This window comes from Astatotilapia calliptera, chromosome 4 (assembly GCF_964374335.1).
Source record: "Astatotilapia calliptera chromosome 4, fAstCal68.1, whole genome shotgun sequence".
In the NCBI taxonomy this organism is placed as follows: Eukaryota; Metazoa; Chordata; class Actinopteri; order Cichliformes; family Cichlidae; genus Astatotilapia; species Astatotilapia calliptera.
In genome coordinates this window covers 17,721,582-17,793,066 of record NC_137425.1, presented here as the reverse complement: position 1 = coordinate 17,793,066, position 71,485 = coordinate 17,721,582, and the positions used below count along the sequence as shown (strand labels likewise).

At 41.6% G+C, this 71,485-nt stretch overlaps 4 protein-coding genes across 5 annotated transcripts; 1 reads left to right on the top strand and 3 right to left on the bottom strand.

Annotated features, from left to right (window-relative positions):
- Window positions 1-6,538: 6,538 nt before the first annotated feature.
- LOC113020868 (voltage-dependent calcium channel gamma-1 subunit-like) lies at window positions 6,539-21,651 on the bottom strand. Its single transcript, XM_026165137.2, has 4 exons — window positions 21,202-21,651; window positions 9,715-9,789; window positions 7,634-7,771; window positions 6,539-7,227 (listed from the first exon to the last, which is right to left on the bottom strand). Exons 1-4 carry the CDS (start codon window positions 21,440-21,442, stop codon window positions 6,995-6,997), a joined length of 687 nt encoding a protein of 228 aa, XP_026020922.1. The 5' UTR covers window positions 21,443-21,651; the 3' UTR covers window positions 6,539-6,994.
- Window positions 21,652-36,556: 14,905 nt separating this feature from the next.
- On the bottom strand, window positions 36,557-52,529 carry LOC113020867 (voltage-dependent calcium channel gamma-4 subunit-like). The gene is made up of 4 exons (XM_026165136.2): window positions 51,891-52,529; window positions 40,190-40,273; window positions 39,161-39,301; window positions 36,557-37,216 (listed from the first exon to the last, which is right to left on the bottom strand). The coding sequence occupies exons 1-4, from the start codon at window positions 52,111-52,113 to the stop codon at window positions 36,690-36,692; spliced, it is 975 nt and encodes a 324-aa protein (XP_026020921.1). The 5' UTR covers window positions 52,114-52,529; the 3' UTR covers window positions 36,557-36,689.
- A 2,433-nt stretch (window positions 52,530-54,962) lies between these two features.
- Window positions 54,963-57,792, top strand: zbedx (zinc finger BED-type containing X). The gene is made up of 2 exons (XM_026165133.2): window positions 54,963-55,378; window positions 55,683-57,792. Exons 1-2 carry the CDS (start codon window positions 55,187-55,189, stop codon window positions 57,393-57,395), a joined length of 1,905 nt encoding a protein of 634 aa, XP_026020918.1. The 5' UTR covers window positions 54,963-55,186; the 3' UTR covers window positions 57,396-57,792.
- Window positions 57,793-58,990: 1,198 nt separating this feature from the next.
- aimp2 (aminoacyl tRNA synthetase complex interacting multifunctional protein 2) lies at window positions 58,991-63,107 on the bottom strand. 2 transcript variants are annotated; one of them, XM_026165135.2, is made up of 4 exons: window positions 62,960-63,107; window positions 61,307-61,519; window positions 60,759-60,993; window positions 58,991-59,862 (listed from the first exon to the last, which is right to left on the bottom strand). In XM_026165135.2, the coding sequence occupies exons 1-4, from the start codon at window positions 62,972-62,974 to the stop codon at window positions 59,474-59,476; spliced, it is 852 nt and encodes a 283-aa protein (XP_026020920.2). In that variant the 5' UTR covers window positions 62,975-63,107; the 3' UTR covers window positions 58,991-59,473. The 2 variants fall into 2 exon arrangements, with proteins under 2 accessions (XP_026020920.2, XP_026020919.2); XM_026165134.2 differs by having other exon boundaries at window positions 62,846-63,103.
- Between the last annotated feature and the right edge of the window lie 8,378 nt (window positions 63,108-71,485).

Sequence of the window (71,485 nt, the reverse complement as noted above, 5' to 3'; positions counted from 1 at the left end):
TCTCTTCTGTATTCACCCATCTTGTAAGAAATCTAACCCTGTGATTTTAGCCTTTTTGCCTGCTTGTACTCTCTGAGGAATAAGGCTGAATGGGAAAGACTGGTACTGTAATGGTGGTGTGTAGAGAATAGTAACAGCTTTGACAGCACTCAGTCAGAGGTCAGGAAAGGGAATGACAGCTCTACATTCATAGCGGTGACTCAGAGGACCGGATGACTGCTGCAGACGTCAGCTTGTTTTTGTCAACTAAGTGAGACAAAGGTGAGATAAACTATGGCACTTCTTTGACCACATCTCTGTTTGGTTGCACCTTTTGAGGGTTTCTAGCAAGACTTTTTTTTAACCACTGACATTTAACACTTACACTTATTGGTCACTTCATATCTCACAGCTTGCTAGTACTGGAGTGGACCATCATTTGCTTTCAGAATTGTGAAGAATCAACAAGACGCTGAAAACATTCCTCAGAGATTTGAAAGGTTCTTCACAGGACTGAGATTTGGTGACTGTGGATGCCATTTGAGCACAGTGAACTCATGCATGTTCAAGAAGCCAGTTTGACATGATTTGAGCCTAGTGACATAATCATGTTCCAAGCATCAATCAGAAGATGGGTATACTGTGGCTATAAAGGGATGGACATGTTTAACAGCCATGCTCAGGATGTGGCATTTAAGCAATGCTCAGGGGCCCTCGTGGTTTGTATTGCAGACCAACTCTGGATGGTGCTGAGACTGTGACAGACTCACTGCAGTACTCTCCTGAGCATTAAGTGTCACTAGTCAGACAAAAAATCTGCATCAGCGCTGGAATAGGAGTATAGGAAGCTGCAACAAGGAGCAATCTAGTTTCAGTTTTGCTATATTGTATTTGCCTTGGGAGTCAGATGTCAGAACTGGGAGTTACATCACTTCTGAGAGGGGTGTGTTCCAGTAGAAAGGCCACAAAAGCAAGGAAAAACAGGATTTCTTTTGGTAAGCTAGCACCACTCATGCATCACTAGCAATACAAAAAAGATGCTTCTTTTGCTTCTGCTTTTTTCTCTGTGCTTTAAAACTTCAGCACATTCACTGATAGATGGATGGACAGCGATCTGTGTATGGATTATTTAAGGAGTCACAAATCACAAGAGTGGCAGAACAGCTTTTCACTTTTACCAATGTTTACGTGTACTGCTACCATCCTGAAATCAGGATGAAATCAGGGTTGGTGGGGCTTCCTGGACTTTCTGAGTTTGAAGTGAGGACATACTTGAAAATTCTTCTTCAGAACTTGGAATTTCTGAATTCCTACTTCAAGTGGAATGCTGCATTTTTCTCCTTTTTCAACATCTCCATCTGTATAATATTTAAATATGATATAAATCTATGCGCTGATGCACTTATATATTATGAAATGGTAGTAAAAAACCACCACGATTGTACACTTTAGCACACCTGCACTGGTCAGTCTGCCTGGGGGACATTACAAATATTGAGAGATGTAAGACCAGCTGAAACAACACCAAAGCATGGCTCACAGCTGATGTTACATTGCTTCTGGCGGTCACCACAGTTTGTGATAGTGACAACAGCAGGTATAACAGATCCTTAAGACATCAAAAGACATCAAATTCTGTACAATTCAAATCTCACAGAAGAAAAGATGACTCATCGGATCAAGCAACTGTTACTAATTTGCTCAATTTTGGTGAGAATATTGCAATTATTGCCTTTGTTTTCTGTATTTAGCAGACAGGAGTGGCACAGGTACAGCAACTAAAAGGAAGACAAGATACTCGTCTTCATTCCTCGGTTATTATAATAACTGTTGCCTTCCTCTCAGCTTGAAGCAGTCTGACCACATACTACTCTGATCTCTGGCAGCAACAAGGCTGAATATTTTTCTCTTTTTCAAACCATTCTCTCTGAACCCCACAGATGGCTGTGTGGGAAAATCCCAGTAGATCAGCATGTCTGAAATGCTCACACCAGCCTCTCTGGCATCAACAACCATGCCATGTTCAAAGTCTCTTAAATCACTGTCTTTCCTACTCTGATGCTCAGATGTCTAAATGCATTGACTTGCTGCCATGTGATTGGCTGATTGAATATTTGCCTTAACATGCAGTTGGACAGGTGTCACTAATGAAGTGACTGGGGAGCTAAATCAGTCCAAGTTCAGTTCTCACTGGACAGTTGTGCTTCTCTACAATATAAAAGCAGTTCAACAAAGATTGTATTAATTTTTTTTTGTAACCAAAGACAATCGAAAGTCTAACTATAAGTGGGATGCAATGATAAAGTGGAATTTACTCCTAAAGGCATCATTGCAGTTGCTTAATTAACTATGACGGAAAATCTAAAATCAAACAAATGTAGGATGTAGAAAGCACATGGGTGCTCTTAGTATATGCTCTACCAATGCTGTTCTCATTCTTGTAAGGTAAGTATGTCATGAATGATTTAAAGATTTTCATCCATCCATTACATCCACTCCTGAAAAACCTTAACTTGCTGAATGTTAGGCGTCTGAAGACTTTCCAGTAGGTTTGTCTCTCAATTCAAGCACATTTTCTGGTTGAAAGCTTCCCTGAACGCAGTGTGTGAATGTGTGCGTGAATGGGTGGATGACTGGATATGTAAAGCGCTTTGGGGTCCTTAGGGACTAGAAAAGTGCTATATAAATACAGGCCATTTACCATTTACCATTCACTATTAATTCAGTGTTATTATGATTGTACCACAGTAACAAATGTCTCAAGTTGCTTTATACTGTAAGGTAAAGACTCCGTGGTGCTGAAGACACTGTAATTGTAAAGGCAAAGTGAAAAAAACAAACAAAACGGAAATACAATGAAATGTTTGGTCAAGAAATGACTTAAAATACCACTTTTATTTTGAAATAAATAAACAATCCACTTTGTTACTCTAAAGCTAAACATATCAAAACATAATAGGAGGGAAAGGCCCTGTTTTATTAGTATTGATATGATTTCAACAGTAATGTAAGTACAGAGGCACTAGCATGATTAAGCATGAGTAATAAATTAGTAGACATTTGAAGGTCAATGTGGAAGAATATGCCCCCCAAAAATGTGAAAATTCAACATTTACTTGCACAGAAACAAAGAATTAAAAAGCTTTACTCAATTTTTTGATGAACATGATCTTATTCTTTAAAAAAGCTAATCACTGACATATAAGAGCAATTTTACAAATCAAAAGTAAAAATTACCTTGTTTATATAATTACTGTATTAACACTGAGTCAGGCTTTTTTCACAGAACTGGTATAAATGCTTTATTATACATATTATTATTATTATTATTATACATGTCTTGAGTCATTCTTTGGCTGTTAATTATTTTAAAAATGTGATGTCCAGATTCAGTCACAGGATCATTTCACATCCTCATTAGTGGTTAACAAAATGAAGATACATGCAAGTTTTATTTAATATTCCTAAAATACAAAGGTGGATATTGTACTGGTGAAAGGAAAATGGGATTGTTCTTTCTCAGAAAGACCTCAGAGATAAAAGCAATAATGTCTTCTTGTGTTCTTGAGTGAAGCATCATCATTCAGGGATCTTTAATTTTGCTGTACCTGCACCAGCTGAATAACTCCGTGGCTGAGTGACTCACTGAGAAATAACATATAAGATGTAGACAGTTTTTTTTTTTTTTTGGTTAACATTTTGTTACAAAACGACTGCCGTCAGGTAAAATCAGGCATTGGAGTTTTTGTTGTTGCAGAGATCATCTCTGATTCATTTCATCTGTGAAACTGAATAAAAAGCCACATCTTTCCGATCACGGTTTTCTTTAGACAGCTAAGATATAAAATTCTTCATCATTCGAATTACTATTTTACATTCAATGACAATACTTTAAAAAAAACACGACTTATTCTAAATATTTGTGACCCCATAATGGAAAATAATCCCAACAAAAATGTGAATACTGCACTGGAATGAAAAAAAAAAAACCAAACAGAAATCTTAATGGTCTTCCTGTTTTGTTTTGTTTTTGCTTTTAAAACAACATTACTATCTGGAGCAAAACTGGAACGATGGCCGATCCCGTTTAAAGGTAGACAAAAGCTTTGGCTCTTTAGTTTGGACAGTTTTTGTCACTTGTTAATTCAACCAGCTGTTGTTAGGTAGCACTAGGACTATTGATAAATTATAATTATTATTATTAAATTAATGTAGATTTTTAAATGTTCACAACTGATAAGTTGTAAGTGACAATCCCCTAAATAGTTAATAAATAAGCAGTGGATTGATAGGCTGGAGCTGCTGTTATGGCTTAGTCACACTGGAGTAAAAATAGTATGGCAACCTGTAGTATACTCGTAAATGACTGGTTAAAATCAGTGGTTGCCTGGTGATTGCACAGATTTTTATCTTGTTTGGGGGGGTGACTTGGAGACTAAGATTGCAAGTAGCTGTGATGACCAGCTGGTTGCTCCGAGGTTGAACGTGCAACACCCTAAACCTCTTGGTGACCACTCTCCGTGACCACTTTCAGGATGATCGCACAGGCTACCTGGTGGGAGGAAACTGGTCTCCAAGTAACTGCGGTCTAACTTGGACTGAGTGCAAATAATTGCCTTCTAATTCATAAACACAGACAGATTGCCAAAACATTTCAGTCAACAGGGGACACGACTCAGCTGGTTGCCAACTGGTTTTATTCTGGTTCTATTCTTATATAAACGTGAAGTTGCCGAGGGCGTGTGTCATGCTGCTGGTAGATTGCTGTCCAGCAGCAACTATATCACTATTTGTGAATGTCTCTTTCATATCTACGAGGTTCTGGATGAATTCTGAATGTAAGTAGTTAATATGAATTTCTGTGTACATAAACAACAGGTTTGCAGCATACGGTAACACATTTGTGATTGCCATGTTATCACAAACAGATGTAACTGCCAACTTGAACCTATTCAGCTGCAAACTGATAACAGATTGACTCAATCTTATTGCCATTTTATCACCGTCTTGATGCACCAAAGAGTGCGATTGGTTGCAGACCTGATCCCCCAGTTCATTCAATACAGCACTCATTGAACACTGTATAATTTTGATCTTGCTGTGTTCTGCTGGTTCCCATAATGTGACTGCACAGACACCTTGCCCATCACTCATGCAGACATCTGAAGAAAAGAAACCACATTGTTCTAGTGTGTCACTAGTTTTCAAGTTTAGAAGATCAGTCCAGCATTTTATTCTAGGATAACTGTTTAGTTTAAATACCTGAAACTAAGTATTGGGACCACCACCCAAATTCTTTATATATCGAGTAAGATATTGCTGTTATATATAAATAATCAGCGATGTTCTTAAAATTGATGTTTGCAGTGTTTTAACTACTTTTTTCTGGGTCTCGACTGACAACAGAACATTTCTAACATACAAAGCACAGGCCAGAGGTTCAGCAGATATTATTGACAACAGTATGGATCAGAGCTGCTAGACCTAAATCACCAGACATCTTGAACAGTGACTCAAAAATCAATGACTTATGTCAACAAGGGAGTATCCGGGATGCGGTGTCTCTCTCACGATGATCAATGGCACAGATCGATTGTAGAAAGTTGGAGGAATGAAAAGGCTGCCGACCATTACAACTCATTAAAGCGTGTAAGCTCACTCTTCCTATCTGTTGTGGTGGGGTACAGATTTAGTTCAGTCTTTCTTAAAAGAAAAAAAAGTCAGTCTTTCTTTTTCTGATTTATTTGTTGAATTTCAGTATAATAATGCATTTGAAAATGATCTTACTTTAATAAGGACTCGATTTACTGCAGTTGGACAGTACTGGTGTCAGATAAATCACCGATGACCAGATGCATTATGAATGTATATGTAACTGCCCAGCAGTTTGGACTTCTTTACAGGCTAATGTGTCACAAACAACTAAATGTGATGTGCAAATGAAAAAGAATCTGTCTACACAGGACATAAAGAGCATTCCAGATGTTTTTTTTTAATGTGTTACTTCTTCCACATTTGTACAAAGCATACCATAATACTTTAGGCTGATTCATTCCTCAGTTATAGCCATCCACTTGTTGGATCCAATATCCAGTATTAAAAAATCAAACTGCTGATCTATTATATTTACACCTCATCAAAACCTGGCATTATATAGGCTCTTGACAGTGACCCCTGAAGACCCAGTCACACAGGCCTTGAGACCAGCTGGTGACGGCCTAGCAACCACTGGTGCCTGACTGATTGGTGAATTGTTGCTCGAGGTTTCTGGCTGTCACTGGGGTAAATTGGTCACACAGAACTATACAGTGTTGCACCAAAATCCTCCTTACAATTGCTTTGGTCAGTAAGACACTGTCTTGGCTGCCTGTAGTTTGTGTGAAAGATGCTGACATGTCGGCACTAGCCAAATATAGGCTAAGCAGAAAAACTTCAGACTTAATTTCCTTTAATGCGGTAACACTTCAGGAATGATTTACTGGTTGACATACAGACAAAAATGACGAAAAAAAAAAAGCCTGGGACTGTTTGAAGGAATCCAATCTTCAGATGTCACACAGCTTTTGCCAATCATTGATTTATTTATTGTCACAACGATATTTACTTCTTTCTGGTACTGTAACCTAAGTCATAGTTACTTGAAAATATGAATTTTAAGAAAAATAGGAGCTTTTAGAAATACAGAATAAAGATGAGTCTTGGCAAATCAGTCTCAGATCTCAGATATAACTTACCAACTTTTAAACAGTTCTTGGTCCCAATTGTTCTACAACGTGTTGATATTTTGTGTTAATATTTTGGTAAACACTGAATGAAACCAATGGATGTGATCATGAGAAATGATGCAGAAAATCTTTTAATGCTTTGGAAAATTGATCGCAATAATAACAGAAAGAGAAAACATCTCCTTTCAGAGTAAAGTTGGTTATAGTTACAGTTGTTTGTGTGTGTGAGAGTGTGTGGGTTTTTTTCTTTCTTTTTTTTTTTAAAGATATAGCTGTTACATCACCTGTGGCTAATCTAAGGTGTCAGGCTCAGCGTCCATGCATGTCTCCCAGGGGTTACGTGGCATGTGAGGCATGGAGATGAGGAGCAGGGCGACTCCACTGAGGATGAGCAGCGTAAAGGAGGCACAGGCGCAGGTAAATGACCAGGAGTAGTAGTATTCAATCCAGATGGTCTCATCACTGGCGATCATGCGCTTCACAGACTGGCGCATTACTTCGACAGAGATGATGATGCAAAGGCCTGCATGCCAGAAAGAGAGAACTGGTTATAATCGGCTTCAGAAAAAGCAGATGCTTCATTTGCATTCATGCCATTTGTGTTGTCAAGACGGTTCAGTCAAACGCTGTCACAGTTTCTCGTTTATACTAGAAGATTGTCAGTTTTATTTTAAGTTTGGAACAGATCGGCGCTCACACCAATCATAGGTAATTTAACACTTAGATATTTGAAATTGTCACCTCAGAGAAACATCAACTCTATCGGCATTTGACACCTCTCTCTCTCTGTCTCTCACAAACATGAAACAATTTTATTAACTCTGCATAAGTAACATTTATCACCAGTGAAGAGGGTGTGCAACACAATGACAATGACACAGCTCATATTGAGCTGTAAATACAAGGCAAAATCATCTGTAATAGCTGACCTGCAAAGGCAAAAAACATCCCAGCAGGCCGGAGCAGATAGTCCCGCCCTTTCCCAAAGGAGAAGATTACACACAGGGTTCCCAGGATCATGAAGAACAGACTGAAGATGGCAATGGCTGCTGCTGAGATATTGTACTCTGCAGAAAGAGAAGAAAAAAATTAGTAGAAATTAGTAAGAAGTAGATGAACGAAAAGGGGAAACGAAGAGAGGGAAAAATACAGTAAACACGGTCGTCTTTGAGAGCAGGGGAAGAAGAGAAAGTGGAGGTGATTAAAAACCGAGACAGTGGGTAGGAACAGAAGGGGAGGATTACAGTATCGTTAACATAATAATTGTTTCAGTATTGCGCTCAGCCGAGTTGTGTCACAGATAATTAGCCTTTAAATTAGCCCCACTTTTAAAACAACAGCCATTTATCCAAACTGGCAATAATGCCGCTTGCATGACAGATAAGATACTGAAGGCTTATAACAAGATGATTAGAACTTGTCGCTCTCTTCCCGCCCTCTTCTATTTTGTCTGTTTTCCAGATAAAGACAATCTATTCTTTTCTTCTCTGTAACACTCCAGCTGTGACTCAAATGATCCTTGGAGCGTCCTATTCCATTTCAGCACCCTGGCTGGGGAATAACACAGAGTGTAAAACAACCTTACACTCCGTCTTTCCAGTGCAGGTTGTTTTTCAGGACTTTTGTCTGTGTGTATGAAGGTATGTGAATGCATCCCAGTGTTTGTACATTTCAGACACAGTTACCTGTTTGTGCCTCACTGCTGAACAGGTGTTTTCAGACAGTCTGAATTTGATGTTGTTTCTTGTATTTTATTCTACGTAAAGTTTTCTGTTATAATTTCTTTTTAGACTTTAAAAAATATCATATATATTGTTTATTGCATTTGGGGTTTTTTTGGTCTCAGTGTTGTAAGTGATGTTTCCAGCCATACTTGTATGAAACATATTATAAATGCCTTTACATGGAGTCATATAAGCACCATAATAAAGCATGAATCTGTAGAAGTCAAACACGGCTCAATACACCATAAAAATCCACACATAAAGCAGCAACTATACCCATAAATATTTTACATATATTTTTTCATGTATTTCTGCACATATTATTATCATATGAAAGTATATTTATCTTGTATTATTCTACTACAAGATAAAACTATGAATTCTTGTTTTTCCCATTCATCTATTTTTTAAAATATTCTTGATATTAGCAAATTTCATTAGTGTTTACAGGGTACTGTAAATGTCCTGCCCTGTCTTTACACTATATGGACAAAAGTACTTGGCAAGCTACAAATTACACCTACAGGAGCTGCTCAGCCATTCAAACCCCTGCTACGAAGCTCCTGGCAGACAGTTTTGCCAGTGTTAAGGCTGCAGGAGGTTTGTCACTCTGCAGTCTTTGAGTCAGCAGAGTAACGGTGACTTATACACACCATGGCAACCCTGGTTTGCCTATTTGTGGCTAAACACTTCCATATAACACAGCACTCAGTTGGTGATGGAAAATCTAGGAAGAGAGAAATTCAATGTGCTTTTTAGAGTGACCCATTTTTTAATAGATGTTTGTAAAGGCTGACTTCATGGCTAGATGCTTGATTTCATACACCTATGGAGATGGGACCTAAAGCACCTGAATTAAAAAACTGAGAATATATAGTGCATACTGTGTAGTGCATATATACATATACTGTACCCGTGGAGCGTACCTATAACGTTTATCTAAAGCAGTGTTCTCTAAATGTATATCTTTATGTCTGTGTGCAGTGTGTCTTTCTCTCTACCTGAAGTTAAAAGCATCAGCTTGTCATCATAAGAAGAGAGTCGCTTTTTCACTGAATCACATTTACTTTGAAAATACAAAAGGGATAAAAAGATCAAATCTGAGGCTGTAGAAGATTCATTTCTCATCTGATTTCTGAGCGAAATGGTGTGCATTGTATTTATGTTAAAGCTTTATCTTATTATATGGAAAATCAAAAGGCAAACCACAGCGTTCTGCCTGTTTTTTTCAGAGTTGGATGCTGTTGTAACACATGTAGCCTGTGTGGCTTTGAGGAAACACCCACCTTTCTGGGTCTTGACTTCAAAAACTTCAGCTTCCTCCCCCGACGTAAAGTGTTTGAAGTAGGAGCAGTTTTTTGCTGCAGAGTAAGAAACGATGGGGAAAAGAGGTGAGAGAGAAAGAAAGAGGGGAGATGAAACAAGAGGGTGAGACAATAGTGCTGACTGAATCCTTGTAGTCTGTTAGAAAACCATATGAATTAATTACACACACACACACACACACACACACACACACACACACACACACACACACACACACACACACACACACACACACACACGTCTGGTTTGCTATCCTCGTGGGGACATCCCATTGACATAATGCTTTCCCTAGCCCCTAACCCTAACCATCCAAAATGAATGCCTAACCCTGACCCTTACCCTAAACCTAACCATAACCTAATTGTAACCCTGACACTAAAACCACATTTTGAGTGTGAAAATTGCTTTCAACCCCGAGGGGACCTGGATTTTGGTCCCCACGGTGCAGAAACTCCCCACCAGTATAGTAAATGTCAGATTTTGGTCCCCACACACGCACACGCGCACATACATATACAAAACTATGACAAACTAAACAGGGATTGTGGTTTGTTGCATTTCTACTAACCTAAACCTAGTTTTTGTCCATGCTGTGCTTTAAACTACCTTATTTATCAGCTATTATTCTATCAATAGACTTTATGAAACTCATGCCTTGTGTATCTAGAACTAATTTCACACGCATGAAACACCTGATAATCATACTATACTGTAACTTGTAACTTTTTTGGAAGTTAATTATTGTTAATATAAATCTGTGTTTTGTGTTCATATACAATGTTCTTGATTTATTACTTCTAACGAGCAGTATTCTGGACTTAAATCTTTATGTCCCTTTGCTGTGAAGGATGGCAATTTTCACAGTACAGTCTGTGGGATGCTCTAACGACTCCAGTCCACACCAGAGCTGCCGATTGATCACACTGACAAAGCTGAACAGCTTCCACCTACGTAGATCTGGTAGCAAGGTAACATTACTGACTGACATTTTACAGTTATGACTGATACACTACATTAAATGGTGCATAAGACTATTGTGAGCACTGTGTGCTCACAATAGCAAATGTTTCTTTTTGTAATACTGTTGTGACAATGAACATCTAAACATCTAAACTCTGTGTGTGGCTATATGTAAAGTGGCAGCCCACAAGGGAGGTTGAGAATGAAGATCCTGTGGGACTTCTAGATGCAGATGGATCCAGATACAGATGATCAAGCTGATGATGGCTAACCAAGTGTGCATAGTAGTAGTCGACAAGCAGAGGAAGAAGGTCATAGTGACAGATGTAGCTATAACGAATCATAGCAACATCAGAAAAAAGGAAGATGTAAAGTCTGAGAAGTGCCAAGTGCCAAGGGTGAGTGGTTCCATCAGATCCCACAAACGACATCTGAGATCTCTGTCCAGTAGAGCACAGTCCTAGGAACAGCAAAGATGCTGTGCAGGACCCTTAAACTCTCATGCCTCTGGCAAAAGACCCGTGTTTGAAGGATTAAGATTGCCCACAGGGTGAGTGGAAAATCTGATATATATTGCAAATAAAATGCTGTTAGGCTTTTAGGCATGTACATATTGTCAAGAAAACATACTAAAGCTCAAACTGAATAGGAATAAAAAGGAAATCGAAGGAACAGATGGGCTGGTCTACTGGCATTTTCTCACACAACCATTTCTATGATTCGCAGAGAATGTCCAAAAAAGAGAATATATCCAGTGCCCTGGGTGAAAATGTCTCATCGATGCCAGAGGTCAAAGAAACTTGTTACAAACAAGGTATGCAGAAGAGCACTCTGACCACACAACACATTGAGCCATGACGCAAATAGACTACAGTAGACAATTTATATGGGCTCATCAAAACTGGAGAATAGAAGATTGGAAAAACTTTGTCTGGTCCGATGAGTCTCGGTTTCTCCCCCGAAATTCAAATGGTCAAGTCAGAATCTGACATAAACACCATGAAAGCATGGAGCCTTCCTGCCTTAGTTCAAAGTTTCAAACTGCTGCTGGTGGTGTAGTGAAGTGGGGGAAAGAGAAAGAAAGTAAGAGCTGATACTTTAACTTGTGTTCTTACTGTCTTGGAGCAGCTGTGACCACATAATTTCCTTCCGGATTAATAAAGAATTCAGTTTCTGATTAATTTCTTGGCGCACCTTCGGTCCCTTAGTACCAACTTAGCAGTATTTAAACACCACAGCCCACCTGAGTATTCTTGCTGACCATGCCCATATGGAAAAGTTATATATATAAATCCTATAAAGTTTGTATCTGTCTTGTGTGAAACTTGTATGAAAAGCATACAAGAGTGAAAACAGATATAAGATCCCTTGGAAAAATTATATAAATGAAACTTGTATGTTTTGGATACTTACTAAAACAATATATGAAAGTAATGAGAAAGTGGCCCCTTTCATGAATAAATCATATAAGCCTTACATGAAGTAGGCCACATCTGATGCAAGTCAAGATTTTTCTTTTTCTTTTCCATATGGGTGTCCACCCATTTATGACCACAGTGTACCCACCTTTTAATGGCTGCTTCCAGGAGGATATTGAATCACTCAGATCATCTCAAACTGATTTCCTGAACATGACAATGACTCCACAGTCACCAGATTGTGGTAGAACAGGAGATTTGGATCATGGATGTGCTGCAGACAAATCTGCAACAACTGTGTGATGCAATAATGTCAATACGGACAAAATCTCTGAGGAATGTTTCCAGGACCTTATTGAATCTATGGCATGAAGAATTAAGGCAGCAATGAAGTCAAAACGAGGTCCAACCTAGTACCAGCTAGGCATACCTTATAAGGTGGCTGGTGAATTTATGTAAATTAAATAAAAAGAAAGTAGTCCCAAGTTTGCTTCTTTCTTTTACAGGTAAGCTAATTTAGACTGTAAAATGCTAGCATTCTCCAAATTAATGCTAAGTGGTCGATTAAGGACATATGAAAACAATTCAAAAACAAACAAACAAACTTAGATGTATAAATAAGAAACAGCCCTCCATGTCGTTTGATGGTGACCACTACAAAAAGGTTAGCGTCAAATATTCTCTGCTGCACGGTTCTGTGGCGTCCTTAATACTCACAACACTTAAAAAATCAACAATGATAATGGCTGAAGTTCCTCTTTGGCTTTATGATCCCAGTGTGCTCAACACCCCCTCCAAGTCATAGCAGTGTTCTGTGGCGTGCCATCATCTTAGAATAAAGTTTATACTTAAATCCTTCACTGTCTCCCCTGTTGGCTGTATTCCTCTGAAATGAGTTCACACCGATTTCTACAAGGGAATGATGCATCTCTGCACTTTGCTTGCCCAAACTCTGCTCCTTTGACCACAATCTTCAAAATAACCTCATAGCTGTAGAAAAATGATTCCTGGGTGCAGTCATTTCCCACACATTTATCTATTTGTTGCCTCTGAAGGCAGCTTGGCTGAGAGCGAGAGGTGGAGTGGACCTTAAAGGCCAAGCGAGTGTCCCTTCGTTCCCTTCTCGCTGAGATTAAACCCATAAAGCAGACAGGTGCTTTCTCTGTCTACACAGAGATGGACAATGTTTGTGTGCCGGTGTCTGCCTATATGTCTGCGTGTGTGTGTGCATGTACTACGTGTGTGTACCAGGCAACAGTGGGGCTGTTTGTTACTCGGGATGAGAAAGAATCACTAAAGAGGTAACCTAGCAACAGGCTGCTGCAGGTCTTGGCTAGCCTGAATGCTATTTGCACATGTAAAAGCATATCAAAGGGACTGTGCTCGTATGTGTGAGCGTGTGCATGGGTGTGTGTGTGTGAGGCTGGAGGTGGGGCCGAGGTCAAAGAGCAGCACAGACATTATACAGATATTATTAAAACAATATATTATATAATACACAATAAATTCTTTTTATCGGTCATCTCTCATTAAGCGTTTTTATCTCTGAGGCTAATCTAATCTGACTTAATATGTGTTTGTGTGGCTGTGAGATTTTCTCCTGTCTCTCTGAAGACCATTATCTGCCTTCCACACAAAGATAAGACAAATAAAAGACCCTTAGAATTACGCAAAGAAGCTCCAAAAGACAAAACCGCTCTTTAATTGTTTTATCCTGATTGAGAGTTTCAATGTTGAAAGTCATAAAAAATGGTTGTTGCTAGTCCTCTGAAGCTTCCCCGTCTGTTTGCAGTTTATGTGGATAACAGTGATTTATCCCCTGAAATTTGCTGCACTTTTAAGTAAGTCTTTGATTTCAGTCTGTTTTCTTCTATTAGCTGTCACTAGCTGCTCGTCAAAAAAACAAAGTTGAATATTGTCCAACTGCTGCCCCCTAAGCGCCAGACATTCGCAGACATTTTTATAGCCTGTGTTGTGTTTTCAGGCTGTTGCAGACTTGAATTCAGACAGATACTTCCAATAATTAAGTGTTGATTAGAGATCTAAAACATCTCATCATACAAACACAGCGAGTCAGGTTGAACCCGGTTCAAAAGCAAAGTTCAGTAGATGCTTGATCACACCTAGCTGTCTACATTCATCTAATGCATTAAACTGATATTTTGTTTATTGTGAAATGGTCATAATGACACAGCCACTCCATTTCAACATAATAAATAGACTTGAGAACGCTGGATACTTTCTCTGCTTTGGGCCAGATTCTGCAAACCCTATAGACTGTAAAGTATATAGTCACGATGCTGCTTTTACATGAGCAAGACAGCTTGGAGAAATAGCTTAACAATCTAGATGGAACACAAATGGTGACAATACAAAGTCATTAAAGAGCAATGTATTGTTTTTCCCTCCAGTGTGGGCAGGATTTAACAGTGCTCAGTCTCCATTCTAACAAGCTGATGACCTCTGTGGAAAGCATGGAAATAATAGAGCCTCATTGTTAATGTTGCAGCATGGAGCTGTAGCTACGCACAATGTTACGACACTTTCAATTAAAATTTAATCTAATTCCAGTAACCCTTGGGGAGTGAAAGTTTATGAAACACACTGTAGCACACAACTATAAGTGGGATTTATGTATTTTAAAAATAATACACAGATGTATGTGCAATAAATCTGGAAAAATACAGGTTGATGGTTAACAAACTAAGTCATCATTATGACTTGTATACCTAGTACCTAACAGATATTTCACATTATGATCTTTCAACTGCATTTTTTATAATGTAAAAGCTTTAACAGAACTTGTTTGTAGCTTCAAAGTTAAATCAGAGCCTCAGATTTTTTGTTGTTGTTGCAAAAGTAGCATGCCAGTCTCCACATAATCATTTTTGTTACATTATGTGATTTGCTGATTCATTGAACGAAAAAAAAAGATCATACCACATAACTAGAAAAACTCAAAGTGTTAGAAGATGAAAAGTCCAGAGAATAAATCTCTCTTTTCCTCATTGCTTAAAACAGACAGAAGACAGGGCGGGCAGCTCAACACATTTTCTATCCGAGGTGTCAAAAGCCGCCGGCATCGTGGAGATATGCATACGTGATTCATCAAAACAATTTAACCGCACTGCTGCTTTGTGCGTGCCAAAAAATTGTAACTTCTGTTGCCAAGTTACGGTTACCCTGTTGTTAGTATGATTGCAATCCAGCACAAACATTAACATTTTGAATTTTAGCAAACGCACGCTGCCCACAAATAGTTAAAAAAAAACCCCAAATCAAGCACGATGGTTAATCTAAACAGTGAGCATTCACAGAAGAAGAGAACATCTGGGTGCGTATCATCGACCTTGCAGTCAGGGTAATGTGGAGATTTAGTTCCAGGGGAGAGTGATTAGGACGAGCTATCGCCTGTCATTTTAGTTTCACCTCTTTCCATTAAACTCTGCTGCTGCCACCTTCTATCTTTGATGTTCAGCTTCCAATTTACCCATTCCTTACTCTTCATCCTCCTCGCTCTACCTGTCACTATGCCCGTTTCTTTCTTCCACCTTAGCTCTTCCTTTCAGTCTTCCCCCAGTTAAGCATTCCTGTGGTTTTTGCACTACGGTTAAACAGAATTGCTTCTATGTTTTTAAACATAATAATCTAGAAGATTGTACAGAATTTGCTGCAGGATTGTCAAAGAAAACATAATATTAGGTAATTAGGAAACTGTTCTGGTTTTCTAGCTAAACAGAGCGACCGGGTAGTTCTGGGTCAATGTGAATGGGATGTATCATGGTGGTATTTGAATGGCTATTCTACCTGAGCACCAGTATCTGGGACAAAACAGCACAGGAGAGTCCTCACTACCCTCATGTCTCCTGTGTGTGTCCTGACCTTTATTATGAAATTTAAAACAGTAAAGTTTCTTAGTCCTCTGCTCATCCTGCAAGCGACACCAGCCCTGAGCTCTGTAATTTCTTTTTATATATTTCTAATTTACATATCGTGGAATGATTCATCTGAAATTTTGAAGCTGTGAGTTGTTTTCTGAATACCAAATTCCAGCGACACACCTCCGCAGTTTTGGGCTCTGCGCTCAGAGCGTGGTTGGAAAGAAAGAGAAAAGGGTGGCTCAAGGGGATGTTGGTTCTACTGTGTCTATGAATCGAGGGCATTTGAAAGGCACTGTGTCAGAGGCAAGCTTTTATACTTGAAGGTGTTTTTTGGAGCTCCAAAAAAACACCATGATGGTTGACCTCTTGGAAGTAGGGCTGGGCCATATTATACCGTTCACGGTAATACCGGTATAATGTTAGGCAACGATAGGAAAATGAAATATCGCGATAGAATGGGAGTAAAACGCGCATGCGCAGTGCCTTTGTTTTCATACGCACATGGCCGATTGTTGAGTGAAACAGATGAACCAGAATTGGTTTGTAAAAATGGTGCAACTTCCGTGATGTGGAACTGGTTTGGTGTTTGTCCGTCAGATACACAACAAAGCACATTTTTTTGCAGAACATGCAAGCGGCCGTTGTTATTGTCATATTTGTCGGACTAAGATGCTCTTAAATCTGGGAGTAATCTGGGTCCTAAACTCCGTATTCTTCAGGTCAAACAACACTGCAGCATCACTTAGAGTTAAAAACTGTCTAAATTCTTTCATCTTTAATAAAACGATCAGCATTGCTGCTTTACCAGGTGTAACTATAAAGTTTAACTTCCAGGCATCCATGAAAACAAAAGTTATTACATTTAACGGAGTTAGAAGTTAGCAGGAAGCTAGCGGAAGTTAGCTCGCTAGTTTTGCTAGTTACCTAAGCATGATATAGCATGTTCTGACGGAGAGATTTCTGAAAAAAATCAAACGTACAGTTCTGCTATCACTTCCAACATAAATGAAGATAGGAAACTAAACAGCAGTGACGTTTGTAGGGTTACTGAAGTTGGGCTAGCTGGTATATAATGATGTGCTACGTGATCGCTAGTGACACAGCTATGTTAGCATAACATAAACAGTGAAGCTGGAGGACGAACACTAACACTTTTCCACTTATAAAAGTTAACGTGAAGGTTCTTCATGGTTAGAGACAAATGCAATCGCATGGCAGGATACTGTAAACGGACCAAACTTCAGTCAGGAGAACAACTGAGATAATCCATCCACAATACGAGGTTAGTCATTAATATACTGCAACAACATGGGAATAGAGCAGCTGCCAGAGAATTCAACATTAATGAATCAATGGTACAGAAGTGGAGGAAGCAAGAAGACTGAGTTTAATAAAGTTTGATTTATCTGACTGCTTTGTTTCGCTTAACGTGCCTTATAATCCCGTGCACCTTATGGTCCGAAAAATACGTACTGCACACTGCAGTTTAATGTTGCAAAGCACCTCTTTTTAACTTCAGTGGATATTATACATGGTTATGCTCAGGATATGTCAGCCCATTTCTACTGGAAATGCCTTTTGGTTAAACTTTCAGCAAGGAATTTGCATTTGCACTGTTACATTTTTATAAAGCTTTAATGTACATAAAAACCAGCTTCTTGTTTAAGTGAAAATAAATGGAAGGTTGTCTTTTTGCGCTAGTAATGTTGTGGAGTTGTATTTTGTCTCGCATCAATTATATCGTCGGTTATATCGTTATCGCAAATTTTCAAATATATATCGTGATAAATATTTTTGGCCATATCACCCTGCTCTACTTGGAAGCACTAAAACATCATTGATAATGAACTCTTCTCCCTCGCTTCTCTGAGCACATATGTGAAGGAACACATACGTGCGCACAAAAGCACCATTTGTGCTCTTGATTTCCCAGCCGAGCTGCAGGATGCGATCCATAAAGGGTTTGTTTGGTTTTTACAGCACTCAAGCTGTCATGCGTCATTTGTGGGAAGCTAATTTCAAAAGTCATTTGGGTTCACTGCTTTGCTGCCGCTGTTACGCAACCCCTTTCGCAAAAGCTGTGTAATTGTGTCTATATGAAAAAAGGGGTTTGTGTACGCTCCTCATGACGACTGACTCCCCCTCTGTTTGGGGAAAATGCAAATCTGTGTTATTAAGTCCAATAACTGCTGCTTGCTTGGGTATACTCTTCATCAAGGATGTAATCTGTTATAGTGCACTCATGAGCAACCTGTTTTTTTTCTTCTTTTTATGCTTGACACATTAAATTTAGAAGCAGATAAGGTAACACAGGTGTTAGCCAGTCAGCCCCTCTGCTTGCTTTTGCTTGTCTTCAGAATCTGGCATGCTTGTACATATTCCACATATTTTGGTGTCATATTTGTCGCCTGGACTAATAAATCCTAAACTATCAAAGTAATTAATTAGAACTGCATGGCCAGCCACACTAATTGGATTTTAGCTGTTGTCTGCAATCAATTAGAACAGTCAATTTTACTTTTCAAGGCAGACCTAGTTGCACGGTTTTGTTGCCTGGCTTTTTAAATTCAAACAAAAGCCCCCTTATGTAAAAAAAAAAAAAAAAAGACACTCGAGTATTTTAGGCACATACAATGTGCGCTCTACCTAAACCCTCACCGCTCAGCCTCATAGCACTCCATCAAGAAACAAGAAGACCTCTGAAGGCAGAGGACGGCTGTTTCTTCCGCAGTCCTCTCTCGCCTCATGTCAAACTGCGCAGACCTGGCAGACTGATCTGGTGGATGGAAGTGGAGAAAAGCATCTCAGAGGATGCGTTTTGACACCTTTTCCTGGGCACTGGAGCGGGTCAGTCAGCCTGGTAAGGATGTTCAGTGACACAAAGCACAAAATAGGCTGACCAATCAGCGTCTTGCCCTGCGACGTCTTTGGATTACAGTGCATAAAAGGAAGCTAGAACTAGAGAAGCACCGCCATGCCTACAGAGAGCAACAGGGTCACAAATGAGAAGAGATGGGCTTGTGTAACCAAAACTATTCAGCCTGTCGTGGGAGTAAAATGCTAGGGCAACCACACACCAAAATCTCTTAATCTTTTCAGTTGATATAAGAGTGACTCATTTTCTCTCATTACCCAGATGTGAAAGCATCATGGTAGTTGTGGGAATGTAGCCAAGGGGTGTCTGACAAAACAGCTGGTATATTTTTTTTGTTTCTCACTGCAGACCCGGAGAAATGGAAACAAACTTAAGGCTAAGCTGAACTCTTGGTGTGGCGCCAGAGAAGCACTTGAGATTTCGCACAAATATTCCGACACTGTTTTAGTGCTTCTGTCAGGCTGTGATGGTTGTGACTGGATCATTTGTCATACTACATGCTGCCCTTCATGCATTCCACAGGTGACTGACTTGTCCACGACGAAAACAAATCCCCATCAAAGGTCTTAAAACACAAAAATGTATCTGTGACTGTTTTTGCAAGGTGTTCAGATTTTTATGACAGGTAGCTGTCACACTTCTTTTCCACCTGCCTTTTGCCTCCACCTCAATTTGCATGAGATACATGCAGTAAAATAAGGTGCAGCATCATCTTTCCTGACAGAAAGTCCCATCTCTCTCCTCCATCTTCAGACTCTCTAAAAGAGCACCCAGTCTCGCTCTCTCCACATGGGCATTCCTGCCTTTACACGCCCAAGCAATCGTCTGTTTCTTTCCCCCCAAGTCTTCTTCATTCCTCCTGAGTCTCCCAGGTGTAATCTAACTCATGAGCTGGAGCGGGAAGCCACACTTCATTAAGGCCTGCGCTGATCCTGAGGTGCTGAAGCCGGAGGCAAAGTCAATGACAGAGTCAGAGCGAAATCTTTCAGTTAAGCTGCAAGGCACGCACACACAGCCAGAGGCCAGGGAGAGACACTCTTTACCCCCAGGGCTGGCTCTGTTCAGAGAGAGTTTCTAATTAAAGACTTTTTTTTTTTGGTGGAAAAAGAGTCTTAAATAAAAGCTTGACTTGTGTTTTTGACTTATTTTCAGAGTTACAGTATGAAATGTTACGCAAGTATCCAAAAGGACTTCTAAAATGACTTTGAAAATTACCTGACTTTTTGACAGATTTTGCACCATCTTTGGCTCTCTTGTACTTTTGCTTTCTTTTTTTTAACAGCTTGCAATTAATGGAGTTCTTTCCACAGCTGAGTGAATTTAAGCATCCTTCAAAACGCTGTTTATCAGCGGCATCAGAAAAAAATCCTTAAAAATGGCTCTCTAGACAGTTATATGTCTATTTTGATCAAAGCCAGTTGCAAATCTGTTTTGACACTATGAGTCAGACAAGACAAAAGAGGTATCAGTTAAAAAGCATCCGAGCTTTCATTTTAATATAGAAAGAGTCAGACTGTATTTTGACAAATGATGTAAGACTATGCTGTTTTCTGAGAAACAGCAGGGAAATTAGAGGAAAAGGCTGTGAGATAAACTGACTTTTATTTCTCTTTGTACTCTGAAGGTTGAAGAGCCCGAACGGAACAAAATCAACAAAGTCGTGTTAACTGTGAAGTACGGCAAAAAAATAAAATAAAAACTCCATTCGCACTTCCGTTGCGAACTTGACTTCAGCCGTTGGAATGTGCTTAATTGGCAGTCTGTTCAGTGACTTCCTCTGAGGAAGATAATAATGGTTCGCTGGGAAGCTGGTCATAGAGCTGTTAAACATTCAGTCCAAGCACATGTCCGTGTGTGTGTGTGTGAGTTTGTGTGAATGCATGCACACATGCCAGCACGTGCCAACATATGTGCTGGCATGTGGCATTGTATGCGTGTGAAAGGAGAAAATAGAGAAAGGGACAGCTGCACAGATGGAAAAAAAAAAAGCTGACCAGCACTGTTGCAGGCTCACACTGACACTTGAGCCTCACACGTTTAGAGAATGGGTTTGTTTCCAGTTCCTCCTAAAAATAGTTTTAGGAGGAATGAATTTTTTTCTTGGTATTTTATCTATTCAATTATATGGTTTTATAGAGCTCTAATTATTATTCACCAACTCCAATCCACATGTCACAAAGTTTTCATCTTCTCACTATAACTCCTGAAAACTCAAGCCAGGAAAGCTTTCCATCAGCTACCACACAACAAATCCACAAATCAGATTAAATTAAAGATAAATAAGACATGAAGATCACCTTGACCTCAACTTACCTCCAGGTAAGCTGATTGGCCCGCAGCCTTTGCCCTGAGGGTCCTCTTCCACGATGAAGATGCTCTTCTTGCAGAGCCTCCAGAGGCCAAAGTGGGCCGCCTCGCAGGTGGCGTTGAGCTTCTCCACCCGGGGGCTGAGCACAGCCCAGTGGTCAGTCACCACCGCCGCCAGCATTGCTGACATGCCGACGACGATCACCACGGATGTGATTTTGACCTTGGTCGCCTGCTCCTCGAACATGTTTGTGGTCTTTTCCGAGCCAATGACGCAGGTTTGCACGTCCCTGCGAGTGTGCGAGTCAGTCAAGGTTGTCTTTGTGCTGTTTTTCTTCAGGTCCTTGGTGTCAGATGTTGACTCTGGAGGTTCCCACGTCCAGACTAAAGCTTCACTTCACTGCTGGTGTCCTCTCCTTCTCTCCAAGGCTCTTTCTTTCTCATTCTCTGCTTTCTGCCTGGTGGTTGGTAAAAAGGGGCCAGATAACAGTGCCCTAGTTTCTACCTCGCTCCTCTCTTCCTCTCCCTCCCTTGTCGCCTTTAGTGAGCTGAGACCATTCAAATATAAGTAGACGATGTACCTGATAGAGCTGACACCTGTACACTAAACACTACCCACCAAGTGGGTTAAGATCAGATGCTTTCAGTTTAAGTTTTGCTACAGTCTGTTGATCATCTGTACTTTTGCAGTTTGACTGCAACATCAAAGATGATACAGTAAAAATCTCTAGCAAATGTTGACAGTGCTTTTCAATATTTCACTGATATGCCAAATACAGATCAATCCATCATTTATCCAGAACATTCACTCTCCCATCTCTCTGTCATATTCTTATTCAGTCCAATCCATTTCCAGCTCAATTGTCTCAGGCTCTCTGTGCCAGGGGACTCCCGAGGCAAAGATGTCCTCTATTAGTTGTCTTCTGAATAAGCTGATCTACTTATTTAGCCAATCAGAAGTCAAGGTTTGACCCAAGGGTCCCACCTGATGCCAGCAGCTGATCCAGATACAGAAAAACACAAAAGAAGCCTCTAAAATTTGGGGTTTATTCGACTGACAGAAGAGTGTTATTTAACACACGTGTGTGTGTGTGTGTGTGTGTGTGTGTGTGTGTGTGTGTGTGTGTGTGTGTGTGTGTGTGTAAAGACTGAAATCCTACAGGTGTCTTTGGAAAGCTGCACACAGAAGTGTTTTCATCATACCCCAAATCTGATTTTATACAAAATGCTTTTAGAGGTGTAACCAAAAAACAAAATATGACACTGTTTGAAGATGGGGGAAAAATCTGGTAAAGCCTGATGCACTTCAAAGGCACAATCAACCATTTTCCTATGAAAGGCTTGAATAAATGGACATGCTTTTAATAAACCACTGTGACCCACATTAGACAGGACTCTGGCCCATTTTCTGTCCTGCAACACTCACACAGCTCTGCGCTATTAAACCACTGAAAGGCAAAACATTAAACCAAGAGCACACAAAAAAGAAAAAGTCAGGGGAAAGTCGCTTGAGAGGATGAAGGATATAATACTGGCACACCAGTCTGATATCTCATCTTCTTAGAAATGAACTTAATGTGTGAGGATCAGAGTGTTTTGTAGCCATCAGTAACTAACTCAACCTAGAAATTGATCATAAAAGATAAATCATCTCCTATCTGTCTTAAATAAAGAACACCCACTGTGGGGGGCCAGAGGAGATGAAAAACAGTTGTGTTCATTATCGCATCTCACCTGCAGCGAAAACTGCTTTTTCTCCCAAAGGGCCAGTCGCTCGTCAAGTCTGTGAGAGCAGCCACTTGTCTCTAACTGTGTAATAATAGTGTCTTTTGGTGCTTCCTGTCTTGCAGCGTGGCCCTCTGACCTGCTTCATTTGCTCGCGATCCCCCGGTGACTGTGGAGAGACCAAACACCTCACAGCGGCGCAGTCTCTAAGCAACAGCCGTGTCATACTGGAGGGATCACCCCATGCCAGTCGACCGGCGGGGAGAGACACTGAAAAGAGATGACAGCATCTGGCAAGAAGGCAGCTCTGACTCACTTGTGAGTGCCACTCGATGGATTGTTATCAGCATTACCGGGAGTATCACATGTGAGCCGTCAGTGCTGGAAATGTGCAATGACAGTAACGAAACGTACAAAAGCACCTCTCCTGAAATCAGGACTGCCACGTCTGAGCTCAGCAGTGATTAACTTCAATTATGGCAGCCAGCTTCCTTGTTAGAGTTTTTATTCCGGGATGAAAAACAACCTTAATTGGTGGCTAATTTTACCCATACCAGACTAGATTGCACAGCCTTCAGAGGGACCCAACTGTATTCATTTCCTAATGACAGGCAACATTACTCAAGCTAAATTAGATTACCCATGCCCCAAGGCCATTTCTATGAAGGTCATGTTAATATTCTTCTATAAAACGATGGGATTGGATACAACGCACGTTCGCCTCGGTGGCACCACCCTCACGTTTTTGTCTTGTTCCAGCAAAAGCTTTGACCATCGATTTATGGGGCAAGGTTTAGCTAAGGGGATTTGGGATGGTGAATTGTGAGTTAATTGTGAGCATGGGTTGAAGAAAAATGAAATTAGACTGAAATTACAAAGGGTTGGTTTAGCTGCTGTACAGCAACATCAGATATTAACATCTGAAGATAACTCCCCTAATTAGATTAAAATGAACCAACACCAGTGTGATTACACCTATAAATGAGTAATGCAGTTTTCATTTTGGATGCGAAGCTAAATGTGGAGTATCTCACTGTGTATCCACCAGCACACATGATGCAGATATTCCATATATGGTGTATTGTGCAGTAATAGCAGCTACAACACATTTGACAAAATACATAGCCTTTTGGAAATGAGGAAGAAAATATGGGCAGCTTTATTTAGCATCACCAATTCATCTCCTTTGCTCACAGACTGAATCAGCCGGGTGACTCTTGATATATATATTCTTAAAAATTGCTTCATATGTCCAGGTGGTATCGCCGTGAGTGAGAGTGCAGCAGCTTTTCAACATTTTGATCTATAGAGCTCTGCCATCAGTGTGATTCCTGCTGATTTATTTCTTTGTCAAACAATGTGGATCCTCCAAGGCTGAAGTGGCTCATAGTTTATTCAAGATGACAGTGATTCAGTCTCATGCAGCTGAATAGAAGAGGCATTTAGGACTCTGAGAAGGTCAGACAAACATCTGAATGAACCATTGAACTTTCATTGAAAAACAAGCTGCATGAAGAGGATTGCATGTGGCTGTAAATAGCTGATAAATTTGCTTTACTTGCCAGCATAGCAATGATGCAGTTGTCTCTTAAAAATCTGGTAATGTTTTGAGTTTGTTTGCTGCTGTTTCACCCCCCCCCCCCCTTTTTTTTTTTTTTTTGCTAAACTGTGAATGTTTATTATCACAAAATCAACAGGTTCAACGTCAGAATGACTAATCAACGAGTAGGAAGAGAAGGCAGTGTAACTGCAGCAAGCAGTGCAATCACAGCTGTCTGCTAACATGTCGCAAGTCTCTGATGCAAATTCTAAAAATCAGATCATCAGCGGCCACATGACAAATAAGCAAGGATCGTGCTTGTTAAGTAAACTCATGGAGACTAAATCTCTGTGTAAACTTCTTAAATGGGAACACAGACAGGTGGCACTCAAAGAAACCTCAACAGAAATCTCTGACAGAAGATTGTCCCTATAAGACTACTTTAAAAAGGTATGAAATTAACTTGCAAATAGTAGATGACCAACTCTACCTCCTGAACTATAGTACCTAAAATGCACTTGATTAACTGATCCTCAGCTTTTATAGTGAGAACCACTATAAAAGCTGAAGTTTTGACAGTTTGCTGCTCTGAAGCATTCAGTTATGCATTAACACAATGCTACAATCTTCCCAGGAGTGGATGTCTCAGCAAATTTGCCCCAAGGTCAGACCATGCAATGTTCAGAGAAACTGCAACAAACCCAAGAGCTTTATCTCAGACTCTTCAGGCCGGTGTTAACACCTTGAATGTTAAAGTTCATGACAATCAAGTCAGTAAAAAAAGTCAGTTTGGGAGGGTTGCAGGAGAATGCCTCTTCTTCTTTAACTTTGCAAACCACAAAACCATGAGGCCAAAAGTGGAGAAGCACAGTGCTATGTTTCGTGAAAATCAAACACAGCATATCAGCACAAACACATCATAACTGTCAGGCACACTGGTGGAGGGATGATGATTTGGGCTTGTTTTACAGCCACAGGACCGGGGCACCTTGAGTTGACTATGATCTCCTCTGTATACCAAACTATGCTAGAGTCAGCTGTGAGGACAGCTGTCCAACAGCTAAATCTTGGCTGAAACTTGGCCAGGTAACAGGACAATGACGACAAGCACCGCAGAAAAGGAAAAAAAATCGCAAGGCCCAGTCAAAGTCAGGACCTCAACTTGAGTGAAATGATGGCGGGACAGAGAGAGCTGTGCATATGCAAATGCCCCAAACCTGAATGAACTGATGCAACACAAGATAAGTGGGTCAAAACTCCTCCACAGTGATGTGAGGGGCTGATAAAAATCATGATTATGCCAGGTTACTAGGCAGCAGTTCATAATAATAACACACTGTTGAGGAATGGTTAAGCATTACTTAATACTTAATTCATTATTTTAAAGTATAAACTAATACTTTACTAATGATTAATAGTGTGTAGTTATTATAAAGTGTAACCAGTTATAGCTTCTACAAGCTATAAACTCATTGGATGTGCTTAATTTTTCATGGGACTACATAAAGACCTGTAAACTTTTTTTTTAACTTCGCCGCCAACCTGTTAAAGATGATATGATACCAACAGTACCACTAGCATGTTAGTAATGCCACTATGAACACGATAGTGTGCACTTAAAAATCACAGCTGAACACACAGTTTAACCCTGATTTTGTTTATTTATCTGTACACGTGATGTTTGGGGTAGTACCTAAAAGTGGCAGAGACAAAAACAGTGTAAATTCAGATTAAATAAAAATGCTTTTTGATTGGAACATTAAAAGCAGGTTTTACAATAGATTATACGTCGAACAAAGGCACTGAAAATATCCTTACAATAGTGATGATATTGTGGCCGGTTTGGTTGTTTTAACATGGAAATGTACTTTTTCTTCTCTGCCTATTTAAACAAAACAGCTCATCCGACTCTCTTCCCTCCAGAAAATCCATCCTCAAATGTTTACAGTTAATTTTCTTGATGAAGAAAAAGAATGTGCTTATATCCATAGTAAGCCATAAATCAACATAAGCACATACAGTAAGGTACAGCTGCTTCATACACATGGAATAGAAAATATAGTTTCTCTTCCTAAACAGACTTACTGCACTTCACCGTACAAAACAGAATACGTAATAGATTCACAGCAAAAACAGCGTGTGTTTATCTGAATATAAAAAGGTCAATTGAAACACATAACCACTGCCAGATTTATCAAGGCATTATTGTTGTTCTGTAAAATAATGCTTTGAATCTCTGTTCATGTCTCTGCACATTCAGCTTTTTTTCTCTGTGCTTATATATACACAACTTTGCAGCTTTACATTACAAACATATTTTTCCCCACACTGTAATATAAAAGTGAAAGATTTACACTCAGAACAAATCATACTGATGGCTTCATATAACATGTGCTCAGCTGGATATGTGAAGTGATATCTCTAAAGGAATATCAGGCGCACTAAATACAATCAAATACTATTCTGTGGTTGAGTGAGCCGACTCCCAAAGAAACCTGGCTCTGAGATCAAGTTCAAGCAAACGCTCACAGCTTTAAATTAATGCCGTAACAGCATTTTGTCTTTTTTTTAAAAATCAGGTTTATCTTTATCAACAGTCCATTTCTTCAAGGACCTCAAAAGCGTTCAACCTGCCAACACTGCACTGTATTTCCTGAGAAACTAAAAGAAAGAGCAGTGAAGGACTTGCAAGATGAAACACACATATCTTGTTATTATAGCCAAATCTTCCAGGGACCCACTCAGCTCCCTCTGCTTCTGTCTGGGGCCTCTGTTTGACATAGAAGCCGGGCTGGGTGGGTAGGTGGGGGGCTAGCAGATGGACTGCCAGGCTTTGTGACAGACAGACAGACACACATTTGCCGCCTGGCTCCGATCCTCCTGGATGTCGAGACTCCATTCAGAGCTAAAGGAAGTCCTGACCTGTGCTGTTTTCACAGTTCTGGGCAGCCCTTTTTTGTCAGCTTCTCTTCTTTTGTGACAGGCACATACACAATGTAGCCTCCATCAGGGGGTGTGATGGAAGGATCGCAGGCAGATATGGAAGTAGGCAAAAAAAAAAGGACCATTGAAAAGAGGTGCTCCAGTGACAAAGAAAAGGACATTTTGCTCCACAGACAAATGTCAGAGAAGAATAAGGAAAGAAAAAAGGAGGAGACGGCAAGGGAGGCAAAACCCTTGCTACCTTTCTAACTTGCACAATCTACTACTCAAATATTAAACACTGTATACATTACAACTGAGCTGTTTCATAAAGACACAGTACATAAACTTTCTCATTCAAACCCACAATTAAAGTATAGAGCAGAACTAAGTATGAGGGCACAATGCAAAGTTTGAAAAAGAGCCACGCTTATATGCAGTGGCAGAAATCTTTAGGGAAAGAACTCTTTTTACTTATTGTATAAAAGGCCCCAAAGTTCATATAATAGTTTTACTGGTGTTTATAAGTTTATATAAGTTCATGTAATGTTCCATCTTCTGTCAGTTTGGGCCAGCCCACCTTCTAGTGACATCATCCGGTTAGTAAGGTGGGCAGTTTAATGGCGGCTGAGCAGTGTTGGTCCGGAGGGGGTGCACTGATTCCTGGGGCATGTTAGGTGTGCGTAAATGACAAGTAAGTAGTGACCTGTGTCGTATTTTGCCTTTGTTGTGTCAGTACTGTAGTATGTTACCATTTAGGAGCTAATGTAGTCCATAGTTGGAGCGGTAGGCCACGCATGCAACGCGTGAGTTCACCCTCATTTCATATGCTAACTTATGTTGTTAGCTTGGCCCCGGTTTAGCTTGTTGACGCATGTACGGTCGCTCGTATGTCCATAATGTCATTCCTGTGTTATCAGACCTTCTCTATATGTTGTATGTGATGCTTGTGATTGTTTACTTTGAAGTAGCGGAGTTTGTAGCGAACAATTAGGTACGTGGATTAATAAAATAGCAAACGTAGTATAACCGGAAGTATGGCGTCCCGCTTGCCCTTCACAATAAGAGCATTATAGCGGAATATAATGGGGGACGCTTTTATTTTGTATAACTACCGGAAGTAGTTCACATGTACTGACGGTTGCTTAACCTCGCACTAATGCTATTTAGTTGCATAGTGTGAGCAGTTTGAAGTGTATTATATTTTTCTGATCTTTATATTTGATTATGTTAACTATGTTGTATTATGTTTATATTTGAGTATTTGACTTTTCCATTCTCTTTATTTATTGTTATTTCCCTTGTTTATTTCCTTTGTAGGAAACCACACACACACACACACCCAGACACACACTTATGTACACCCGCTGTGTTACAGCCCCAGAAATTAAGCGGTGACAATAAAGTGCCTCAAACGGAACCTCAAGCTCTCTCCTTCTTTCGTGCCCTGGGCAATTTGGCCTTAAGTGGTGTTCTGGCCGACACACCGGGGTGACCGTAGTGCTCAAAGACTGAATCAGTGCCACAGCCGTGCCTATCTTTGATATCTCCACTACATTAATTGGTCCTTCGAGCCGGATGCACTAGGTTCGCCTCAGAGATGGAACCAGGCCCAGAGTACGAGGCTCGTGGCGCACGCCCCAAACGACATGCTCGCCCACCTGTGCGCTACGCAGATTATGAGGTGGAGTACCCAGGCTACATTAGCCATCCATATAGAGAGGATGTAGAGCTCAGACACCAGGAGGACAAGGCCAGGATGACCTCCCTCGCTTCCCCCTTTAGCTGCAACCTAGCCAGCCCTCAGTGGAGGCGGGATGCTATTCTCCATGAGACGGCCTCGCGCTATGGAGCTCAGAGCCAACAGCACATTCAGGAGAATCAGCTAGCCCCCCAGCTGTATCCAGAGAGATGGCATGGGGAACAAGCCTATGATCACTCTACTCCTCTACCCTTCGTGCTCCCCTATACACATCCAAATAAGGAAATAAGTGCAGAGTTAGAGGATATCCGTCAGGAGCGCCACCTCATCCAGCAGAGCCAGCAACGTATGTCATCAGATCTGGTCGAACTCAAGGCACTGCGGGCAGAAATGAGACAGTTAGTGGAAGCTGTCCAGAGCATGCAGGGCCCATCTTCTCTCCAAACCATTAAGTCAATGCAGTCACCGCTACCGGGTGATGCACCAGAGATTGAGGAGGATGATGACTGGCCTGCCCCACCACCGTGGCCAGATCCAATTGAGGAAGCGCCACTGCCTAGTGACCCACCAGTGTTGAACCCCCATCGCCAAGATGCATGTATGTTTCCAGCCATTAAGACAGAGGCAATGGCAATCCCACCTGCTAATATGGTCGTGGACCACCCAGGACAGAGTCTGTCATCAGATCCTCCACCAGCTCTCAGGTTTCCAGATAAAGCCTCCCATAATCCACCTCCCTGGTTCAAGCCGGTTCATCTCCCACCTCGCCCAGGCAGTTTCCCACTGGGTGGGTCCAAGCATCCGCGCGCCGCCTATGGGGACAGTAAGACTGAGCATGGCTGTAATCCAGCATCCCCTGAGCAGCAGTTCAATCTGTCCTCTCCACAGCCACTGCCGGACAGACCGAATCCGGGCAGGACTCCTATCACCTCAGAGACAGTTTACCGTGGTCCCCGCCCAACAATCCCCAACTTCTCCAGTCGAGACCCTAGTGAGTTTGCTAGGCTTAAGATGGCATTGGGGAATCTTCTACCTGAGGACACGACTGAGCTGTTCAAGTATCAAGTGTTGGTTGATCACCTGCACTTAGAGGAGGCCAGATTAATAGCCGATGCTTACCTCAACTCTGCCACACCCTTCACTGATACGATGGAGGCCCTCAATGACAAATTCGGCCAACCACATCAGATAGTGCTGAGGCGTATTGCTGCGATGATGGACTCACCTGACATCAGACGTGGAGACGTCTCGGCATTTGAGAGATTTGCCCTCCAGATACAGTCACTGGTGGGGATGTTAAGGACACTAGGCCCAGAAGGAGAAGTGGAACTACACTGTGGTTCACATGTTGCTCGTCTGCTTAGTAAACTACCCCCCGAGCAGAGAGCGGAGTTCCGCCGCTGCATGTTCCAACAAGGTGTGAGGATGCATACCTTGGCAGATCTCGCAGGGTGGCTCAAGTATGAGTCCTGGTGCCAAGACTCTGAAGGGCAGCTAGCAGTGAAAGGGACAAAGGAGAAACAGTGGTCCAGGCCTGAGGTGCGCCAGGGTAAGAGATCCATCACAGTCCTTCATGGTGCAATGACGAACCCACAGGCTTTGAGGCCAGGTGGTGTGGCCAGCAAGAACAAGCCATACTGTCCATTCTGTAACACGGAAGAGCACTATCTTAGTCAGTGCACAATGGTATCCAAGTTGACAAAGGACCAGCTAACAGAGTGGATAAAGAGTAACAAGAGGTGCTGGCGCTGCGCACGGTCACACCAGGCAGCCCAGTGCAATCTGAGGAAGACTTGCAGCCTCTGCCAAGGGAAGCACCTGCAGGTACTGCATGATGTCAATGTTAGAACACCTAAAGGGTCGCTAACAACAGCGGTGGTGAGCGGTGACTCGAAGGCAGCAACCGACGTCCTGTATCTAGACAGACCCACTGAAGGCTGCAAAGTCCTTCTAAAGATTGTCAAAGTCTGCATTCATTATGGCAAGCGAACAATCAGCACTTATGCTGTACTGGATGACGGGTCAGAGAGGACAATGCTTCTGCCGGAGGCTGCCGAGAAGTTAGGCATGCAAGGGATCGCAGAGGACGTCCCACTGCGCACGATTAGGCAGGACGTGCAGACTCTCAGAGGTGAGTCAGTGTCGTTCTCTGTTTCTTCTCCATCAAGGCCCAGGACCAGGTTCAAGATTGCCGGGGCCTTCACTGCTGCACGCATCGGACTTGCAGGCCACACTTATCCCATGGAGCAACTCAGGGAAAGGTACAAGCACCTGATTGGTCTTCCGATCCACACCTTGTTAAATGTGAAACCTTTGCTACTCATTGGCAGTGACCATCCCCATCTGGTTACCCCCGTTGAACCAGTCAGGCTGGGACCTCCAGGAGGGCCTGCTGCTATTCGTACCAGGCTAGGTTGGGCGCTACAAGGGCCAGCAAGTATAGTTGGCCAGCTTACCCAACCGCAGCAGTGCTTGCTGACTTCTGTTGCACCTCAGGTCAGTGAGTTAATGAAACATGTGGAGAAACTGTGGCAGGTCGACATCGTTCCATTCCGAAACGAGAAGCTTGTTACTCGTTCAAGGCAAGACCAAGAGGCCATATGCATTCTGGAGACCAGAACTGTCCGAATAGAGGTTGAAGGCATACGTCGCTATGCCACCCCACTGCTTCGCCGGAAGGGGATGCCTCTACTGCAGGCAACTAAAGATGCCGTCATGCCAAGTCTACGAGGTGTGGAGAGAAGGCTGGCCAAAGACCCAGAACGAGCTGAGGCCTACAAAGTGGAGATGGAGAAGCTTATCAAGGCTGGCTCCATCATTAAGTGTGGCTCTGGGACACCTGTGACAGAAGGTCAGGAGGCGTGGTACATCCCTCATCACATGGTGAGCCATAATGGCAAGAACCGATTGGTTTTCAACTGCTCATTTCAGTACAGAGGACAGAACTTGAACGACTACCTGCTGCCTGGGCCCACCTTAGGTGCGTCGCTTCTGGGAGTCCTATTGCGCTTCAGAGAGCATGCAGTTGCAGTGAGTGGGGACATTAAAGGCATGTTCCACCAGGTTCATCTCTTACCAGAAGATCGTGCCCTGCTCAGATTCGTCTGGCGAGACATCAGCGACGAGAGCCCTCCAGCAGTCTACGAGTGGCGGGTGCTCCCGTTCGGAACCACGTGTAGCCCCTGCTGTGCCACATTTGCCCTGCAGCGTCATGTCATGGATAACAGCCAGCCAGATGATGACACGAGACTCTCGGTCGAAAGGTGTTTTTATGTGGACAACTGCCTTCAGAGTTTCCCCACCGTGGAAGAGGCAAGGAAACTTGTCGACAGGTTACGGGCCATCCTAGCCTCAGCAGGTTTTGACCTACGTCAGTGGGCCAGCAATGAACGTGACGTCATCAGTCACTTACCACAAGAGAGCTGCTCCGCTAGTGTGGAACTATGGCTGGCCCAGAACAAGGTAGATACCCCAGAATCTACCCTGGGATTGAGCTGGCTATTCCACACAGATGTCCTAGGCTACAAGCATCGTCAAGTTCCATATGCAGTCCCCACGATGCGCAATATCTACAAGGTCTTGGCCAGCCAGTACGACCCCCTAGGGTTCATCTTACCCTACACAACCAGAGCGAAGGTAATCATCCGCCATCTTTGGGACAAGCAAAGGGGTTGGGATGACCCACACCTACCTCAGGAGCTTATGCAGCAGTGGACAGCCTGGGAGGAAGAGCTGCAATTTCTACCTGAAATTACTCTTCCCCGACCATATGTGCCTAAGGAAGTGGACCCCTTCAGCTGTCAGAGAGAGGTGCACATATTTTGTGATGCCTCTGAAGAAGCTTATGGCTCAGTAGCTTACCTCCGGACCACTGGCAGAAATGGTGAAGTGCATCTGTCATTCTTGGTGGCCCGTTCCAGGGTTGCCCCTAAGCGGTTCCACTCCATGCCCCGATTGGAGCTCTGTGCTGCACTCACTGGGGCACAGCTCTCACAAGTGCTGGAAAGGGAGCTCACCCTTAGAATCGACCAGACGGTCCTATGGTCCGATTCTACAACAGTGCTGACCTGGCTGAGGTCTGAATCCTGCCGATTTAAGGTCTTCGTGGGCACTCGTGTAGCCGAGATACAAGAGCTGACAGACAGGCACTCCTGGAGATACGTCGACTCTGGAAGGAATCCAGCCGACGATGTGACACGTGGGAAGAAGTTGAAGGAGCTCGCTGTACCAAATAGATGGAGCCAAGGACCATCCTTTCTCCTGCGCAGTCCAGACTCCTGGCCAGAGGATCTCACGGTTGACCAAGCAGGAGATGCCTCGGAGCTGCGCAAAGCTGTGTTCTGTGGGACCACAGCAACTACTCCGTCAGGTCAGCCAACTTCAGATTTGAGCCGCTACAAAACCTGGAGTGAGATGTTAGAGGTTACAGCGCGGGAGCTACATGGGGCGGCCCAACCAGATGGTCATCCCACTGTTGAGGACTATCGCAAGGCGGAGAGGCTGATCCTACAGAGGGCCCAGATGGATAGTTTCCTGGAGGAGTACAACCTGTTGAAAGTCGGTAAGCCAGTTCCCAGGAGCAGTCGTCTTCTCTCTCTGTCACCCGAAGTGGATGAGACCAGACAGCTCATTTGTGTTGGAGGACGACTTCGTCGATCTGAAGATTTGGCTCTGGAGACACTCCATCCGATTATCTTAGACCCAAGCCACCCAGTGACCAAACTCCTGATCCAAGACTTTGATCGCCGCCTCCATCATCCTGGCCCGGAGCGGGTGTTCGCAGAACTTCGGCGCTCCTACTGGATTCTGCGAGGGCGTGAAGCTGTCCGGCGCTACCAACACCTCTGTGCTGATTGTCAAAGGTGGAGAGCTAGACCTACAGTGCCAAGGATGGCAGACCTGCCAGCAGCCCGGCTACGTCTATATAAACCGGCTTTCTACTCTACGGGAATGGACTGCTTCGGGCCGTTTGAGGTCAAGGTTGGTCGGCGTATTGAGAAGAGATGGGGAATCATATTCAAGTGCCTCACCACCAGGGCAGTCCACTTGGATGTTCTTAACACCATTGATGCAGATGCATTCCTGATGGCTCTTCAGCGATTTGTCGCCCGTAGAGGAACACCTGCCGAGTTGTTTTCGGACCAGGGGACCAACTTCAGGGGAGGTGAGAGGGAGCTGCGTGAGACCTTTCTGAAGATGGCCCCGGAACTACAACAGCTTCTAGCACCCCAGAGGATCAGCTTCCGCTTTAATCCTCCAGGTGCCCCACACTTTGGGGGAGCATGGGAAAGGGAGATCCGGTCGGTTAAGTATGCCCTCTATGCCACCGTTGGTGCTCAGTCAGTTCCAGAAGAAGTGCTTCGCACTGTACTCACCGAAGTGGAAGGGATACTCAATAGTAAGCCCCTGGGGTATGTGTCTTCCGATGCCAGAGATGCAGATCCGGTGACTCCTAATGTTCTTCTGATGGGGCGGCCGGATGGATCGCTACCTCAGGTAGTATACCCAGAGAGTGAGCTCCTCAGTCGCCGTCGCTGGAAGCACTCCCAGGTTTTGGCTGACCATTTCTGGTCACGTTTCATTCGTCAGTACATTCCCAGTCTGCAGACTCGCCAGAAGTGGCAAACAACGGCAGCTGATTTGGCTGAGGACTCTGTGGTGATGATCGCTGATCCACAGCTTCCCAGGGCTCTCTGGCCGGTGGGTAGGGTGATTAAAACTCATCCTAGCCCTGATGGACGCATCAGGTCAGCTGACGTGAAGGTGAAGGAGAGAGTCTACACTCGGCCAGTTGCCAGACTGGTTGTCCTCCCTGCGCTGCCCTCTGGAGAAGATGAGGACAGCTCTGCGTCGAACTCACCACAACCCTAGAACTTTGTTGCCTTATTGATGAGCAAATGTCTTACATACATTTGGGGGCGGCTGTATAAAAGGCCCCAAAGTTCATATAATAGTTTTACTGGTGTTTATAAGTTTATATAAGTTCATGTAATGTTCCATCTTCTGTCAGTTTGGGCCAGCCCACCTTCTAGTGACATCATCCGGTTAGTAAGGTGGGCAGTTTAATGGCGGCTGAGCAGTGTTGGTCCGGAGGGGGTGCACTGATTCCTGGGGCATGTTAGGTGTGCGTAAATGACAAGTAAGTAGTGACCTGTGTCGTATTTTGCCTTTGTTGTGTCAGTACTGTAGTATGTTACCATTTAGGAGCTAATGTAGTCCATAGTTGGAGCGGTAGGCCACGCATGCAACGCGTGAGTTCACCCTCATTTCATATGCTAACTTATGTTGTTAGCTTGGCCCCGGTTTAGCTTGTTGACGCATGTACGGTCGCTCGTATGTCCATAATGTCATTCCTGTGTTATCAGACCTTCTCTATATGTTGTATGTGATGCTTGTGATTGTTTACTTTGAAGTAGCGGAGTTTGTAGCGAACAATTAGGTACGTGGATTAATAAAATAGCAAACGTAGTATAACCGGAAGTATGGCGTCCCGCTTGCCCTTCACAATAAGAGCATTATAGCGGAATATAATGGGGGACGCTTTTATTTTGTATAACTACCGGAAGTAGTTCACATGTACTGACGGTTGCTTAACCTCGCACTAATGCTATTTAGTTGCATAGTGTGAGCAGTTTGAAGTGTATTATATTTTTCTGATCTTTATATTTGATTATGTTAACTATGTTGTATTATGTTTATATTTGAGTATTTGACTTTTCCATTCTCTTTATTTATTGTTATTTCCCTTGTTTATTTCCTTTGTAGGAAACCACACACACACACACACCCAGACACACACTTATGTACACCCGCTGTGTTACAGCCCCAGAAATTAAGCGGTGACAATAAAGTGCCTCAAACGGAACCTCAAGCTCTCTCCTTCTTTCGTGCCCTGGGCAATTTGGCCTTAAGTGGTGTTCTGGCCGACACACCGGGGTGACCGTAGTGCTCAAAGACTGAATCAGTGCCACAGCCGTGCCTATCTTTGATATCTCCACTACACTTATACCTTTTTTTCAGTTTTCACTCATTGTTTGATTAGGTTTATGCAACAAAACTACAGGATCAGACATAAAAGAAAAGATCTTTGTTTCCAAAATGTTAACCATGGCTCACAGATCCTGCCTGTCAGAAAGCAATGAAGAGAAACTTCACCCACGCGCACACACAAAGGGAACACCTTTATGGTGAAGAGCACATATCAGTTAGCACCTTGGTATTTAATTTGTGGGCAGAATACTGCTGAATGGCACATCTCTTCCCTCTCAGGTTTACCCACGAAGCACAATCACCATTACTCAAATATCATTTGCGATTGACACACTGCTCATATAAGAATTTTGGCACAGTTGAAAGATAATGCTAATGTTGGACTGGCTACAGCACATACAATATTAACTGTATTCTGCTTTAATATTCTCTAAAAGCAGATGATAAAGCATCCTCCAGTCTTTCTTGGGTCCTTTTCAAAGTGGACACTCTCTCTGTGAAATGCCAGGTTGTCACAAGTGCTCAGTCTCTTGCAGGTTAGCCCAACGCTTTGTCATTCATTCATTTCTTTTTCTGTCCTTCATCTGGTAAACTTTGAGCTACACAAAATACTGCTCACACTGGTGTGGTCCTGCGATTCACCCCATCCTTTATATCATTGGGGAAACAGTTATGGACCTGGAGGAACTCAGCAGCAGCCTCATGTTCAGGGCTGTACGTGTTCTCTGTCACGCTGTCTCTTGCCAGGGCGTACATGGACAACTCATCCAGGGCCCCACTGGAAGATGCCGCCCCCTTCAGACCAACAATGGGCGAGTTCTCCCGGGAAGCCTCCGTAGAATGAGAGCTGGCGTGCGACGTCCTCCGGCGGTAGCGAAAGCTCGGAATCCTTGAGTATGGAGAAGAGGAGGAGAGTGAACGGATAAACTCACGCCGCGCCTTCCAGCGAACTTCCTTGTTTTTCTCGATGTAGATGTTGATGGCGAGGACGGCCACAGTTTCGGCTACAATGAAGGAGAGGGCGCCAAAGTAGAAGGACCAGCCGTAGGAGTAAGTGTACTTCTTGTCATCATCACGTTTGTCACTGGGATCTCCTGCATTGCTTGAGATGTAGACGATGATGCCAATGATGTTGCTCAGACCTGATAAACAAGAAACAGATGAAAGGTGAGGCTCAGTAACACGAGAAACTTCAACAACCAGCGTTTACAGGCTCTCGTCACAACAGAGGTTCTAAATGTGTACACTCTGATTCTTACAGTACAGAGAATCTTGAGCCACCACCTTATTTATTTATATGTTGCTTCCAAACTTGCTTGTAATATCTTAAAGTGGTCTTTAACAACAGTTCTCCAGGCTTTCTGAAGGTCTTTAAATTTTTTTTTGTTTTTTTTTGTATGGGAGCGTTTGCTGTTTTTTCAGTCCAGTCTTTGTATCTGACTATTTTCACTGGATTACTTTTCTTTGTTAAGCCACTTAACACTAACCTATGACTCACTGAAGCATAAAAAAGGCACCTAGCTCAGGGGATTAACAATTATTGTATCTACACATAACAGGCAACAGCAAAGAAACAATTTTGAATTGAATCATTAGCCTCTTTGTTACTGTCACAAACAAAACCTATAATTACTTCCCTCTTTAGCAGAATCTACAAAAATAGCAGAGTTCAACAAAAGTAAATCGTAGTATTGTACCAACTAGATTATTCCTAGATAAGTGCACAGTGTGTCCTTGAAAGGGCAACTGCACAAGCAGAGGACCAAAGAAGAAGTGGAAGTCCTAAGAAGCTATCTAAATTTGCATATGTACAGACAAATACATTTAAAAAACAAGAAAATTATGTTTTATTACATTTACACTGATTTTACGTTAATTTACATTTAATTTACATTTGAAATGTAAAATCACAGTCTATTTATGTAAATTTAATGATATTCTAGAAAAACAGTACAAAACTGTAAAATACACAGTAAAATACTTTTATATTACTTTTTTTTTTTTTTTACAGTGCAGATAAACAGTATCTGAAAGTCATGTCCTTAAGTAATGGGGGGAAAAAAATCCAGCTAAGACTTGACACAGGACCTGAGAGATGGATTTGACTCTTCAGTTGATCCATCTCAGAAATGGTCTCAGTGGAAGGATGGCTGGGGAAACAGGCCTGCAAAGGCTGAGGTATGCCAAATTACACAAGAACTGGAGGTCTTATTGAGTGATAAATTTGAAATTTTTAGTTCAAATCCTCATCAATATGTGCGGAGGAGGTCAGGAGAGAGATCCAATATCAAGTGCCTACAGATATTTAAAAAAAAACCCACTCTGTCAGGGTATTTTGGGTAATTTATGGAATTTGGAAAATAGAAAACTGCCTCAGATTCATGTTCAAGTTCCTGTATTGATACCCTTAGGTAGATTTGTTCCCTTTTTTTGATTTTGATCCAACATATAATAATAACATATGGAAAACGTTGGCAACCTCTTCATTTTTCAGCATGACATTGATCCCTGGAAATCTATCAGTGATGGATTGGCCTTCCCAGAGCCTGGAGCACAACATTATTGAAGCAGTGTTGGATCATGTTGAAGGAGATCAGAACAAAAAGCAGTCAACATCCAAAGAAGAGCTTTGAATGTCCTTCAAGACGCCTGGAGAACTATTCCTGAAGACTACTTAAAGAAATGCCAAGTAAGCTTTCCTAAGAGACTGCTGTGGCTCAGGCTGTGTTAAAAATGAAGGTGGTCATACCAAATATTGACTTTCAAGTTCATTTTAATTGTACAAACCCTATTTTTGCCTTATTTGCAGTATTTCCATCTATGTCTACATATGCCTCACTAATTCTCTGAACCTGGTTCCCATTTTTCTAATATAAATAAACCAGGGGCTGCGCAAGACTTTTGCTTGGTATTGTACGATATGTGAAGAATGGATATGGTGCCTTTTTTTTAGTGGCAAATAAAGCTCATCATCATGATTGCACCTCTGACAAAGTACAAGTTACTTCCCTCCATTTGTAAAACCAGCATGCAAGACTGGACTTGACTGTAAACATGGATGACAGTGCATGTTTCCTCCAGCTCACCTGCAGCTACGAAGAGAATGCCAGCGCTTAGGAGCACATTGTTTGTCTTGTTGTAGACTCGGCCCACCCCAACACACAGCCCGCCGAGCATCAACAGGATGGTACTGAGGATGGGGAACACACTGGAGGCGCGAACTACACCTGCAGTGGATGGAGTAGTCACTGTAAACGGCTTTAAAAATGCAGTTTATTTCAAGACTGTATGAATTAATGTAACAACCAAGTTTCATAAATTATCAAATATATTATAAAATATATATTTTTTATTAACCTTTCGAGTCCAGTACCACTTGTTTTCAACCTCTTCTTTGATCTGTTTTTTAAGCTCCATTATTAGTCATGCTTTGGGGCTTTGTTGTGACAAAGCTTTGCTAATCAGCTGTGGGTTGCAACACGCACTCTCGCTGACTATCACCAACCCTAAAATGAATCACTGTGCCATTTTACAGGTTTCCAAAGATGAATGAGCTTATTCAACTGTAAAGTCCTTTATTAAGCCCTCCTTTTATTTAGACTGGCTAATGGACTGAGTTTGGACTTGACAAGTCTCCTTTGTTCTTGCATATTAGGCAGATTCTGAATCAGCTTTAAGTGATGGGTCTCCAGTGACAGAATATTCATTGTGTATCAGACTAATCACAAGTCATGTTTAAGCCAGTTTTTCAAAGAAAAACAAGGAAAACTCTGGTTTAGACTCATTGTAACAGTGATTTTGCAACTGAAATGTAAAATCTAAGACATCAGTTAATGAGTAGAATAAAGATGAAGACTATCCAATAGATACAGCCAAAAAATTGCTTGTAAACATATAATAGTGTTTAATAATGCTTTAATGACTTTAAGCTTTGAAATGTGTGAAACCTCACTGTCTCGTATATCTTTCTGACTCTACATAGATAAGTGAGTTATCTGTCTGCTTTCACAATCAAATGACAAGATGCTGAATGTCAGAGGACTTCCTGTTTTTTCTTTTAGGAGTAACACAGTTTTACCGGTACCAGACGAAATGTACAAGTCGGGAACACTTACGTAGCAGATACTCCGAACTGTCTGTGTCATAGTCGTTGTCATCAGGGAAATGGTTGATTCTGTAACAGCTGCCTTGATTAATGCCTGCAGGGCGAAAAGCACAAGAATGAGCCTCACTAGCCCGCTGTACACATCAAGGCTGCATTTGATTTAAACATTTAGGGTGATTTCTTTCCTATTCTTGGAAAGATATCCCAAAGTTAATCCCCTCCACCTTCCCCCCGTAACAACGTACAACTCATAGGAGCATGGTGCTGCCTAACATGTTTAAACAGTGACCTTTTTCAAAGCATCCCTTTCCAATTAAAATCTACAAACACAGGTGCTGCTGTTCACATTAATTAAGGACAGGATCAAACGACATTAATGTAATTAGTAACACCTGTGTTTACCTAGTACTTCATGCCAAAATGGTTGCTGGGAAAACAGTGTGTTGAAGAACGGGCGATAATCTACTCGCAACCCTAAGGAAGACATTTTGACAGAAAGCGAAACTTAAAGATGGTCCTGGACAAGAGTCGAGCTTCCCCAGTGGGAAGTTAGGCGTGTTTATTCCACCACCACTTCCCCTGCCACTTAATGCAGATTTTTGTTGCTATATATGCCAGATCAGTAGTGTTTATGTGAGTCATTTCAGACAGAAAGAACAAACAACCTATATAATCATTTCGTGGGTGGAATCGTTGCGTGATAGCGGCTGATGCTTCCTCCCTGTGGGCAACTTTTTTTTTTCCACCAGCAGTGGCAATGTGTCTTTGTCACTGTGGCATAGACACAGGTCAGTGTGGTTTGACCTTGTTGTGGGTCTGTGAGCTGTGTGTTAGTGTGTGTGTGCTGCTTATGCAAAATGTGGTCCTGGAAACACTGGTAAAAATGCTTCTAGTCTTACTGACAACTCAAAGTTTTTACACTACAAATGACATTCGCACATTACCTGCAGCACTTGATCTATCCCACACACTCTCTCACTGCCTGACCCTTTGATGAATATGTTTATGGTTATTTGTGTTCAGCTGTCTGGATATCCATAGACGGATGTTGTCAATGAAAAGATGGACATCACTGACTAAAATCTGCCCACTTAGCTCACTCCCAGTTGAAGCTTCTTAGCACATTCTTTTTAAATTTTGGGGTCTTCTCTTTATTGGCTCCTTTGAATTCAATAATAGAATTTAAAATCTTTTTTCTCACACACGGTCTTAAATAATCACACCCCAGGTTATCGTGAAGACCTCATGATTTAGTATTACCCCGATAGAGCATGTTGCTCTCAGACTGCTGGTTTACTCATGGTTCCAAAGGTGCCTTCAGCTTTCAGGCATCTCTCTGGTATAGCCAGCTACCAGTTTGGATTTGGGAGGCAGACCCTCTCTACTTTTAAGATTAGGCTTAAAACTTTCTTTTCTGATAAAGCTTGTAGTTAGGACTGGTGGACTTCTTTACTCACCTCTTTTCTACTCTTTATGGGTTTATATTCCCCTTTGCAATTACTTAGTTATTATTAACTTCTGACTCTCTACCACAGTGTGTCCTTTGTCCTCTTTCCCTACTCTACCCCCAGTAGGTCACAGCAGATAGCTGACCCTCCATGAGCCTGCATTATTGTGGGGCCTTTAAGATATAAAAAGCCTTGAGGCTACTGTTGTTGTGATTTGGTGCAATATAAATAAAAGTGAAATGAACTGAATAAAATTAATTTGTATCTCCCTAGCTTATTAAAAATCTTCATCTGATATATAAATACAGAGTGTCTTTGCTAAGTCTGCAGAGATAAGATGCTTTAGTGGATCTAGATAAAAGAAGATGGAGTGAGAAGACACTTCTCAGATGACCTCAGACTATTTTTCATGTTTAATAGTGCTTCTTCTTCAAGGTAAAAGTGAAACACAGCATGGCTTCCACTGGGATTCATTTGGTCAACTATCAGGCAAATGTTTGTGTGTTCATGATGTTAAAAAGCCTTCCCCTCTTTCATAATAAGCTCTTTTTTCCTTTACCTTTTCTCTTCTTTCAGCGTTAGGCTGGAAACATTTACTTGAATCTGTACATGCAGCATGCAAAGGCTACACGTTTTCCCAGATTCCATTGTTAAGACTTTGACCTTTGACCAAAACTATTGTTAAGAGCTCGCTGAGTAGACCGTGAATTCTGCAAAGTTGAAATCACAGTTCAGTGCACACGCATTTGAAGAAGAAAAAGCGGCAGGACTATATAGCTGTGTGATTAAGATTGCAATGCCCGTAGGGATTTGATGGCTTGTGGTGCGTGTCCAAATCCAGGTGAATGGTTGAATGCCAGAACAAGAAGTCTATTTAAACAACACAACAATAGACTGTGCGGGAAGCTTTTAACACCAAGGTGAGCGAATGAAAGAAAGAGGAAAGAGGGAGGGAGAGGTTAAAGCGCAGAGAGGCCCTGAGCTGTAATTGAGCGCGAGTATAAACAACACCTTGTGAAGAGGAAAAGGGGTTAGGGGTGGGGTTAATGGATGTGCTCTGTGCAGTAGTGGTAATGCAGTGAGCTCTTTGACTATTCATTAACCATATGAACACACTTATTCTAGGAGGAACATCTAAAGTATTAGAGATGGGCTGCACTGGGCTCTAATTTGCATATATTTACATAAACATATCTACGGCCTATGTGTTGCATGTTCATGTGTGCTTGTTTGAGGTTGTGTGCAGAGGTATTGGCCATAATCCCTGCCACGTAGCATGTTGCTAAACGATAGGGAAAATGTAAAAATCGGACACCTCTTATTGTCTATGTGACTCATGTTAAAGTATTGTGTTTTGTTAATAATATGCTAATAGTCCTCATACTCTATTAAACCTATGTTCTAACACATGAGGACATCATTAAATATTTTCCTTTCTCTTTTGGGTTTGTGCTTTTAGAGGCTAAAGAGGCTCTTTAAACTTATTAAAGTCATTTATCTCTCATATTGAAGGACCTGCCCCCTACTTTGGCTTGTGAGGACGATGAAAGCCTGACATAGCTTTGCTAGTTGCCTCACCATCATTGGACAATTGGTGTTTAGGGAAAAAGGGGTCTGTGAATGGTTCATTAGCTGAGGCTCAGTTAAGCTTTGCCTGCCTCTGTAAGCATAAAGACTTCTACCCATGTCGAAAATATATTCCCCCTTCATCTCCGCCCGGTCTAACAGACAAAAGAGATGGGGCCTGACCCGCTGCATGAACACCAACTTTCCCATTAACAGCACACAGACAGAGACCTGTCAACTCCATTTCCCAGGTGCCTGAGGGTGAGCCACCGAACCACCTTTCTCTGTCGCTCAGCTTTTAAGGGCACGCTCCCTTCCATTAACTAGGTCTGCTGCTTTATAAGGGACATCAAATTAATTAGTGTCAAATCAGTCTGTGGAAATGGAGCACAAGTTTCTGTGTATAGTCACTGATGGGAAAAAAAGGGTTTTGGACTATTTTAAGCAGCAACGTGAGACTTTGTGCCTTGTGAAAAAAAGAAACACACGCACACACATCTGGCTCATGTGGTTAAACAGCAAAAAAACAGGCACCTGAGCTGTGCTGTTAATTGCTGTGTAAATACCGGATCGTGCTGGAGCGGCAAGGCTTGTTGCAGATTTTACACGCGCATTTCTGTTTGCATGATTGGCTGTGTCTTTTTCTGCTTCTGCATCCAAGTGATTTTACACTTTTTATACGCTGCTTGCAAAAACAAACCTTTCACTGTGAACCTAAAATGTTACTAATAGCCAGTCCAGTCTCAGCTACTCAGCCAGTGTGACGCCTCTGTTTTCCTCTGTGTGTGTGTGCGTTTAGATGTTTAGACATCTTTGTGAGGACAGAAAATTGGCGAGCTGCTATATTCGTGGGGACCAACAGTCACTTGGGGACAAAATGCCCATCAACACGAGTTTGAAGGCATTTTTGAAGCTCAAAATGTGTTTTTAGTGTCATTGTTACAATAAGGTTATGGTTAGGTTTAGTTTGAGGGTGAGGATCAGGCATTTATTTTTGATGGTTAGGGTTAGCGCCTAGGGAAAGCATCATGTCAATTAGATGTCCTCATTAAGATACCAAAACAAGTGTGTGTGTGTGTGTTGGAGAGAGAGTGAGAAAGAGAGAGAGAGAGAGATATGTAGATTGGAAGAGATAGAGGACAATGTTGGTACTGATTGGAAATCTTTTTATAAGTGGATGCCTCAAGGTTAATGATTTATGAGTGACAGTTATCAACACAATATCAGGGTTTAGTGTGTGTGTGTGTGTGTGTGTGTGTGTGTGTGTGTGTGTGTGTGTGTGTGTGTGTGTGTGTGTGTGTGTGTGTGTGTGTGTGTGTGTGTGTGTGTGTGTGTGCAGGCTGTGAGATGGACCCTTCATGAAATGAAATAAAGTCTGAATACTGAGCAGGTGGGAGGAGGAGGGGTGAAGCGGAGATTAAACAATGGAAGAAGGTACAAGGAAATGAAACAACAAAGGCGAGCAGAGGAACGATGAGGATGGCGTAAAGATAGGAACCAACCTTAAAAAGGAGAAAGAAATTAGAACGGGGAGAGAGCGTTTAAGGGCAGAGATCTGAGATCAGCTGCAGGAGTGCTGGTGATTAAAAAACAAAAAAAACAAACTAAAAAAAAAAGTGCTTATTAGGTTGATGCTTCCAGTATGACTGGGTCGAAACAAACTGGGAATTATTCCTACACAGTCAACATATTAGTGGGGAAATGATGGGTTCCCAGGGCCTTATTCGAGTTGTGAAACCCCATGCTGAGCATCCCGTTTCCCTCTTCTCCATGGCAACCCCTGTAAGTTTTTAATAAGCTCATTTACATAAACAATCTCAGAGGATGCATTTGACATTTTCATTATATCATGATACCCGTTAAATAAGAGACTTCCCCCTTCAAAGATCTGTCAGTGCTTAAGCGGGCATGGCTGTGAACACAAATGGGCACGTGCCTATACAAAAAACAACAAAAAAACAAAACAAAAACACGTGTTCATACACACTTACACACATTCATTGGAAGCAGCTGCCACAGCTGTGGTGCCACTGGCAACAGCATGATGCACGTTGTCGTTGTTTTGAATTAGAGCAGCTCAGCCTATAGCAAATGACAGGGCGGCCTCGGTGGAATACACCAAATAACGTTGTCTCATCAAGTCACTGCTCGCTCACCCCGGTGTCTGCAGGAGAACTGCAGGTGATGGCAGTAAGCTTCATGCGACACGTTCCCTCACTTCCTCGTTTTCACACCTGGCTGGCTCTGGATAAATTGATGTGTGAACCAATCAAAAGGGACATCAATGCTGCATTTCACTGGAGCTGCGTAGCCTCCTCTAAGCGATGCACCTTACACTCTTTACAACAAACGGGCTCAGCAGCAACCTGTTCTGCTTTATTGTCCTTACTTCTTTCAGCTCTGCGACGGAGAGCAGCTGATGAGGGAGAGCGCTCTGAGCTTTACAGAAAAAGGAGGGATGAATCCATTTTATGAAGCCGTTACAGACAAAACACTGTAAGCGACGATACCACAAACGACTCGCACTGATTCCGCGTATGATTATTGCGCTGCGAGCTGGGGATGGCAGGACAGGGGTGAAAAAAAAAAAGAAAAAGAAGAAAAAAGCTCTGTGTAATAAAACAAACCCCTCCTTTCTTTTCAGTCCAAGTGAGGATGAGAGAAAAGCAATTTGGCGAAGACATCAGTGATTCAGTGTTGATATGACTGACAGTTGGTTAATTAAATTGTCACCAGGCTGCAATTTCTTCAAACACAGCTCCGCTTGGGTTCCAAGTTGTTGGAAGAAAACTGTGATCTATCACGTAGTCTGCTGTGAAGCCTGTTATGCTCTGCCACTCATTTAAAAATGTACATGTATAATGGATTCTCAACATGGTGCTTGAGAGGTCATTGTAAGAGTGTGGATTCAAATGAGAAAGCTTTAACATATCTGCACAGGTGCTCTTTTGGAATTTTATGTCATACGGTTGATATTTTTCCAAATGAATTCTGTTACTTTCCACTGTTGCTTGTCTGTATAATATCATTACATGGACTAGAACCAGAGACATATTGGCTTCTGTTCATTGGATCCCTTTAGAATCTTGAAGTGTTGGTCTTGAATATTCAGGTCCCGGCTTGTCTGAAAGACCTTATAGTACAATATCACTCCAATATAGCACTTTGTCTTAGGCTTCAGGGCAGGCCTGGCGCATTTTAATTTTGTTCTTGGCTTTTCTTGGCTCTTCCTGGCCGGCTGTTGCACACCTTCAACTCACTGTCATCATCTGGATTGTCTTAATTGTCTTAAGGACCGTGTGCAGCAATGCTTCTCTGCCTGATCGTTCCATCCACTACGGTGATGAATTTGCTGGAGCGCAAGAGCTGCCTGTGGATCCCAATACCTCCCCACGACCCACCTGCTTGCCCATTCTTCACCATTCAGCCCACACCTCTCTCAGAAACCAGCCCACCTAAGGAGCCTCTCTTAGCCACCTGTTCTCCTAAACCAAGTAAACACGTGTAGCCATTTATAAATCTTGACAATCTGCTCTCAGACTGCTGGCTTACTTGTGGTTAAAGCGCCTTGTTGTAAATTGTCACTATATAAATAGAATTGAATTGAACTGAGTTAAACTGAATCATTACCATGGCGTGTATCTGGTTTGCGATTCAGATCGAAATCTTTTCCTTTCATTACCTTTCAGGTGACAAACAACCCACTCTTAAAAAAAACAACTATATTACAGCAGCAGCTTCAGTATATAAACATCACATAGGTGAAAAACATGTGCCTTTCCTTGCTGCGGGGACACACTGGTTTCTCCAAAATGACCAAACGCTTTTCATGAATGTTGAATTTTCCCTCTACAGTTTTACATCTATATACACCGAAGATTTGATGTTACAAAGTCTTTACTTTGTTGCAGACTGACTGTTAAGAAACAGAGTAACTCACTGCTGACTCTACCTGCAGCACAGCGACAGCACCACAACCCATTTGCTCACCAAAATGAGAGAGTTGCTGGCTTTTACGCTTGGAGCACAGCAGTGGTTACTTCATTAATTACTTATGATAAATTATCCCCAGAGATAGACTTGATCAGGATCTGAAAGCAAATAACATTGTGGCTGTAACTTCAGGCAGGTGACTCACACAGAGTCATAGTTTATGAGCTACATTTTAATAAGTGTCTGATCAATTTATCAAAGTTTACTAATGTGTATGCACAGATACATTGTGTGATGTGGCTTCACTCATTAGAGGTGCTGTTGGTACTGTGTGTGTGAATAAGGCTGTGAGGAGCAATAACTTAAAGAGCCCTGTGCAAATGACAGAAAGACGCCACTTTATGAGACTGATTATGTCAGCAACATGATATGTTCCATCACTTGCAGAGCCAGTGTAATCCCAAACCACAGGATAAATCTTTGCACAAGGGTAAGCCAGTAAGTTTTGTCATCTATATTTTAAGGTTTTTTAGGTGTTTGACCACAACAGTAAATCTAGATCTTGTCAGAAGGAGTTAAAAAACACCTCTTCATCCTTTTCAAGAATTACAAGGTTAAAATTGCTTCTTTTGTTACATCTAGATTGGACTGCTGCCAAGCACTGTATGCTGTAGTTGGTCAATCATCTCTTGCACATTAACAATTATTCCAAAATGTCACAGGAACAGAATCCAACAAAAAGCATCACTGTTTTTATTAAAAGCCTTAAACAATCTTGCACCTGTATATGTGGTAGTTAGACTGGGTCCACACACTCCTTCAAGATCATTAAGGTCTGCTTCCCAATCACTCCTGACCATCCTGCCATTGTTTCAAGAGGGTCTTTGCTGCTCCGATTGCCTCTGAAGTGGAAATTCCAATGCAAATTTTATTTATACCAATTTTTTATTATAAGTAAACTTAGTGTGCTTAACACAGATGATTAAAAACACTGGAAAAACGTGCAGGCAGTAAAAACAGCAAAATAAAACTTGACATCAGATAAACATGTAACTGTCTTTGAATCTAAGCTAAAGATATGCCTTTCTTTGAAAAGCCTTCAGAAACCTGAAGGCTTTATTGTTGTGTTATGTTACATGAATGATGTGGATGTAAGTAGAGGAATAGACGAGTTTTAGAAGCTCTTTTGTTTTTATTGTAAAACGCTTGGATTTTAAATGTGCTACAGAAACAAAATGTGCAGACTAAACGCAAAGGCACACCGTGCAGACAGTCTCGGGTTAGTACACAGGCAGGAGGAAAAGGTGCAGACACTTTTCTGGCTTAATCTGGGCTACTTTGGACACTCAGTTTTGAGGATGGCCTTCCTTGGGTTACAGAAACTGTTTTGTGGGCCAGATGCCCACCTGACATCCGGCCCATATAATGGAGACCTGTGGCTGTGACTCATCCTGAGTCAGCACTGTCAGTCAACACAAGCTGTGAGAGAAGCATAAGAGAACTGCAGATGTGGGCCAAACATAAATTGCCATCCCACATGTGATTGCCAACACAGAAAAATGACACTTCTGACAATCCTCTCCAGTCTTGGAAACAGGTGATGGTACTGTAGCTCTAGAGGCCTGGGTTCAAATCTGCCCTGAGATCATTTTTGCCCTGCTCTTTCTTGCACCTTTCCTGTCTTTTATTTAAGTTCCTATCGCAACAAAGGCTAAAAAGCACCAAAAATTTTTTTAAGTCCGCTAATTTGCAGTGGCGGTTGTGTACAGCACAAAGACGAGGGTGTGGGATTTAAAGGTTTGAAGAGATCAACTTAGATTAATCATCAACTGTTTTTCATCAGATGTTTTTGCAGAGGTTTCAAAATCACCACTTTATGAGCTTCATCTAGAAGACACCAGCCCCTAGACCCTAAATATGAGATGAGCAAAGGCGCACTATTCCATAAAACTACAATTCATTTCATTATCAGTGGATCTGATGCTAACTATCTTCAATAACAGAAGTAAGTTTAGAAAAGGTATCTGTCAGTAATTTTCTAAAGTCAAAAAACTGCTTTTTTAAACTGATGAACAAGCAAATATTCACATTTCACAGGCTGATGGCAAAGATTTTTCTTGGTCCCAATGACATAAACCGTGGTCAAAGGAGCTTGCAAAGAAAAACGTCTGGACTTCTTTAGTTGCTTTGCAAGCTCCTTTGACTACAATGACCTGGATAACTGAGAACCTTCACAGTGACATAAACCGTGGATCTGTGGAAACTATCGAAGTAACAAAGAGCTAAGTGCAATAACACAGAACAGAATGAGGAGAACTGAGGACTTAAACCTATAAAACAGAGGAAAACATCGCATCAACCTGAGGAACAGAGCATGGCATGACTGGTGTTAGAAGTTGGGCCCTGCTGGCTAATTAGTGCCCCTTCACGACTTCTCAGTTGTTACATTTTAATTACAGACTCTTAGAAAATGGCAAGAATAGCAAAGTGACCCCCACACAACCTAAACTAGCGCTCCCACTGACCCTCAAGAAAAACAGCTGCCTCCCGACTCACACCAATCCGCCACCAGCTGGGACGTTTACTGCAAATATGTACCTGGTAATTGGATTGTTCATTAGGTTATTTCTCGTTTTAAAAAGCTGGTTGTATTTACTAGAGTCACAAGCAATAGTCTCTGATGCTTGCCGATTCTGTTGCAAATGAGGTGCACTCCGTGGCCTTACAATATTCATGTGGGAAAACAAACATTAAAGGGGAAAAGAAGTCAAAACACCGGCTGTGAAATGCAAAAGACTCCACAGAGGAGGGAAATAATGACCTTCCGATAAAGTAGACTCATTTTATATATTCCTGCCTACTCCTTAATTGTCATTCAGGCCTGCTGAGACAGAGAGAGAGGAGGTAAAAAAAAAAGAAAAGAAAAGAAAGAAGAGTGTCCAGAAATGTTAAACACATTCATCACTGGATTCTGGGAAGGGAAAAAAATGGGGCTTAACAGCTGCTGTGTTCCAGAGATTTGATGTGACTGAGAGAAAGACATCCTGTTGCTGTAATCTGTTCAGCAAAATGTGATGATGTTTTCTCCAGAAGCTGTGATACACACAGAGGCGTCCCCGTCAATAACCCAGTCTGTTTGTCTTTATGGCCAGAGGGGTGTGTGTACATTTGTGGTTGGAGTAATGCTGAAGGTGGTAGAAGTGGTGGTGGTGGTGGGGGGGGGACTTCCTCGCTTGTGTTCTCCTCTACACTTATGAGTCTCCATGACAACAGAGCCTCCAGCTTATAGTTTTAGGCAGAAGCACAGAAGTGAAACTATCTACTCGTAACAAACGAGGATGTTCTCCTCTCCGAGCCGTCCACCTTCACCCACAGCGTCAGCCCAGAACAGTCAAATCAATGACGACAACTCAATCCTTCCCGATATGTGGCCTCTGATGACATTAGCTCCAGGAAATGTGATTCAAAACAGGCTCATAATCAACAGAACTGCAGAAATGGAAAAGCACTGATTCTGACACCAGCTGATTTTACATAGGCTGCACAGGCATTGTATACAGAACTGTGTTTTCTTTTTTTCTGATACAAGTGTCCTCAAAAAAAAAAAGTCAAGAAAAGAAAAACATACACCAGGAGATGTATCCTGTACTTCTATATAGAATGAAATCCAATATATATAAACAGTTGTTAAAGTGGGATTCGGAAGGTGGGGGAACGCTAAGATCAGGTGTAGCCCCCTTTGTCATTTATTCTTCTGTGTTTTATTTATTTTTCTGCTCGTTTTGCTTCAAACTGTCTTCTATCAATCACTGCGTCATAACAGACGTCTGTGCCATAAGCAAATCGATCAGTTGAAGCCACTCTCTGAGGCAAGAAGTCAAGAGGTGGTCGGAAGGAAGATTGGTCAATGAATGAGTGCCTGTCTGCCTCCGAAATAAGACGTCACTGCCAGCGCACCTCCTTATCGAACATGTAATCAGAAAAAGGGGGAGCAGGGGAGGAGAAAAAAAAGAAACCCCTCAAAACACATTCGGGAAGGTTGAGCTTGTGAAAAACATATTGTTTACCTGATGCTCTATAACAACAAATAAGTTTTTTTTTCTTTTTTTGCTCGGACATGACGTGAACTCAGAGTCATCTATTTTTAAATCACCGGGCATGTTTCCATAGCAATTTCAGGGATGTTGCCAAGCAACAGCAACGGATACAATGAAGACATGAATGAAAGTAGACTGATAGCGCGCACATTTCCTGCCAGCTTAAAAGTGAATGGGCTCAGACGCGCCGTCTTGGCATCATATTCGTTTGCAGACTATTCAGCCGAGTTGACTGTGTGGGCCTGCGCTTGAACAATGAGATGTAACAGTTGGCAGACAGCGCGAGAAGAGCGTGTACAGCGGGGCAAAGCCGGTTTCTTTCCCGTTTTTATGCCCCTCAAATCTGTAAATGTGTGCATATTTGTTTTTTCTGTCTCATTCTTTATCACCTGAAAGTTGTTCCGCGTGTGTGATCTCTTTCTCATTGCGTGCCCATCTCCAGAAAGAGACACTTGGCATGCGTAAAGGGAAGGCGTCCTTTGTGCGCTCAGACTGAGACTGATTGTACACACTGGGAAGCAAAAGGTTCATACGAAAAAAAACCCCCCCAAAAAATAGTTTCTAGGAGAATAAAATGTGCTATATTTTTAACAACATTTCACTAGAAACCCGGCGTGTTTTTCTCAAACATGAGCACAGTTAAATCCACAAAGTGAGCAGAGCTTACCCTCGATACAGCAGATTCTCCACAGCCCAGAGTGGGTGAGATCGCCCTTCTTACTTTTGGGTTGTGGTTGTGTCTCGTCTGTGGTGGCATTAGTGCCGTTGCAGATGTATGCCCGAGAATAGAGCCAGTAGTCCGTGCCGATGGCGATGGTCATCAGGCTAAAGGCAGCGAAAGCCCCCACAGTGGCCAACAGCGTTTGAACCCCGCGGTCACACCAAGCCATGGCGCTTCATACTAGTCCACACACTCACCGGTCCAGCATGCACGCATCGGAGCGCGTCAGGGCGCGGATTCTTTGGTCATAGTTGTTTTTCTGCGTCCCATCTGCCCTGTGGTTAAAGTGGAGTGTATAGAAGCCCGGGGTAAAAGAAGAAGAAGCAGGCTACAGCTACTATATGAAATGTTCACCTGATGCTCAGAATCTACTGGTTGCTGCTGTGAACAGAAGAGAACACCGGTTCTGCTCACTCCTTATGCCCCACGCTGATCGGAAGCGCTCCGGAGAGCACATCGCACCAACTCAAAACATTTCAAACCTTCTGATTCTTGTTTTTTCCCCCCTCGGAACACTTTTTCTCTGTTCCTACACAGACCGCATCCTTGTTAAAGCCCATTGCCAGTGAGGGCTATGTCAACTGCTCTTAAGTGAGACCACACCCTCATCAAATCTAACCAATGGAGGAGATGTGCATTTGAATAAGTAAAGGGAGAAATTGTGTGACATTTAAATCTATCTCAAAATTGGAACACTTTCGCATGAAACAAATTGATTTGACTTTTTCTTTTTTTTTAAACAATCTGCACCTTGTTTGCGACACTTGGACACTCTCCTCTGATTTCAAAAATCTATGAACATTACCAAACCAAACTCAGAGTCAGCTGTCATAGGGGAAGGGTGGATGCGCGAGCCTGTGGGAAAGAAATAATGACAGGCTTTGACACAATGGTCCTTCTCTGTGGTGCGCAACTGCCAAACAACCAATTCCCCGCAGAGCAGACCATTAAAAAAGCAATTAGATGCTTGGCGTGTGCGCACACAGCATTCTAAATCACACGGAGTCATATCGGATTTTCCCAAGACGGTCACAGGAAAGCAGGAAGCTGGAACTGAAAAGAATCTATGACACCTCCTTAAATAAACCTTTCCCTCCGCTGCTTCTGACTTTGATCATGCACCTGACAAATTGGTTAATTGGACTTGCCCCCAAAAAGCCACTGAGCCCACAGAGTCAACACCGAATGAAAGACATGCTCAATGCATCTCCAGATGGAAGATTTTTTATATCAGCAGGAAAACATTTTAGGAGCATGCTGCTTGGATGGCTTGAACTGGCAAGATGCATAGGGCTTATGGGAATGAATGAATGAATGAATGAATGAATGAATGAATGAATGAATGAATGAAACAACTCTTGATGGTGCTGAAATCAAGGCAGGTAAGGCAAGCGCTCACATTTGTTTTAATGAACAATTGTGTTCAGAATAGTTTATTCTCCATATTACACAAACTCGGTACAAGTGTGTCTTTACGTTCCCATATGCTGCTTAATGAATGAATGAAATCAACTTGGGAAAAGCACTGAATAAACTCTGTGGTCATTTCAAAAGACTTATGGCGACAATGGACTGCGCTGCATTATACAGAGAGGAGTTTGTGTTGTTATGCTCAGATAAACGAAAGAATAACAGAAACGCCAGTAAAGAGAGCCGTAACAAACAGCATATTGTCTGATTGTTTGGCCAGGTTGTATATAATTTCCATGTGTGCCAGCAGTGTGTATTATAAAGCAAATGAAGAGTATTTATTTGTGTCATGAGTTGTTTTATTTTATTATGTCACGAAAGTGCTCAATTTCTCTCTCTCTCTCTCTCTCTCTCTTTTTGTATAATGGCAACGTTTTCATTATGTATTGTGACCATGATTTGTGAAAGAATAAATAAATTTAAATTAGAAATTTAAAAATAAATAAATAAATAAAATGCCAACAAATGTTTTAAAAAAGAAAAGAAAAGAAAAGAAAAGAAAGTGCTCCATAACCTCGTTAAAACACAGAAAGAAAGTTGATGCATTCCTTAATTTAAAATGTAATGTTTCCTGCTTCTCAGTAAATTTAATACATTTTTTCTATGTTCTCTCAGGGATTAAAGATTTTATACTACATTAACATTACATAGCTGCACACCACAGCCAACTGTAAAGCTAACAATTCAAGTTCATTTATATAGAGTCAATTAGTAACAATAGTCCCCTGAATGTGGTTTATACTATTAGGTAAGACCCCGCGGTATTAGAGCCCCCCACCCCCCCAAGAATCGTGCAACCCTTCTTGGCAAGAGTTTTTTTTTAACAGGAAGAAACCTCGAGCAGGACCAAGCTCAGGGAGGACGGCCACCTTTCCAGCTGCTGAAGGAATATGATAAAAACACTAATACAATAGAAAGAGAATGACACTAAAGTATAAACCTGTACAACAAAAATGTACAAATAAAAAAAAACAGAAAAGAAAAACTGACCGCTGTTTAGAAATATGCACCTAAAAACTGAAAGTGCGGTGTGGAAACGAATGGGACTCAGTTAAAAGTCAGAACAAAGCGGGCTCAATACCACTTCATACCTTTGCGTTAAATGATGCACGAACATCTGTCTGTCCGCTGAATCTGAACAACTTTAAAGGCTGTCCAGACTAAAACAATCCAACAGTTGTGCTTGTGTTACTGTCGTTTTAGCCTTTCAGATCCCCTGTGTGAAACTTGTGATAGGCTGTAAAAGGAAACTGTTCTAAGCTTCTCTTTTTCCCCCATTAATTTTCTTCGCATGGTTATTTTCTGTAACTGCTTGCTCATTTAATATATTCGGTCTTTGAAACAATGTCTCCATTGATTGCGTCGTTTGTCGTTTCTTACGTCTGCTGCCTGGTGGTGGCGCCAACTCGCAGAAACACAGAGGGGAAAAGGAACTGCTGGTGAAAGCGCCACAGTCAACGCAATCAAACGTACAAGGAGCGGACAGTGACGACACTCTGATGGGACTCGTTTGGGTATGGCGCATGCGTACTTCCGCCAGTGTTCCCATTCTTTGCCGTTGCTGCTCTCAGAGCGCATGTGGGGAAGCTAGCTGACGGTGTTGTCGTCTCCTTCTTCGTTTTCTGGGAAGCATCTGAACAAAGGCCTGCCCCTTTTTCATGAGGATTGCTCTACCGCCATCGTTACTTTACGTGTAATCACGATTACTAAATCGGATTACGATACTTTTATTATATTTCAAGGTACCAGTAACAACAGAGACAGAATTCGAAATGGATGCGGATCACCAAGAAACCAGCGGCGAGACCAAATCGGCCATTAATACTTGGCGTTATCGACACCATTTCACGTACAAGGCAGATCAAGGGAAAAATATCATCGTCCAGTGTAATCTGTGCTTGCCGAGGGTTAATCTGCTGTCCACGTCAAAAACCTCCACTTCAAATCTAAAGAAACATTTAGACGTAAGTCAGTCAGCCTAACAGCCCCGGTACAACTTCCCGTTCCAGTGTTTGTTAATGTTTAAAAGACTCAATGAATGAATAGCCACCCTCGTGATTAATAACGTTACATTGCAGCTGCATGCTACAGGCGCTGGAGGCTCGTAGTGCTCAACTTCTCTGGAAAGAAAAAAAACACAAACAGTCGCTTTACTCTGCAGAAGTGTTCTTAGGAGTGTTTTTCAGTGCAATTAAAGTTTATAAAATGTTGGGAAAGTCTGTTTAAAGAAAAAAAACAACTGCCATGAAATCTTTCTTTGTTTTCTAGAGAACACATTTAGGCTGTGAAGCCAGGCCTGATGCCAAGAGAGGACGGAAAAAAGAGGAATACAACGGTGAGGAAAGCAGACACTGCCAGCTCAAAAAGCTCAAAGCGGAAATCATCTCCAAATGCCTGACCCAGGCAAAGATCGATGATCTGATCTTCAACTTCATTGTGGAGGACTGCCAGTCATTTTATGTGCTGGAGCAGCCTGGCTTCAGGAAGCTGATTGCCGGTTTAACTGAAGGGCTCAAATCCATGGACAGGGTGACCCTGTTTACTAAGGTGGACCATGGATTCTCCAAGATGCGGGAAGAGTTGATGTCTAAGCTCAGCAGCGTCCAGTATGTGTGCACCACAGCGGACATCTGGACAGCCCACAACAGGAGCTTCTTTGGGATGACCTGTCACTGGATCGATATGGATTCTTTGGAGAGGAAATCCGCCGCCCTGGCTTTTGCACGGCTGCAGGGCAGGATCACGTATGACACCATCGCCGGCCGCATACACGACGTCCACGTGGCCTACAATATTGAGAGTAAAGTTCAGACAACAGTCACAGATAACGGCAGCCCCTTCATCAGTGTCTTCAGGGAGTTTGCGCTGGACAGCCAAGAAAGTGACGACGACATCGGTTTCTACGAGAACGTGAGCACCGTGCTCGAGGGTGAGCCGGAGCAGGACATGCTGCTGTTTCTGCCCACCGTGCAGCGCTGCGCGTCACACACCCTGGAGCAGATCGTCACTGATGACTTCTGGCAGGCTGTGTCACAGGGGCCCATGTGCCAGCTACATTACAGTGCCATGGCTAAAGTGTTTGCCATATGGAGCAAATGCCACCATCTCCAGGTCGGGATGGACGCGGCAGAGGAGATAGGGAAGATGGCACTCGTCGTCCCCACCGTTATACGCTGGAACGTAGAGTACTGTGCCGTGCAGAAGATTGTCTCTCTCAGCGAGCGGGAGCTGACGGAGCTCTGCGCTCGCCTCGAGGTCCCACGCTTTCAGCCGGAGGAGATGGCCTTCTTGAAGGAATATGTGACTGTGTTTCACCCGCTCGCATTTGCACTCGAACTTTTCCAGGCGGAGCAGAAATGCTACCTGGGCCTGGTCATCCCAACCGTACTCAGTCTGAAGAACAAGCTAAATGAGCAGAAGGATGCCGCAAAATACTTCGGCGATGCCATCAACGCCATTGTAATGGCTATCGACGTGCGGTTCCAGGAGCTGTTTGGCAGCACCGAAGCGAAGATTGCGACCGCGACCACTCCTCAGTTTCGCTTGTGGTGGATGGCGGCCTCCGAGAGGGAGGAGATGTGCGCCCTGCTGGCCTCGGAGGCGTCCCAGATGGATCCCTGCACCGTAACCGAGGCGAACACCAGCCGCAACCTGTCCACCATTGAATCTGAGGATGACTTCTTTAGCTACGGCTCAGTGAAACCGGCCGTCCAGATCCAGCAGCGGGGGGTGTTGGAGGAGATTCGCAAGTATGTAGAAGGAACGGGGAAGAGCCTCGAGTGCCTGCAGGACTTCCCAAGAGTGAAGCAGCTCTTCCTAAAATACAACACCACCCTGCCGTCCACGGCCCCCGTCCAGCGTCTCTTCAGCCAGAAGGGCAACCTGGTGACGTCACAGAGAAACTTTCTGACTGACGACTATTTCGAGCGCATTCAGCTTTTGAGATACAACAGCAACCTGTGCTCTCTGGTCAGCGAGTGAAGGGGTTACCGATGGCTGTCTCAGACTTTTAACCGACACAAAATCAAACCATATTGTTTTGAAGTCATCACAGGAGAACACTGAACAATATCTCATTTCAGGCACTTTAGCCCAAATGTTCTTTCTAATATTTATCCCCCCTGCCTGTTTTGGTTGGCAAAGCATATGTCTCCCACTCCAGAATGGCTTAATAAAACATCTGATTGACAATCATAGACACTGACACTCGGACTGACAAAAAGCATCTTTATCTGTGCTGTTGTTGTGATTTGATGTAGCCACGGGGTTAAACTGAAGTGATTTTTGTCTTTCAGTTTCAGTTTTTTTTCTACAGCTGTTCAGTAAGAATGCATCTCCTGTCTGTATTTTATATCATATATAAAGCGACAAGAAGAGACCCCCCCCCTCTCCTTTTGTTTGTTTGTGTCTCGCCTTTCCCCCCCCCCCCCCTCTCATAAAAACCAATTGCAAGGCACAAGTAATTAGATTAGTTACAGAATGACATCAGCTGCCTTATTTACATGCAGCACCAAACGCGTTCGGCAAACACTCATTGCACTTTCAAATGCGTCCGGGTGTGTTTGTGTGCGAGGAAGATGCAAAGCAGTGGTGCACATTTCCCCAGTGTATTCTTTGCCATGTGCCCGGATGTCAGCTAAGAGCTTTCGTCTTGTCAGACAGCTGCCTGGAGACCAACAGGAGGCTGTCAGAGAATGCAAACACAGGCTCTGTCTGGACCCGAGCTGTCGAAGACCTGACATTTTTGAAAATGCAAAAACCAGCCCGCAGAGAGCCTGAAAAACCTTGGGATTTGCTTTCCCTTCGATATATTATTCCTAAATATATTCTCTGAGTGATTTTCCGTGAGTTTGCCTACAGCAGTCACAGAGGATTAAACGGACTTGAAAACTGAAAACCTATTTCTCTTCTGAATTGGGATTCTGTTCCATAGTGCAGCTTCTGATAGGGAGAAAAAACAGCTTACACAACTGATTGCAGAGAAAGAAGCTGGAGGAATGTAGATTAAAGAGTAAAGCAACAATTCTTTGCTGCTGCAAAGTAAAATGAAACAGAAGTATCTGGAGTTGCACTGAGTTCAGGGGTCTTTGTTTATGGACTGTAGGAGGAAGCTGGGAGTACCTGTAGAGAACCCAGGAAGAGCGTGTAAATGTACTAAAGGCTCAATCACAGCTTCTGTATCGTTAATATGTGGTTGGATGACGCAAAATATGCACTGATCAATACAGGGTTTAGGGGCCCTAAAATGCAGTCCAGACACATGCATTTTAGGTTAGTTGCTGACTTTAAATTGGTAGTAGGTGTGAATCTATTCCTGTAGCAAAGAAGTGAGTTCTTGTGTGTGTTTTTTTTCCGCCCTTTTGGTTCAGTGCACCTCTGTTTGACTGGATATGATAAACATCTGAATAAGCTTGATGAATGACATGCTAGAAAATTATCTTCTATCACTTAATGTCACTCCTGCCACCTGTTAGACACAGATGTGCACTTCAGTAAATGCCAGCCGTTTGTCTACTTGGAGTGAAATGGTTTTTGAAGTGATCAAACAGTGCAACAAATCAAACCTGGGCACAAAGTTTGAAGTAGAAAGTAGAAGTTTTAATGATTTCAGAAAAACAAAACACACGAATGGTACAAAGTATTACTTCTGAAAACAACAAGCAATACCCATCACCACACACATTTTTAACAGGGTCGTGTTAGGCACAAAGTGGGTGGAAGGTGTAGAGTGTGTGTGTGTGTGTGTTTGTCTAATAACCTCTGTTAGTATCACTGATTGAACCCATCACCAAACCCTTGTCCATACCATCTCCTTATTCTTCCTCCCTTGCAAAATGCAGCTTTAGGATCTCTCTATAGCATCATGGCAAAAATAAATACCGTTGAGTCACTTTACCCATCTGCCATAGTGCTTCTACTTCATCTGTGTCAGTTCAGTGTTACGCTAGAGCAAGGAAGGAAGCATCAGGAGGTGTTTCAGACATGGCGGGGATATATTTTATTATTCTAATGCCCTTCTCTCACTTTGCATCTGGTGTCTGGTCCTGGAACAGCCCAAGTCATTTCAGAAGGAGCTTGGCATGGCTGAAGTGGCCCAGGTTCTCGCAAGACTTGATCCAGCGCTGGACGTTAGCCGGAGATGAGGAGGCCGAGCCGCTCTGCAGCACGCAGCAGTAGCAGGCGACATCAGCCAGGGAGAACTCTGGTCCGGCTAGCCAGGGGTTGGAACCCAGAGTTGAGTTTAGGGCCCGCAGAACAGTGGATCGCTCTTTGACACTGCCCTCTGCCAGCTGGAAGAAAGCCGTATCCACCCAGCTGTCCACCAGGGTAGCAACAGCGGGGTCACTGGGATAGGGGGCAAGCAGCTTAAAGAGGAAGCGTGCTATGTTGCCCTCACCCTCAATGGGACACATGTTCTTGATGCTAAACTTCATCTGTGGTTTAGGAACTGTGGATGCAGAAGAGAAATGAGGTCATAACTTTTAGACAAATGGTGTCAATATAAAGATTAAAACATCTGCTTTTGTAGGGCATGGGTCTAAAAAGTGAAACCAACACTTAAGTGCCATAAACCCACATTCTTTCTAATGACCAGGAGGGGGCGGCTGTATAAAAAGATTCTATGAAAAGAGTCTGTGGGAACAAAACTCAACTACTCACTGGATCTTTGACCTCAGTAAACACTTTCCTGATAGATTTATGGGTACAATTTTTGTTTTAATAGGACATGCTTCTAATTTTTCTAGTTCAAGTAAAGAGTCAAATATACAAAACAGCAAAGTATGTTGATGGTAAGTCACAATATGGGCGTGCAGCATTCCCAGACTTCACTGCATTAGAAAACTGAGGTGTTTTTGATAATGAATTCATTATCTGCATCTCATAAATGACGCATTGCTTCCTAATTATACACTAAAGAATAAAGTAGCTGAACGCCTACTCAGAAGACTATGTCTGATTGCAGTTGTTTTTGTTTGTTTTAAAAATACCCTGACATGGTTATGATATGATAATTGGTTTCATAGTATTAGAAAAACTAGAATTCTATGAAACAAGCCACCCACATACTTTCACAAGACATTACATCCAAATTAAACTGTATCAGCACTGCCTTGCACCAGCACATTAAAGTGAGCAAGGACACAGGGCCATGTACAATGAACATATGACCACTACTGTTTTAGGTTCTTGACTTTCTAGAACTTCTAAGTAGGATTTCTAAACTGATTCTTTGGAAGAAACCAGAAAAACATCCTCAAGCATGTGTGACTGTTCAAATCTGACACTCAGAACAATCCATTATTATTATTATTATAATGTGCAAAAGTGCCCAGGTGACCTCACCATCTTTCCATATGAGGGTGAAGCCCAGCTGAAACATGTGGCGGGCGTAGCTGTCTGTGTGCCGTGGTCCGAGGCAGGACAGAAGCTGTGGTGGCACACTGGCAACAGAGGAGTGGACGTGGACAGTAGAGAGCACTCGATAGTGCTGACAGAGCAGGCTGTGGAGCACCAGCAAGGTCAGGGGTGGCTGCACCGGGTTGGCGTTTATGACGATATCACGGAGAGCACCGAGATCCTGGTCACATAAAGATAGGCTCTGCTATTATGACACCACTACAGCCTGCACATACAGCTAATATTCAGTCTATACCCTAAGGTAGGCTTAAAAGGTAAACTCAATTATAGCCAGGTTGAGCAGGTTAACAGTATAAAAACCTGGAATGACAGAGGAGATGTGATCAGGAAGATGGATAAGAGATTACTACTACTGGCAAGAAAAGGCAGTAACAGTAAAGCATTCAGTTAAAATTACTGCCAGTGAGTAGTTTGAAAGAAATGTTACCAGTAGCGACAAACAAAAGACAAAAAAAGATTTTTTTTTTTTATACCTTGCCCAGTACTGTGTCCAGGTCTGTGGTGTTTTTGAAGGTTGTGGAGCACTGGGAGGAGAGGCTGCTGCTGACTGTCAGGTCCAGATCGGCATCAGGGGTCATCACCGTCTTGGCCAAGCCCTCCACAGCTGCTTTCAGCTCATAGAGTTTTCTCATGATCTCATCCTGCCGGGCCTCCAGAGCTTTGACGGCTGGGTCCACCTCGCCATTCTGAAGCAACACAGAAAAAACAAAAAAACAACACTGAATCTGGCTTAAACCACCCAGTCACATGAATGACTAATGTAAAGCAAACAAATACTGGCGACTACCCCTTATCCTCCTATGAGGCACACCTATGGTACCAATTTGAAGCTCCTATGTCATTCCATGTAGTAATTACTAACAGCTGCTTTGACAAAAAAAAAAGTAGGAAAAAAATGGCCCATAATTTGCTATACTTTTAGTATGCTTAATTTGTTGTTTTTAAACTAAATTTTGATCAGTTTTACAATCAAAATGTTGTGGTGACTCAACTCTGCAGAGGTAAACAGAGCTGAGTGGTTACTCAGTCAGCTATTTTCAAGATACACAAAGACTACACATCTATCTGAAGTCTGACTACAAGTTTATATGTCTGGTTAATGCATAACACCAGAAATCTCTAAGGACAGATGAAGTTCAAATTCTCTTCATGGCCTCAATCTCATCACATAAACATCATTGAAATGTGCAAAGAAAACATGCTATACATTCATGAAAGCCATGCTGTGAGTCATGAATCAACAGAATCGTTTATGCTCCACTGCAGATGCTGAAAGTGAAAGCAAAAATATTACACTATCAAACCATGGGGGGTTTACAGCTGGTTCTATTGGCCATTTTGGATCTAAACTGGTCCAGCCACTGAAATAGCATGCCTCCATGATGATCAAACAAGAAAAATCTATAATTAACCAACAGTAAAATTAATTAAAATGAAAAATCTCTAATTAAGATGACTATTCAGTAACACGTAAATATGGGTTCAATATTACTTGCTGGTATATAGCTGCCTAGTTAAGTCTATAACGATGAGATAATTACATCTATGATAACATTAAGTTTGTAACCAAACGTGACTGCTGCAATTTCCCCAATACAGTGTCATGAACTTGCAGATGAAACAGTACGGTCGGTGCACCCCCACAAATGAAGAATGGTCTCAAATAAAGACACAATCCTGATCGATTACATTAAAAACAATGTCACAGACTGGAGACAACCTAACCGAACCGTTTCACTACTGCATGCCGTTTAATAATCTTGATGTAAAACAGCGGAGACACGCTGTAGTTGTTGCATCAGCCTAAAACTGAGATTACTCCCTGACAAGCTAAGTTAGCTAGCTCGGCTACAGACAGCTCCAGCTAATATCGCGTCCGAGAAGCGCAACTATGAATGGAAACAACGAACAGGGAGAGGAGCATAGCTCAAGCGAAAGAGTTAATAATCATAATCATAATAATAATGATAATAAAAAGAATAAAATTATAACTTCGAAATGTGATTAGTTACCTGAAGCGCGTGTTCGGGGGTGCAGCTTTTTCCTTGCTGCGCGTGGATATTTGGTACCTTGTACATGCAGGTGGGCAAATCAATCTTTATGTCACCCCCACAGATGGGCTTTACCTGGTACATGGGCATGGTGGTGGAAGACAGAGTGTCACAAAAGGCTAAAAACAAAAACCCGGACACACAAGTCTTGTTGACAGGCAGCAGCAGCGGCAGGGACTACCACAGCTCACGGTGACACGGGAAAGAGGCCGGGGTGACGTCATATCCGGTGAAATCAAAAAGACGTTTTATTTCCGTTTTCTAATTTTATTATTATTATTATTATTATTATTATTATTATTATTATTATTATTATTATTATTAGCCATTCATAAGCCAAATTTCCAGTTGTTATAATAAACTTCTGACAATGACTCTACAACTCAAAATTTCAAGCTATTTTCTCAGTTTCACGTTAATTTGTATTTACAATACAGGGAAAAAAGCTTACATATGTTTCAGCTTCTAACAATAGATAAATAAATAAGTCGAATTCAAAATTTCGACTTACTAAGTCAAACATATGAGAAAATAACATCAAAATTGTGAGATAACAACCCACCACTGAATTTTATTTATGAGGGGGTTTTTTTCAGGTTATTTTTCTTATGCTGGATTCCATGAAATAGAAACCAAAGAGCCACTTTCATTGTTCATAAAACAAAATTTATATGACAATATTAGATCATGAAGAAAAAAGTTAATGAATTAATGTAGAAAATAATTTTAAGAAAAATCAAATATATATTTTAAAAAAGCTTATGTCAAATTAATTATAATCACTCCATAAAGAAAATATTTTAAAGGATTTTTCAACTACAGGCTTCAGCTGGTTTACTGCAAGGCCAGCCATAAATCTATACAAAACTTGCATTTATGTTAAAAAAAAAACCAAACAAACAAAAAAAAGCAAAACACTTCCCTAGTAAAACGAAGAGAGTCCAAATTACAATTTTCATCACACATTCAAAATCTGATTGCTTTTGCTGACAAATGTGGTAATTCAATCTTCTTACCAGCTGCACATATTATTCCAGAGAGGCTGCACTGATTCACAATGGAAAACCGTTATTCTAATTTTCAATATCATTTTCACAGAACACATAATTATTCACATCCAAATTAAATCTCAGATATGAGAATTCATTAGATGGGTAAATCTTATTTGGGATATTGAAGCTCGTCTCTTTCACCTAAGGAGGGAGAGAGAGATATATACTTTCTTCTCAGCACTTTAACCTCTTCAACATTAAATTCCTCCATAATACTGTTCTTTCTAAGGAACTAGGATAGATTATAAGTCTGTTGGTATAATTACTATCACATAAGTCAGTTCCTGCTATGCAGAGCTTTCTCAGACCAGGGGAAAACTATTATTGTTGAACTCAAAGAGGGTTGTATGGCTTTAATTAGAGCAGAAATTTCTCACAGGACACCTCATGTTGCAACAGACTGAGCTACATGCAAAAATCCTTTTAGCTCTTTATTCATCTTTGTGCAAAGGTTTATTTGATTGTTTTGCCAAGTAGTGGATGCCTTTAATTTTGTGTTCTGTTAAGATGATCTCACACTGCTTCAATAATGCTCCAGAAAGGACAGTCAGGGACTGATAATGTTCCATTGTGTGGTTTAATTTTAATTGCTGAAAAATGAAACAGTTCCCAATCAGATGCTTTCCAGACGTATTACCTGGCCATGTTTTTATCGCCACTGTTTAATTTTACAGAAGTACAGTTTACTCCTCTTTGAAAATCTTGTTAAATACATCAATGTTTGTCATGTGTACAGAAAATGGTTCATAAACAGGCATTTACTCTGTTTATCACTGGGATAAGTAGAAGTCACAAATGACAAGATGTTTGACTGTTTGACATGATTGTATTAATCCTTTGAGAAACAGTTCTTTTGGCCAGTCTGCATTTATTTAAAACACTGTACCCATCCATATCAGAGAGCACAATACATCGGATATGTTCAAATGTCAGCTAAAAGATGGCTGAATGATAATCAGTTTTGTCACCATTGATTTAAAATTCTATGGTGCACATTTTTCTGCGTGAATAATTCAGTCAGTGTTAAGTTGGCTTAACAAACAAACAAACAAACAAACAAACAAACAAACAAACAAACAAACAAACAAACAAACAAACAAACAAACAAACAAACAAACAAACAAACAAACAAACAAACAAACAAACAAACAAAAAAACGGGTCAGGTACAAGGATTGGACCTAAAATGAGTGAAATGTCCAAAGAAAATACTCTGAAGGAGCTTCAGAAAGTATACTTGTAAAAAAAAATTACAAGAAATTCTGGCTCTTTGGAGACGAAATATGAAGAAATAATTAGTGGCTCAAGACTTTTGCATAGTTCTGAATACAAACAAAGGTGGTGATTAGAGGCAACAGTACCTGAAGAGTAGCTCTTCTTCTTCTACATCTAAGAGTTTTACATCAGTTGGGATTTCTTAATGTTTTTGAGTTGCATCATAGGCCCTTTCTGCATAGCCACCCACCATTCTTATTCTTTGCGTAATGCTTTCTGTACAGTTTTAACAAAAGTCCAAATGCTTTTAAATTTTCATGCTTTCTAAAGATCAGCTTCATTCTCTCTACTGATTCCCCACATTGATGCATATTTTGAAACATCCCCTCTTTTTCCCATCTCCCTTCGCCCCTCAAATCATATCTCTTCTTACATCTTTGTATTTTCTGCACAAGATACTGATTAGATTTAATGTTTGTGTTTCCCAAAAATGATAACAGTGTCTCGTGAAAACTGAACTCTTTAAGTGCATCGAGTTCTTAATCTGCTAATAAACATCTGTTCTTTCTTTTTGGATCCCCTGCTTCTTACCTCTTCTACTTTATTTTGTATCCCAGTAACTACTTCCATCTGTAGCCACTGAAAACTTCCTCAGTGTGCTGTGAAGACCATGTTTTCCTCAAATGTTGATGTTGAAGCAACGATGAATTATCAGACAGTATTTCAACAAGCTAAAAATGCTCCCGTTTTAGGTTTTGATAGACCTAGTGAGTTACTATAGGCCTGTATGAGTATTTTCCTTTCTCTTACTTCCACTATGAATTCGAATGTGACCAAATTCACTACAGATTGAAAACATCTGACGTTCTTTGAGTCAATGCAGATGACTGGCAATCAATCCACTGTTGAACCTATTAGCTCTGTTTATATATTGTTTGACTCTGTGTATCATTTCTGTCTCCATCATTCCTTTACTTAGGTCTCATTTTATTGCTTAAATTGATGTTACAAAGTTCCAAGTATTTTCAAGCATCTCTACTGATGTTACATTGGTCAGATATTGCTTATTTAAGGTATTTGGTAATAAACATGACTATTATTCTAACCAAAATTGTTATTTAATCTTCTCAATAATCAGTAAATAATCTAGACTGTGCCACATCAGATTAAGTATATTAAATCCACTCGTTTTGATATGCAGTAGAGGGCGCCATGGTATAATTTCTCATAGAAGTTTACTGCAGGTGGTCAGTAGCCAACAGACTAGCTGCTCATAACGTTTTGACTCATTAGGCTACAGAAATATATGCTGCAGAAATATTGTTATATAGGATATTTCTCTTGTGTTTCTGTTGTCTGATCCTCTAATTTTCTAGGTTTATTGTGCTTTTTTCAGTATTCATAAGTCCTTATTCAAGATAGTTTACACACTTTTTTTTTTTGCAAGAGCAATGTGAAAAAGTATCTAAATCAGAGGATGGTTATACTAAGTAAAAAAAATGGGAGCAATGATTTATGCCAAACATTTCTTAACTTTTTAGCTTAAAAATGCATATTTAAAGCTAAAGCATCTATCTATCTATCTATCTATCTATCTATCTATCTATCTATCTATCTATCTATCTATCTATCTATCTATCTATCTATCTATCTATCTATCTATCTATCTATGGTGTAAATTTAATTCATCATTACAGTGATTTTACAGAAAGTTGAATGTATTTCAAAAATATGGTAACATTCTGTTAACAGCAAAGCATTCTGCGATTTGCAGAAGAACGAGAGGATGAGGCTGGGTAGAAAAATTTCTGGGCATCTCTGCCCATTATGTAGGACTTACTGTAGGGGAGACCAGGGATAGTTGTAACGTGGGTCAGTTGTAACACTTCCAGTTTCTCCAATCAGGGCTAAGTTTCAAATGATGTGACTCATCCTGTGCATGCCCAACTCAGTTCTGCTATCACATGTGAAAAATCAGCACATTTTGTCAAACACAGACAATTTAACATGAAAAAAAGTAATTTGTATGCCAAAAAGTAAGTTTTTCTACTTTATTTCAATTTGTAATAGCATTATCTGCTTTGCAGTTAAACTCATCAAACTTAAATGATGTTATTTGAATGTCTATGGGGATATATTCTGTGTAGGTCTTTAGTGCTAATGTTTTAGCCGTTGGCTGTAATGTTGGCTAGTTCATGGCTATAGGAGTCTGGGTCAGTTGTAACAGCAACAGTCTGGGTTAGTTGTAACAATAATGCAGATGTTACAACTTACCACACTATTACTTTAACTTATATTAAACAAGTTGGGGCAACGACATCAGCAGAGAGAGGTTCACTGGTCGCTTTTGTATATGCGGTTAATGCCATTGGCAACACAATTCCTCCACTGTTTGTGTTCCAACACATACATTATGCAGACCACTGTGTCAGAGATGGACCAGTAGGAAGTACTGGTAGTGGAAATAAGTCAGGATGGGTGCAAGAAACAGATTTCCTCATCTTTCTGAAGCACTCTGCAAACCACACCAAGCCATGATAAAAAGTAATGGAATTGCGATGCTGGTGAACAACTACATTTTTTCAGCTTCATTGTTATGTTCAAAATTGGTGCAAGAGTTGTAGGTTATAATGCCCACTGAGCCAATGAGGCCAAACTCAAGGAAGACCAACCAAAATCAATGAAATATTCAGTTGCAGAAATTTCCATAATTTGTCTTTTTTGGGGGGTTGGAATATGTTCAAAAGCTAGATTTCTGATTCTGTCACACACACACAGCTACATAAATGGATGTAAGTGCATTCATGTGTTGAATAAACAAAGATTACATGTTAATGTTTTGTTAGTACCCTTATTTCATTGTGTTACATTTTACCCCAGGATATGTTACAACTAACCCAGACTATGGGGTTAATTGTAACATTTCACTCTTTGTGTTTGAGGCCATACCATGCAATGGGTAATTGTGCTGCAGAGAAAATAGCTGCACTATTTAATAGCAGAGACATGTAAATACTTTGCATTACATTTTGAATCCACTACCTTAAAAGAGCTTCAATTTGCAGACAGAAATGTCAAAAATGTTACAACTATCCCCGGTCTCCCCTAATTCATTCATCTGCCTGTCCTTTCACTATACCTCTTTGTTCTTTTAAACTCATTGTTGTTGATACTGCTACAGATCAGGACCTGGAGCTGGTGTGCTTTTCGTGTTAAGAAATGTATTGAAGAGATGCACTTTGAGACAAGTTTTTGATGTTTGCCATGTTTGTTTGTTTTTAAAATGTTGGTCACTCTCTCTATTTTGCTTCTTGAATTATTTTAGGGATCTAATGTTTCCTCACCAGTAGGATTGCAGCTGGCTTTGTTAGGGTTTTCCACTAATACACTGCATTTCCGTGGGAAATGCAATCATTGTTTTTAGGAAAACAATATTAAGACTGTTAATATGTCTGTAAATGTAAACATTATCTTTTAAATAAATGTCAACATTTTAAAAAATGCTACAACACATATGGGACACTTATAGACATGATGAGTATTAAGTATTTGTTATGTCAGCTACTACATTTTCACAAAATAATTTACTGGGGAAATTACACTATTACTGTAAAAATCTGTTGTAAACGTTACAGTAAAACTAGATATATACTGTAAAAGCACAGAATTACGGTAAAAATTGCCTAAAACAAACTCACTAAATGGATAGTGCAGAATTTAAACTATTATTTCTTTAAATGCTGTAACTAGAACATTGTACTGACAAAAATAAAAAATCCTCCTGTAAAATAAAATAGTATAAAACTGTCAAATAAATTATAGTATGGTGACTACATTTTGCAATATAGTCCTGGCAAAATGATAGGATTTTTACCGTTTTTCTTACAGACTATGTCTCTAGAAATCTTTAACTATTTGTTCAACATTTTTCATTTGTGAATATGTGAGTGCTATGTGTTGTTTCCTTTTTTGTATGTGTCTCATTCGACACCAGGACCTTTGTAATCTCGGGCTAAAAAAACAAAAAACACCCCAGCTTTATTTCTACAGCATCAAACGTGTGACACCAATCAAAATCAATTTGCCAAGTCTAGCCAGTGTCATTCGATCTCAGGTGATCTTTTGCGTCAGTCAAACCTAGCAATACAATCCATTACCAGGAAGCAGTCGAGGAGCCCACGACATTGACGCACACCAAGCTTCTCCTTTGACTTGTCCCCTTGCAGTCACCTTCTTCACTGTCACCTCTCTGTCAGAGGAATCTTCTTAGTACTGTTTCACACTTTAGCAGCATCCTTTCCTCTCCAGCCACTGCCCCCAGAGATGGTTAATGAAAAACAGCACGATTGAGTTTAATGTTGCAACTACTTGTTAATCCTGAATAATTCACTATTCACTGAAGTCTGACAACAGAGAGGGAAGAAGGGGTTGAGTGTTGAGGTGAAGGAGTGGGGTGGTGTTGATGCAAACCTGGCACTAATCCTGATGTAATAGTCAGATCTGATGGCCTATAAGACCTGAGCTCGAAATTGAGACTATAGTCTCTTCTTTTCAGAGGAGGAACTGAAACCTGACAGTTCACAGTGGTTTTTTAAGTCATGTTGAACAAGGGAGTCTGTCAGGCTGTAGATAGTATGAGATTAAGGTAGGTGCTATCATATACTTAGGCCCAGTCCTGCTGAGCAGCTGACAGTGTTAAACAACAAGGGAATGAAGAGTTGGCAATGATTGCTTTGAGATGCTTATAATAACACTTTATAAATGTAGTGCATGCTTCAGAATAGGGGTGCATTTAGGTCAAAGAACAAATTGATCATGTCATAGCATCAGTTCTCACATTAGGATACAGGATACATTTCAGTAAACTAAAGTTTAAAAACTCATGCTTGGTGGTCTTCCCCTCAAAAATCACATGAATTTAATTTAGTTTCACTCAGTGCTTTTCCCCATGGTTGTCCAGGTCCAAGCTGTGGTGAGTATGGCTGTGCGGAGAGGAGGATTTAACCAAGAATCACAGACTTTTAAAAGGACAAAATAATACAAAAGGATCAGCATATAAGCAATAATTTATGGGTGTATACAGTAAGCTGTAAAAAAGTATCCAAATTTCAGTTTCAGATGGAGACATAAGCACTGTCTGAGTTTCTGGATGTCTTTTTTTTTTTTTTTTTTTTTTTTTGAAGCTGATTGGTATCTACTGACACTTACGGATGTTGCAATGTGTTTACTAACCAAACTCCTACGCACGAGCGTTCTTTATTGGGCCTCTAGGTTTGTCCTGGATCACAGTCGTCACCTTATCTCATTGTGCCTTCTTACTTGAAAAGGTCTGCAAAGTACCTGTCTACTTCTTCATGACAGCCATTAATCAGTCTGAGGATGCGTCAGCACATGCAACAGCTGCTCGGTGGTTTAAACAGGGTGTGGCTTTTAGTTCAAATTGCACACTTGCCTTATTCTAGCTAACAGACACACACCTTAAACTATATTTTAAATATGATTAACATAACTGCCAACCAGTTATGTGAACTGTGTATGGAAATAAATTCGAAGAAACCACCTTCCTCTAAAGAAGCCTCACAGAGACATCATGAGTAGAGGCTTAGAAATAATGCTTGTTGGGGAACAGAGGCAATGCTGTCATCCCCTGCATTATGGATAGAGTTCCTCCACAGAGCTCACAAAGCCCGTTCAGTCATCCTAACACGGCGGTTAAATCTTTTACGATGCACCTCTTTGCACAAACTATCAGGTAGCAACATCTCTGATACCTTCAAGTTCTAAAAGACTGGGGATGAGTCAAAAATGCGGACAATATTTTTCACAGCAGAAGCTGGACATCCTGAAGATATTTGCAGGGTTTAGTGTCTCTGGTTTGCCCAAGTACATCAGGTTGTTTTCAGTTGAAGATGGGGTGCACATTAAAGTTTCACACAGACTTAATAAGTAAGGTGAGCCTGACACTCCTTTCTTGATATGAGTTTTTGGTGACAATGAAGCGAGGGCATCAATTATTGAGGTGCCATACAGACAAGCAGGCTAAGCCTATGTGTCCATCCCAAAGGGCTAATCCAGGCATAATGCCAGGTACAGTAGTAGCAGACACGCAACGGTTTAAACAGCTAAAGTAACTTTGCTTGCTTACTTTATTTCATCTGGCAGTTATGTCATCTGATTTTGTTTGGTATCTTAATCTTAACGTGTCAGTGGCATGATCATTTCCAGGATTTTTTAAAATTATATCACATTAAAACTGTTTTATATCAAACAACATTTTTTACTATTTTTACTTTTACATAAGTAAAAGCCACAAGTTTAGCATAAAGAACATAAAG

What these genes read in the sequence shown, in the direction of transcription:
- LOC113020868 (XM_026165137.2), bottom strand. Translation starts at nt 21,442, where the DNA reads ATGTTCGAGGAGCAGGCGACCAAGGTCAAAATCACATCCGTGGTGATC. An exon ending in GCCAATCAGCTTACCTGGAG is followed by an intron (nt 9,790 to 21,201) that starts GTAAGTTGAGGT and finishes CTTACTCTGCAG; the next exon opens with CAAAAAACTGCTCCTACTTC. An exon ending in TGAAGTCAAGACCCAGAAAG is followed by an intron (nt 7,772 to 9,714) that starts GTGGGTGTTTCC and finishes CTCTTTCTGCAG; the next exon opens with AGTACAATATCTCAGCAGCA.
- LOC113020867 (XM_026165136.2), bottom strand. Translation starts at nt 52,113, where the DNA reads ATGGCTTGGTGTGACCGCGGGGTTCAAACGCTGTTGGCCACTGTGGGG. An exon ending in GAGAATCTGCTGTATCGAGG is followed by an intron (nt 40,274 to 51,890) that starts GTAAGCTCTGCT and finishes TTCGCCCTGCAG; the next exon opens with GCATTAATCAAGGCAGCTGT. An exon ending in CAGTTCGGAGTATCTGCTAC is followed by an intron (nt 39,302 to 40,189) that starts GTAAGTGTTCCC and finishes CATCCACTGCAG; the next exon opens with GTGTAGTTCGCGCCTCCAGT.
- zbedx (XM_026165133.2), top strand. Translation starts at nt 55,187, where the DNA reads ATGGATGCGGATCACCAAGAAACCAGCGGCGAGACCAAATCGGCCATT. An exon ending in ATCTAAAGAAACATTTAGAC is followed by an intron (nt 55,379 to 55,682) that starts GTAAGTCAGTCA and finishes TTTGTTTTCTAG; the next exon opens with AGAACACATTTAGGCTGTGA.
- aimp2 (XM_026165134.2), bottom strand. Translation starts at nt 62,974, where the DNA reads ATGCCCATGTACCAGGTAAAGCCCATCTGTGGGGGTGACATAAAGATT. An exon ending in TGGACACAGTACTGGGCAAG is followed by an intron (nt 60,994 to 61,306) that starts GTATAAAAAAAA and finishes TTATGTGACCAG; the next exon opens with GATCTCGGTGCTCTCCGTGA. An exon ending in CACCCTCATATGGAAAGATG is followed by an intron (nt 59,863 to 60,758) that starts GTGAGGTCACCT and finishes CTGCATCCACAG; the next exon opens with TTCCTAAACCACAGATGAAG.